Source organism: Homo sapiens, chromosome 6, assembly GCF_000001405.40.
Source record: "Homo sapiens chromosome 6, GRCh38.p14 Primary Assembly".
Classification (NCBI taxonomy): Eukaryota; Metazoa; Chordata; class Mammalia; order Primates; family Hominidae; genus Homo; species Homo sapiens.
Window position 1 is genome coordinate 104,307,757 of NC_000006.12, and position 72,089 is coordinate 104,379,845.

General features: G+C 37.6%; 1 long non-coding RNA gene across 1 annotated transcript; it reads right to left on the bottom strand.

Moving 5' to 3' along the window:
* Positions 1-28,761: 28,761 nt before the first annotated feature.
* LOC102724443 (uncharacterized) lies at positions 28,762-52,020 on the bottom strand. Its single transcript, XR_942829.2, has 3 exons — positions 51,985-52,020; positions 30,646-30,928; positions 28,762-29,971 (listed from the first exon to the last, which is right to left on the bottom strand). It is a non-coding gene; the product is annotated as an uncharacterized LOC102724443 (long non-coding RNA).
* Between the last annotated feature and the right edge of the window lie 20,069 nt (positions 52,021-72,089).

Genomic DNA, 72,089 nt, shown 5'->3' on the forward strand with positions numbered 1-72,089 from the left:
CTCAGGCTGTGATCAGTCACTGAGAAGGGGATGTGGAACTTTCAAGGTCCTGCTAGCACTGGAGCTAACGTCACAATTTCAGAATTATGTGGCATTCCAATGGCGTTTCTCCCCTCTTAAAGTGGGAACGAAACCAACAATACCAACCCTGCACTCTTCCTAGATATAAGTTAAAAAGTCTTCTATAAATTAAACCTTAGAAATGCCTCTCTCCCTTCTCTCATTTGTAGATTAGTGAATCAGACCCATGATCTAGAAGTATTTTTTATTGTATGTTAGTTATCAATAGATTTTTAAGAAAGTTACTGACATTTATGACAGTACGTATAGTTTATTTCCCTCTAAATGTTCTCTTCCCTTTTCTTGATGAGGGTCAATATCAGCCTATTTCTTCCACATATAAGGAAAACTTTTTGTCTACTAAATCATCACTCTTTAACCTTCTGCTTTTCCCGTAGTATACCCAAAGTTGAGCTTCACCTGAATGTCAGTATGCTAAAGGTTTCCTCATTTATAATAACTTTAATAGCATTATATGTCACTATTAATTCACGTAGCTTGCTTACATTCCTAAAAACGTTTTAATTTTAGTGTTGCCTCACTCACATCTGTCTTCATTCCTCCGGCTACTATCCCTACCCTTCATCATTTACTCTACGGCATAATATCACCTACATCCTAATCAAAATAAAGCAATGGCCTCAATGCTATGGCCCCTTCCTGACAGGTAAATTTGTGGGTTCAGCAACCTTTGAAATGCCCCCATAAAAGCAACTTCAAACATTTAAAAATGTGTATTCACAAACTCACATAAATTTTTTGGTGGTGTGATGCTGAGACCCAAATGCAATGATTTAATGTTGCACAGTTAATCTGTGAGAAACTGTATCTATTACTTAGGTACTGACTATAACAATGCTAATACCAAGCTTTTTTCTCAAAAAGCAGTGTAAACAATATACTTGTGGAGTTAGAGATAAAAGTTCACAGTAATCATGACAATCTTGATCCAAACACATTTATGATGTTGCTCTATTGTTTACATGGCCCTTTGTGTTTGATTCGGTACCATCTTCATTCTCAATAAATCTGAGGCATTTGCATTAAACCAAAGAACAATTACATGGTATTATGATGTCTGGAAATATTCTTTTTCATCAAACCTGGATTGTTTTACTATGCCTGAGTTGGACTCAGGATATTCTCTGGGATGTTGACCTAGGCAGGTTTTCTCGTAGAGGTCGAGGGCAGCCTTCACCCCTTCTGAGAAAGAGTTTACCTCCTAATGTTGTGAGATTCAAATGCTTCTTCCACCTTTCCTTTTTTATTTCTCCTAAAGAGCACTTTGAGGTATTTTTATTTTCTATATTCTATTTAATTGGTATAAAATTACATTACAACAAAACATGACAAAACTTTCCTTCTGAGAAGCTTAGGTGGAAATATGCTATTTGGAGTTTCTTGGAAACAACACTTTATGGGGATTCTGCTATCTGTTTTTTTGTTTGTTTGTTTGTTTGTTTGAGGCCGAGTCTCGCTCTGTCACCAGGCTGGAGTGCAGTGGCAAGATCTTGGCTCACTGCAACCTCCACCTCCTGGGTTCAAGCGATTCTCCTACCTCAGCCTCCCGAGTAGCTGGGACTACAGGCACAAGCCACCACGCCTAGCTAATTTTTGTATTTTTAGTAGAGACGGGGTTTTACCATGTTGGCCAGGATGGTTTCGATCTCTTGACCTTGTGATCCACCTGTCTCGGCCTCCCAAAGTGCTGGGATTACAGGTCTGAGCCACAGCACCCGGCCAATAGTTACTATTTATTAATAATATCATGTGTTCTGTCTGTCAAGTATTATTGACATTTATTATCTTCTGTCCTTGTTGAATGCCTGAGCACTCAGCTGGGCCTGAAAAAACCTAGCAGGAGCAGGTTTTCTTTGACATATTCTGGAACTGTTCTCTCCATGAAGTGTCATCTTTTCCTTATATTTAGATCAAAATAAAGATAAGCAGACACATACAAAATTTAAGATCATACTTAGATTTCAAAACCTGTCATCTAAGGCTCTGCCTAATTTACTTACCAAACTTTGCAAACAAATATCCTTTTCAAACATTTTATTACATAGTCAATGATCTAGTATATCTATATCACTTATTAAATTATGCTCATATTTCACAGCTTTTTGTATTCACATCCTTATCCATGCAGTTTCTTCCACCTAGAATGCTCTCTCCCAATTTGTGTCTTAGCTTTTTGTTTGTTTTTGCATATAAGCCATCGTTCACGGTGCAGTTTAAATGGTACCATATTCATGAAGCCTTTTCCAATTGATCCCAAATAGATTTAATATTTTTCCTCTGCTAAACTTCTATAACACACCCTTTTTCCATATAATTCTTGCCATTATAGCCATTGTTTGTAGTTACACATGAATTTGTTTCATACCATTTCCTGAAGGAGGCTTCCATAGCTTTCTTATCCTTTAGATCCAGAAACCACTGATTGCTCTACAGCAAGCATGTGTGTAATAGGCTACATTGAAAGCTACAGGAAGAATGTTACAATAACTATCAGTTTCATTCTAATATTTTAAGTAACAATCATTTCTAAAATGAGGGGAATTTTTTATGTGCTAGTCATTATCTTGGGTGCAGAATTGTTGTAGAAATGCTTTGAGGTATATACCCAGATCAGAACAACCCCCTTTCTCCAAAATTGCCACCATTGCATGAAGGGTGGGTCTGTGACAATATTACCCATATTATTTTACCCTCCATCCTAGCTACAGTTGATTGGCCAGAGGTAAACATTAATTCTTACTAGGCCTGTGTCATCGGAATAGTAGCCCAGGCTGCTGATATTCTACCCTTCCATGCAGAGAACAAAAAAGATCTATCAGTAGAAAGAATATACAGACATTTAAGCTTCACTAGCCATCCCACCATGCAACTGTACCTCCCATCAGGTCCCATTCTGTTGTTCAAGCCTCCCTGTCTTTCCCTCTCCTCTCTCAACCTGTCGCCCCAACGATCACATGTTTATTACATATTATGCTGGGCAGTTTAGCCATCTCTTTATGTTAACTGTCTCCTTCAAACTATGCCCTTGGTATTCCCTGTTTGGCAGATTGGAAAAATATGATTATATAATATACCTTCTTTGGTTTGTCTAAACAAAAATGTTATTTTGTTTTAAACAAATTTGCTCACCTCTAAATCAAATCCTGCCAGCAAAATGATATAGGCAGGTTTATTCAATTACCAATTTCAGATTCTCAGCTTCCTAGGCTTTCATCTGTAGTGGTGAACTGCAGAGGGGAAGTAGCAGATCTTAACACTTCCAAGGCTCTGAGAGTCAAAGTCACATGCTTCCTTTGACGAAAGCTTCCAGGGTCTTCTAGGAAGGATGATGCTTAGGCTAAGGTACTGAGTCTTAAAATGCTAAAGTAAACTTAGCTTTTTGATAGCTGCTGTCCTGATTGGAATTAATGTGGAAATAGGAGGGACCATACTTTATTCTTTTATTACAGCCACTATATTTTGTTAAAATACTTCTTAGTACATTATCTTGGATAAATCCTAGATGGTATTCATATATTACTCCAAATTACATAAATTATCATATTTTATACAAAAACAATATAGTAAAATAAATATTGCTCTTACTAGGAACATCTAAAGCAAAGGAGAAACTGAGATATGACATGAGGCCTGATTTCTGCTACCTGTCCCATGGACTAAACTTTAGTTTCAAATTGGCAGGACAATCCATCCCTAGTATAATAAATATTTCAATCATGACTTTAGTGAGTCATGTGTAGATTAAAAATCAAAATTACATTAGCTACATGGGAACGGATGTTGCATGTTATAAGAGATATTAGAGTTCAATGCTAACATTTTGTTCTTTGGGATTCCTTTGTTTGTATGTTTAGGTTCTTTAGAAATGGAAGAGAGGAGAAAGAGGGATCTATCATCAGCCCAAATTTGTTTTGCAGAAATAAGGTGGTATATGGTCACAGGTCTGCATGTTTCTGGTTTTTTGTGTTGTTGCTCAATATAGCTATATTTTAGATATTATTATTACCATTATTTAAACTGCAAATACCAGTAATATTGCATCTTCCACAGTCTGAATCATTTATGGAGAGAGCTAATAGTCCTCACAAGGAGGTAGTTTCACACTGGGAAGGTGTTAATAGATATAAACTGTGCAATTTGCTGAAATTGGCATGATATCTTTATTATACCCTCTGAGCTCAATTGGGCCAAATTTGACACTCTAAATTGCTATAATTTGAAGCTCTCTGGTTTTATTATTAAATATAAGCCTAAAATTTTATATATTTGCAAAGAAAAGATAATTTTCCTAATATTTTTAATAATTAATTGTAATTATATGTGGCATTACGGCATCATTACCTTCTTTGAAGACTAAGAGACACAGGTAGACTTCTCAAAGGGAGATAAAGCAGAAGGCACAGGGGGATCAGTGTGATAACAGCCCAGAGATGGAGAAGTCAGGCTATGCTCAGGGCAGTGGCAAAAATAAGATATGGCAAGAATGTAAGACGCAGGGGAGAGGTAGAGATAAAACTAGGAAAACAGTCAAATTAGGAAAGTTTTTGAATGACAGGCTGAGGAAATTATATTTTATTCTTTAAGCAATAAAGATATACTAAAGGTTAAAGCAGAGAAGTGATATAGTAGGAGAAGTTCTCAAACTCTGGAAACAGAATACGAGACATCCGGAAGACAACGGCACAAAACAGGAAAAAATCATTTAAGGATAAATTGCATATTAATGAATGTGTTATAAATAGGATACTCTAACAATAAACCACTGTAACTTTCATGTCACTCTACTACAAGGACCCAGGTCACTCATGATTTAGGATGTGGTAGGATTACTGCCAAACCTCCACTCAAAATAGCTAGGGCAACTATCATACAGTCTTGTGTTGCTTAATGATGGGGACAGTTCCGAAAAATATGTCTTTGGGTGATTTCATTTTTGTGCAGACATCATAGAATGCACTTACACAAACCTAGATAGTGTAACCTGCTGCACACCTAAGCTATATGGTATAGCCTATCGCTCCTAAGATAAAAGCTCATACAACATATTACTGTATGAATATTGTAGGCAATTGTAACGCAATGGTATTTGAGTATCTATCAATACCTAAACATAGAAAAGGTACAATAAAAATAGCATACCTGTATAGGGCACTTACTAGGAGTGAAGTTTGCAGGACTAGAAGTTGCTCTGAGTGAGTCAGTGAGTGAGTGATGAGTAATATTAAGGCCTAGGACGTTACTATACACTGCTGTAGACTTTCTCAACACTGTACACTTAGGCTACACTCATTTTTAATTTCTTTCTCCAATAATAAATTAACCTTAGCTTACTGTAACTTTTTTATTTTATAAACTTTAACTTTTGACTCTTTTTTAATAATGCTTAGCTTAAAATACATATTGCACAGCTGTACAAAACTATTTTTCTTCATATCCTTATTTTATAAGCTTTATTCTATTTTTAAATTTCTTTAACTTTACATTTTTTTGCTAAAAACTAAGACAACACAATCTGCCTAGGCCTACACAGGGTCGGAGTGACCAATATTGTTGTGTTCTACCACCATATTCTTGTTGCACTGGAAGATCTTCAGGGGCAATAGCATGCATAGAGCTGTCATCTCTGATAACAATGTCATCTTCTGGAATACCTCCTGAAGGACCTGCCTAAGGCTGCTTTACAGTTAACTTTTTAAGAAATAAGTAGAGGGAATACACTCTAAAATAATAATTTAAATGTAGTAAATACTTAAATAACAATCACTTATTATCAACTATTATGTACTGTACATAATTTTATGTGCTAGACTTTTATAGGACCAGCAGTGCAGGTTTGTATACAACAGTATCACTGCAAACACGTGAATAGTATTGTGCTATGACATTATGGTGGCTACTGTGTCACTCAGCAATAGCAATTTTTCAGCTCAATTCTAGTATTATGCGACCGACAGTGTATAAACAGCCTATCATTGACCAAAATGTGATTATGTGGTACATGACTATATTAGTCAGGCACTATTCTCCCTTGTTTCTACCACCTTAAATAGCCTAATATAAGTGTACAGAAAATGTTTACAAAAAAAATAAACCTAAAGTCTGCTAATTGCCAAAGATAATGTATTGTCTATGGCTGCTTTTAGGCTATGATAATGAAGTTGAACAGTTGCAACAGAGAAAGTACGATTACAAAGCCTAAAACTTTTACTATCTGGCCCTTGACAGAAATGGTTTGCCAACCCCTGTGCTAACCTACTGTCTGCTTTTAGAGGGCGGCTTCTTTGTTATTCCCTAAACAATCACTCTAGAAATGCCTTGCAGTTTCTTACTAGTTTCCTTCTGCCTTTCTAGGTTACCATTGCCTTTTTCTTTTATTTCCAGTGCAGCAGCTGGAGAGGTACTGCTCCAGAGGCAACTTGCCATCTTGTCAGCCTGGAGTGGCCAAATGGACACTTTACATCCTATGATTGCTTTGGTCACCTGTGGAGATAAATCAAAATGCACTCGGCATGTCTAGGTGGAGCAGTGACACTTCCAGGACTATTCAACAGAATTTGAAAATAAGTTGTCTATGCTTCTTGCCCACACAGCTCCCTTCTGCGGCCCCCTTCATCCTGCTTCAGAACCTTACTGCATAAAAACAAAGTTTCTGGTGAAACTCCTAATGATACATAAGACTGGAAAATGGTAATAATTGTGTTTAACCCTGCCCCAAAAAAAGACAAAAAGAAAATAAGTATGTGTTCAAGAGACTTGGCAATTTTATCATCGGTAGCTGAATGTGCTAATAAATGTCCCAATGAGATCAATGTTTTATTACAGAGCCCTTGAATCTACAGCTATTTTCCCTCCCTGGAAAATGAAGAAGCAAGTAGAGTGCTCTTATCAAGCTGAGGCTGACAGATAGGCTGCTCTTTATTGCCACAAAATAGGCAGGTGTTTTTTGACAGTGCATAGTCATTGATAAATTCCAAATATCCAAAAAATATTTTTGACCTAAAAGGTCATCTTTATTCATTTCTCTGTGTGTTCAAAAAAAAGATAAGATATACAGAATTAGAATCTTTTCAACAATGTCAGAAATCCAGGGAAGAAAAATATTCCTTCTTTTAATGTCTACACATGATATCAGCATGGTGAACTTCAGTTTGAATCTGTAATCTGAATGAGCAGCAATAAACATAACATGGAGCAAGCAGAATGACAGTCAAAATGTGGCAAAATGCAGCATAACACATTGTCAGAACACTCAGTGTACAGTAAAAATATGGGGAAAATATTTGAATGATTGTTTCAGCATGTCTTTGAAAGTTCTCAGAGTCCTTTTTGTGATACAACAAAAGCAAAACTTAAGCCAATGCATTTCATTGAACTTTTAAAGCAAACAGCCAACAGCTAGATTACCTTGATTTGCAGAGAACTGCCAGCTAACACTGTTTATTGCATGCATCACTTTTTGTCCACAGCACTGTGGGTCTTTATGCAGGCTCAAGAGATCAAATGCACTCCTGCTCCCACCAGGGTCTATAGCTAAAGGTCCAAGAAGAAAGGCTGTATAGCCAAAGACAGAGATATGAACATAGATTATTTTAAAAAATCAAATGCTTTCACTCAGAGAGGAAATAGCTCAGATGGTTGTGAAGTACATCAGCTGTGTAGAAAGAACAATTAATCTGATGGTTATTTTCTCTGGTATGTGACGGCCTTGATTCCAAGAAGGATAATGTCTCCTGCTATGCTGCAGAATTTGTACTACATGTAACACTTGTTTTCCTAAAGCAATTTGATTAATAATCTTTTCACATCCAGAGGCAGGTAGAGTGGAAAGAACATGGGCATTGAAGGTAAGCAAACAGGGTTAGAACTCTGGATATGCCACTTATTCTATATATGACCTTGGACAAGTCACTTGGCCTTAGCCTAAGTTTTCTCAGCTGGAATGATAACCACCTCATGGAATCATTGGAATAAAGTAACACATGTTTAAATCAAGCAGCGGACTATTAACTTTATTATACTTTTAGTCTCTTATTTGGCCTTCTGAACAATTCAGTCAGGTGGGAGAGCTGGTACTAAGGTTCTTTTTTTTCTGTACATATCACATATGTTCAAAGACAGAGCCAGGAAATAAGTCTCCCCACAGCTTGCTTTGGGTTCCTTCTACTATATACGTTACGATAACGTCACTAAAATGGCTGCAAACTTATAAGAAGTAGGCAGGTTTGCACTGAGTTACTCATGAGCTAATCAAGTAGTCTTTTGTCTTTATTGTGTCAACACCTATGATCTGCAGAGAGGCAGGAAAGCATTCAGCCAAATACTAATACTATCACTGAGAATGCCAAAGGCGAAAGGAGACTATGGTGAGATCCCAGGAATAGTGGAGACAGGTCATCTAAGTCTCAGCTGGCTAAAATAAATATGAAGCTGAGGTCAGTAGGAGAAGCAATTGGAAAGTAATATTTTAGAAAAGGTAAGTAAAAGAAGCATAGTCTAAGTGCATTTTGAGGACAAGGCAGCAGGGGTTGATGAAGATACAAAAGGAAAAAATCAAGAAGACTGTTCAAACAGTACAGAAATAACATTGCTCAAAGTGGTCTGCCGAGGCAGAGCTTCTTTTGAAGGTCCATTTTCTCAGCCCTAGAATATTGTCTCTACTCATGGGAAAGGCATAGTGCTTTGAGACAGCATTGGATACTCTGTTAGTCATCACTTGAGGCATTTCAAACAGGAGACACTTAACACAGGGATTTGGCTTCCCAGTAATTAAAGAGTTGGGAAGCCAAACAGAGGATGAACAGGCAACCCAAAGATTAGCAACAGCAAGCAGACTGTCATCTCTACAGCTCTCTAGAGACGCAATAGCAGAGGTGGTACAGCTGGACTACAGAAGTCAAATCCAGCCAGCAAGGGCTAGAACTGTAATCTTTACCCAGGAAAGCCTAAATAGTGGAAAAGGGGGCTGACTTGTAGGAGTTGGAGCCACAGAAGAGATGCAGCCGCTGCTGGAGATACCACTTGAGGTAGAATGAGGTGGGGGGAAATACCCTGGCTTGTCCTCACTGCCTCAAATCTTTCTCCAATGTCTCCCAGTGGCCAGAGCCAGCCGGAAATCAGGTAACTTAGGAGTCAAGGAAACACAGCCTGACCAAGTCCTCCCACAGCAATATAGAGCCCACAAGTAGAAACTGAGAGAAGAATTTGAGCAAATAACCAGCATGGATACCACGCTAAAATTTTCCATAGCCTCTGTCTTCTTGTTCTCATCTCTTGAGCTAATAAAATCAAGAGATTTCTGGGTCAATCTCTTTGTAACAAACCTGCACGTTGTGCACATGTACCCTAAAACTTAAAGTATAATAATAATAAAATAAAAAATAAATAAATAAAAAGAAGTAGATATTCCCTACTCCAGAATAACATTCAAGTAAAGTCTGTATACAATTGCTCTATTATTTTACTTGTTTGATTTTTGGGGTGCTTTGTTTTAGGGAACTCTGAGCTTAAAGAAATTGGAAAAAGTCATTTTTGTCATACTCACTTTTGTGAGGGTCTAGCACAGTATCTGCTACTTACCATGTTTTATGAATGAATAAACTTAAAGAGGTAAAGTACTGTATACCTTTTGTTACGGTTACTATGAGTAAATTCAAGGACTTGTTATAATACCTCTAAAGATGTTTAGAGTATAAATTATCAATAAGATGAGGTCACCCAAATATGTAAGATCCAGGAAAATCTTAACATCCAAATAAAAAATTCAAATGTTTTATAGTCAAATAAGGTGATTTTTTTAAAAACCAAATTCATCTTTTGCTCACACTAGACTCCTCACAATCTTCCTAGTGCACCAAGCATCTACACATTGCTTCCATTCTAGTTTTGTCCTTAACTGTGTTTTCCTCCCATTTCTGCTTCTTCACATGCATCAGTATTAAGGTGGGAGTGGAGATGGGAAGTAAGAATAAATAAAATTGGCTCTATTGGAAGGACTCTGAATATCCCCTTAGCACATAGGTCAATACTGGAAAAAGAAGCACTCTTTTTACTAATTCTTATTCTCTCCAGGACAGCATGGTCACCAGACATCCCTAATTAAACAAGGTACTCAGGAGATAAGCAAAGGGAGAAGAAGGGAGATCATGGCAAATATACGAAGCTCTCTATGCCCTGTCTGCCAGAACTTTTTTGAGATGTGTATGAAGAGAAGGAGAAAGATCTAGGGTGTAAAAGGCTGTTTTTACAACACTGGCAAAATTAGTGCAATGGGGTCCAGGAGCCTTCCCTCCTCTCCTCCAGATTACTGTCTGCCCAATTATGATCAGTTGTCCTTGGTACATAACCATTCTAAACATATACCCTGTTTACTTTCTCAGCATTCTTATCACATGTGATATGTTCATTTATTAAATATTTTATCTTTTTTTTTTTTTTTTTTTGACACGGAGTCTCGCTCTGTCACCCAGGCTGGAGTGCAGTGGCACGATCTCGGCTCACTGCAAGCTCCACCTCCCGGGTTCACACCATTCTCCTGACTCAGCCTCCTGAGTAGCTGGGACTACAGGACGTGCCACCATGCCCAGCTAATTGTTTGTATTTTTAGTAGAGATGGGGTTTCACTGTGTTAGCCAGGATGGTCTCAATCTCTTGACCTCATGATCTGCCCGCCTCAGCCTCCCAGTGTCTTCTTTTGATCAATTATGATCACTTGTCCTTGGCACATACCCATTCTATACATATTAGCCTGTTTACTTTCTCAGCATTCTTATCACATGTGATAGGTTCATTTACTTAATATTTGTCTTCCTCAATACATTATCTGTTTCGTTCACCTTGCAAAGATGTGCTTAGTAAGTATTTTTAAATAAATAAGTACATTAAAGAGTACCATACTCTGGCTCCCAAGATGAACTTCCAGTTTGTCATTAGAAATTGGAAAAAGCATTCATCCAATTTGGTCTATTAAGAACTTGCTTATATAGTCAAGATCTCTTATTTATAATCCAACATCCCACAATATTCTTATCCTCTACTCCTCTTTATTGATTGTTTAGTCCATTTAGGAACTCATTTCTGTTTGTACAAACTCATTGGCTTTTTCATCTGCAAATGTTTACATTTACTTTAAATACAGAAATAAATTGGGTTCTATGAATACATTAATATGCCCTAAAATTATCTGACTTCCTGCTCTGCTGGCTAACCACAAGGAACTCATATCCTTGGTTTAGTCCCATTGTGTTCTTGTGGTTCAGAGGGCTCATTGTGCTACATGTGTGTTTTCTGCTGCAGACACTATTTGCTGCCTCATACTTTTTTTCTGTGCTTTTTGGAAGAGGGTTATGTAGAGTTTTCCATCTTCTCTCCCTCAGTCATGGCAAATCATGGAACCTTGAAACTTCTTTGCATCAAACATCCCTCCAAATTCACTAATAAAGAGAGGGACTCCAGTGTGAGTATTTCACACTGAATATCAGTAAATTTTATATAGGATGAAGGTATACCACAGCAAATGAGCTATGTTTTTCTGTCTTATTTTTTATTTTGGGAGGTTTTTTTGAGAGAGGGTCTTCCTTTGTTACCCAGGCTGGAGTGCAGTGCTACTGTCAAAGCTCACTACAGCTTCAAGCTCCTGGGCTCAAGTGATCTTCCCATCTGGGCCTCCCAGAGTGCTGAGATTATGGTCATGAGCCACTGTGCCTGGTCAATGAGTTTTAGTATTCAGAAGATTTTGATATGAACATAAACCTACAGAATTTATACTGATTTTCTTAACACCATAATTACTAATTCTATATAACAGGTCTTCACTGTATTTAAAACTATCTATAGTTATATTTTAAACATTTACACAAGAGGGCATTTTAAAATTATTTAAGGTGTCCATTTAACTTGTTTCTAACATAAATAACATATATAAATGAAAAGACTTCCAAAAAATACATATATAAAAACTGAATTTTCTTATAGTACACGAAGAACTTTTACATACTATTAAATACTAAAGTGTTATTAAAGTTCCACACTAAAAAAATAATAATAATAAAGCCTTTTAAGGAAACAAGAAATGGGCTGGGCGCAGTGGCTCACGCCTGTAATCACAGCACTTTGGGAGGCCAAGGCAGGTGGATCATGTGGTCAGGAGATCGAGACCATCCTGGCCAACATAGTGAAACCCCGTCTGTATTAAAAATACAAAAATTAGCTGGGCATGGTGGCGCGTGCCTGTATTCCCTGCTACTCCGGAGGCTGAGGCAGGGGAATTGCTTGAACCCTGGAGGCAGAGGTTGCAGTGAGCCAAGATCACACCACTGCACTCCAGCGTGGTGACAGGGCAAGACTCCATGTCAAAAAAAAAAAAAAGTTTTAATGTTTTAGACAATATTAAAGGAATACACCAATTGTAACAGTCACACATAAAAACTAATTAATCTTTATTTTAGCTGCACTTCAATCTTATACATAAATAAACTGCAAACTACACAACAAGTACCACAAGCATTTTCCCCCATTTTGGCATACCAGTGACATAAGAACAGAAGTCCCCTTAAAAAGTTGTTCATGCACAATGTAGAAAACACATGTCATTCTACTCAGCCACTCGCGGCTGAAAGGTAACAATCAATGACTTTTGCTCTCTGAGTCCTCTTATTGCTTACGATGCTAGTCTTGAAAAGGAAGTGCCTGTTTCACTGGCAAAAGCCCATGTTGTGTTTGTGTGGCTGACAGTGCATTTGAAAGAGGACTGTACATGCTGGGCATGGTGGCTCACGCCTGTAATCCCAGCACTTTGGGAGGCCAAGGAGGGCGGGTTACCTGAGGTCAGGAGTTCGAGACCAGCCTGGCCAACATGGTGAAACCCTGTCTCTACTAAAAATACAAAAACTAGCTGGGTATGGTGGCACGTGCCTGTAATACCAGCTACTCGGGAGGCTGATGCAGGAAAATCACTTGAACCTGGGAGGCGGAGGTTGCTGTGAGCTAAGATTGTCAGTGTACTCCAACCCAGGCGACAGAGCAAGACTCCGTCAAAGGAAGGAAAGGAGAAAGGAAAGGAAAATAGGACTGTAGAGTTTTGGCAAGGTCAAAGTAGGCATGTGCCCGTGGTGGCCCAGGTTTCCGTTAGACTTTGTTGCCTCCAAGATAACCACAAGATTCACTTTAATGTGAAAGACAGTGGATAGGAAGCAAGAACCCTGCATGTTTCACTTTTGCTGAGGATGACAGCAGAGCTATTTGCTTTTCAGGGTCACAGCCTTTTGAACCTAATCTCTGTGTATAGATCCGGCCCAGACAGCAGCAGGGACTTGGCTAGAGAAGCTCCTAGGTGTGGTTGGACGGTCACTCCTTGGAGGGATGGTTTGCAGGCCTCTTTGCCTATCCTATGAGGCCCTTAATTTTTATTGAGAAAGTTCTTTGTCTCATTCAGCAAGAATGGGCTCTATTGAAACAGAATCACCTGTGTGATACATCTCTTAACTTTTTGCTTTTGAAATCTGTCCATGAGTGACCAATGACCAATTGCTCTTATCCTACCTACTGCCTAGTTTGGTCTATGTAAACTGCTTGTCTGCTTCTAATGTGATAACACTCAAACTGTTAGATCATGCTCTGAACTTGGGCATGGGCAGGGAGGAGCAGGTTGGCTCTCATGTTTCTGAGCAGGTGTTGTTTCTTGGCACTTTTACTAGCCTATTTCCACTTTCACAGATGGACTTAGAAAGTCTATGTGAGAATTAAAACATTCCCATTGAGCAGTTCAGGAAAACTGTAGTAATATGGTGAAAATGATATGACTTACTTCATAAAAATATCTTCTTGACATCGTATGTGACACAACAGGAGGTGAAGTAAATGCAATTCTAACAGTGTGCTTTCCTGGGTATTGTGAAGGGTCTGTGAATCCAATAATACTTCTTTCATTTCTCACAAATATTTTCCTCTTTTCTTATGTTTGGATTTTGTCATAACAAGAGCCATGGAAAAAAATATAGACAATATATTTGTACATTTTCCATTTTTAATAGTAAATTTTATTAAATTCTTAAACCAGTAAACTTATCTTAAGACTGAGCACTCAAGCAATAACCCAAGATCATAAAAGAAATTGATGTGGAAAAGATTTACTTTATATGAATTGAAACAACAGACAATTTTCAGACGCATGAATATCTGATGCTGCTTATCTATGGTAATATCTGAGTCTCATTACCCTTAAAATGAGGGTTTTGTATATAGCCCCACCATAATATGCTGTACTTCCCTTCAAATCAATAAAAAGATGCTGCTATATGGATTCTTTTGGATTGCATGTTATTCCTGTACCCTCACAAGTGATTTGCACTGCCAGTTAAAATGAAGCACACATTTGACCAAGATTGACAATGCACTGGAATTGCATATTGCATTAGCTTTAATTAAGTTATCAGAATCTATTACAGGGCTACGTATATGTCATTTCTTGAGACCAGCTTTGCAGAGAAAATCTCATTTACTAGTAAAATTGTTCTTTTGCTTAAAAGAATGAGCAATCTCCTTTCAAAAGAGACACAGTGGACAAAGCCATATAATGAGCTCAGCTACTTGTCTACCTAGTAAGAAATTTCTCACTCATCCTCTCCCTGCCTCCTAGAGGAGCGTGCTTTGAGGCTTACTTCCTATCACAGGGCAGTCACATAGCTAGGATGGCAGCAGCCCGCCACAGGGGACTGCACACAGTAGGCACAAAGACATATGGTTTCTGCTACCAAATTATAGGAAACACTAGGAGTCACACAGCAGCAAAGATACAATTTTAGAGATGTCATTCCAACCAGAGCCATATTAAGCTGTTGGATTCCAGGATGCTTGCAGTGAAATTGGTTGTCCTCTAAATGGTTTTGTCTAAAAATGAATTGCTTTGTTCTGGGTTCAGAAAGGCATGAGAGGGAGAGCCTGAGTTCCATACCCAACCGTTGCCACAGACTCCAGCTGCAAGTACAGGGGCTGGTAAAACAATAAAGTCGTCTTCTTTTATCACAACGCCAGATAGATTTTCTTTCTCTGGCTTCCAGACAAAATTCACTTATTATAATTATCTTCTGAGCTGGCAGTGACCACCATCTAAAACTTTATAAATGATCCAGTGAAACCCCGTTGAGCTGTCACTTATATCAAGCTGGGCAGGCAACTCTCTCCCTCACCACTGCAGCTCCAATGCACTCACGGAGGGAAGTACACATGTGATACATAACCACAGTGGGAAGGGAACTGCGGTAGAAACCAGCATATTGCAAAGCACACATGAAATTCCCCTTTGGCATATTTTATGAAACCTAAGTTGACATTTTCAAGCCCAGAGGAGGAGAGTTTTGCACCAAATACTGTGTAAAGAACAACTGGGAAGTTACCCACATAAGTGCTATTTGCAATCTATAATTTAATTATTCTGATGTATTATTAGCCATCTGCAATTCATGTCAACTTAAATACTTGTATTGAAAACCCTCTGACATCTACAATGCCATCTGAAATAATTTTTTCAGTGTTTCCAATAACATTTGTTCATTCATTCTGCCTAAATTTATCCATGTTTCCCTTTAACTCTTCTTTATTCTCTCTTTTAAAACCCTTATTAATGAAGAGGGATTTGATAGTACGCCTAGCCAAAGTAAAAAGTGTATATTTTTCCAACATGGTAGTTTTATGACATTAATTTTATATGTAGAATAATATGGGACATCTTGAGTTTATTTATACACATAATTTTTATATTCAGGCCATTGAAAATGAGCAAATTTTATATACTTCTTTCAAACCATGTATCAACTGTACATAAACTGCCTTATAAAATTAAGTTACTGAAATCAAGGCTTTACATAAAAACAAGGAGATCATGTCCTTTGCAGGAACATGGATGGAGCTGGAGGCCATTATCCTTAGCAAACTAACATAGGAACAGAAAAACAAATACTGAATGTTCTCATTGATAAGTGGGAGCTAAATGGTGAGAACACATGGACACAAAAAGGAGAACAACAAACACCAGGGTATACTTGAGGGTAAAGAACGGGAGGAGGGAGAGGATCAGAAAAAATAACTATTGAATACTAAGCTTAGTGCCCAGGTGATGAAATAATTTGTACACCAAACCCCTGTGACACAGTTTATCTATATAACAAACCTGCTCATATACCCCTAAACCTCAGAGTTTAGAAAAAAGAAATCAAGGCTTTAAATACTTCTGTCCTAATTTAGCTCTTACCTACATAGTTTTAAATTAAACAGGAAAAAGGTATAATATACATTTACTTTTCACAAATTGATATCAAATACATCTTTCGAATCTCATATGGTGCTTTCTAGACCATAGATCAGGAAACCTAATCTCAGTTGGGTTAAGTGACTTATTCAAGGTCTCACACAGCTAGTAGCTGGAGGATCCTGGATCTATCCTAGTGTATCTTAGCTATCGTCCGTAACTTATGCTTTTTCTCACCCTCCCCCCTGCCACCCCAAAGTGTGCTGCATCAACACTGGTTTGCCAACTATTCTTCAGATACATTAAGACAGACAAATCAAACACCCTGCCTATACATACATACACTGTCTTCTGGATTTTCTAACTGATGAGCCAGTAGCTGAAACTGACATACAGATCTTACAGTGTAGATATCTGTATTACGCAATGAAGGACAGAGGTAGAGAGAAGTGGGGAAAACAAAAAAAGCATCAGAGAGACCTGTATTCCTGACATCACAAACCTCAAGTCCTCAGGTGGAGGTTATAAAGGCAGGACCCAAATGCCTGTCAGCTGCAACACATACAGCAACCCAACTGTGCAGGCTGGAAAACAGCAGTGTCACAGTAGACACTGCAGTGAGAGGCAGCCCAGTAGAGCACACTGCACCAGACCAGCGGCTCTCAGCAGGTCTCTGAGTAGCATGGAATATCATCCTACGCCAATGAAAGATCATGGACATTGGCTTTGTGGTTGTAGTGAGGGGATGCCATACTAGGAGGCAGATAACAGTTTATGCGACAAGGAAAGCAGTGAGAACCGCATGATTTTCAGTGGATGCCAGCACGGAGGACTGGCCATGCTCCTGGCCCAAATATATGAATGTCCATGTCAGAGACACCACATGCACAAATACCAGAACCAGATATCCTCCCTGCCATCCAGAGGCTGTTTCTACATCCAGAACTAATTCCAGGGAGAAAGAAGGGAGACGAAATTCTGAATTAATATGCGGATAATGAACATGTTTCTTTTTGGCCATCAGGCAAAATAGAGGTACAAAATAGAGAATACAGTTGTTATAAATGAATAAAGTTTCAGCAGGTACCTTTGAGTACATGACCTGAAGCTTTATAACGTCTACACAAGATGAGTAGTAGTAGTTAATTTCTTTTTAGAAAAAAAAGAAGAGGGCATTTGTCCTCTGAATTTTAAATTAAAGATATTCCATTTCAAATATAAAGAATAAAAATTCTTGCTTCTTAAAGCAGCAATAATCCTTTAAGATCATTTTGCAAAATGCACTATTTCCATATCCCTTAACCAAAATCATAATTTCTTGTTTGAGGAGACATCTAGGTTTCTAACCAACTTTCTTCTATTTACCAGGTTTTAGGACATACCTCATTTCAGACTTGTAAGGCATGTGAAACTTTGTTTCGCAATGTTTCCAAAAAGAAGATCAATATCCTGATGTTGGGATGTGAGAACAGAGAGAGAGATTTGCCACTCCAATATTGCAACATGCCTCCCCCAGCCTTACAAAATAATATGTTTTAAAACTCCATAAGTGGAGATGGTGGGTTGGAAAAATATAACTCATCCATAGATAATATAATACAAAATATGACAGCGAAGCATAAGTCACGGTTCTTTACTTTTTCCTGCCAAAGTAAACTTTATAGATATTTTTATCAAAACAAAAATTGGAGTCAACCCGTGATTGCCATCTTGTGGAGAAGTCCAGCACTACCGTGTCAAAATATGTCCCTGAGGTATTGAAAAACGCCTCTGGAGATTCTTCAGGCACTCCTTCCATTATTTAATAATCTTTGCCGCAAATAAGCTCTGCCTTATAGCTGACCTAAATCCCTCGGGTTATCTCCTGTAGATAAGGGGAGAGCTGCCACCATTTATTGAGCTGTAATGCTTTGCATACTCAGTCAAGTTATCAAACCATGCCGGTGACTTTACTTCTCCAGGTTAAAAAGTTTCATATTATCTGACATTTCCACCTTACTACTGTGTTCCAGCTCTTGAGTTTCCAAACTGTTTAAAACTTGCTCTGCCTGTGTTTTATTTTTTTGGTCACAACTCTGTCTACTCCACTTTGTGAGGCATTTGACTCATTTCTGTGTTATTTGGGGAACACCCCTGAGACCTTCTGCGGGGGCAGTACTGGGTCTGAGGGTTTGGCAGCTTCGATCATCCCTGAAGGCATGCAGAGAGTCCTGTGGGGAGCCCTTACACCTTACACTCCAGCACCTCTGGGCAGTTGCCAAGGGAACCAAATCACGACATGGACATTCCAGAATTACACACATGCAATTAAATCTACCGAATAAGTTCACCAAACAAATATATAATGAAATAATTTTTAAAATTCCAAAACATTGGGCAACTTCCCTTTTTTTTGATCACTCCATTCTGTAATCTTGACTTTGCATTTTAGGAAAGAGTTGTGAAAGATGCTCTTTCTCCCTAACCCACATCCTCTACCACTGGTCATTCAGCAAATCCTATCAGCTCTACTTTCAAAATGAGTCAACTATGACCATTTCTCACCACTCTGACTACCCAGATCGAAGTTCAAGCCAACACCATCTCCTGTTTGGATTTTTGCAGTAGCCTTCTAGCTGATGTCCCTGGTTCTACTCATGCCTCCTGCAGTCTATTCTCAATACACAAGCTGGAGTGACCCTGCTGAGGCACAAGGCAAATCCTATTACTCCCTCCCTTGCTTAAAACCCTCCCACAGCTCCTGTCACTCAGAATAAATGCAACAGCCTTTGCTACGACTGATAAGGCCTTCAGAAAATTGACTCCCATTCTCTCTCTACCTCATCTCCTACACTCTTTCCCAAAGTCACTCTGCCCTCACCATACTGGCCTCCCTGCTGCTCCTCTCACACATCAAACAAACCTGCTCCGGCCTCAGGGCCTTTGCTCTTACTGCTCTCTCTGCATGGAAAAGCCTTTCCCACAATATCCTCATGACTTGCTCCTGCATGGTCTTCAGGTCCTTTCTCAAAAGTAATCTTCTCAGTAAGGCCTTCCTGGAAATCCTACCTAAAATACCATTTCTTCTCTCGTTTAATACCTTGTTTGCTGTATTTTTACTCCTTAGCATTTACATTCTACTAGCAAATATTTTGCTTCTTTTTCCTGTTTATTGTTCTTACAGTTTTTTATTGCTACCATAACAAATTACCACAAACTTAGCTGCTGAAAACAACACAAATCTATCAACTCACAGTTCTGTAGGTCAGAAGTCCAGCGGTCTTTGTTGCTTCTTTTGCTCCAATTCTCAGAAGGCTGAAAGCAAAGTGTCAGGCTGCAGGGCTTTTATCAAGAGTCTCTAGGAAGAATCCACATCCAAACTCATTTCAGTTGTTGGCCAAATTCAGTTCCATGTGATTATAAGACTCAGGCCTCCATCTCCTTTTTGCTTGTCAGTCAAAGTCTTTCTCAACTTCTAAAGGCTGCCTATATTCCTTGGCTCATGGCCGCCTTCAAAGCCATCAAGGGAAAGTCTAGCCTTTCTCAGGCTTTGAATCTCTTTGACTTCCCCTTTTGCCTCATCTCTCCTGCTTTCCTCTTCTGCTGCATCTCTTTGACTCCAGCTGAAGAAATTTCTCTGATTCTCAGGGCTCAAGTGGTTAGATTGGGCCCACCTGGGTAATTCAGGCCCCTCCCTCTATTTTGAAGTTCTTAAGCTTAACTACATCTGCAAAGTCCCTTCACAGCAGTACATAGATTCGTGTCTGATTGAATAGCCAGGAGATAGGAATCTTGGGTACCATTTTTAGAATTCTGCATTGTCAAACTAACTCCCATGTTGTAAGACTACCACAGTAGAATATAAATCCCATGAGGGTGGAAATATTTCAGTTTTGTGCAGTGCTATATCTCCAGCACCTAAAAATAGTGCCTGGGACAAAGTAGACAGAAAACAAATAAATGTTGGATGAATGCATCTAATCCAAGCTTTCTTAATATGAAGATGTGAACTCCGCAAAGTGATGTATAAAATATAAGTAGTGTGCAGACATGAGCACATTGTTTCCAATTCTTAAAATGACAATATCCCCCAGTTTTCCCAAGATAAATCTTGTTTGTGTCTGTTCTCTCAGTGTAATTATTCACCGGACCCCACTTAACCTCTCAAAGTGTCCAGGTTTGTAAGACAAATTACATAATTTTCCTAGATTCTCAAAGGTGTCCATTGTCCAACAAAAGTTTAAATTCTTCTGACCTCATCAAGCTTTTATGCAGGAATGTATTTGAACTTATACAAACAGATTTCTTTATTTTTTCATAAAATATACATCTTCTCCCTTGTAAACATATTTGAAGGACTTTTACAACTAAGACAAAACTCCAAGAAGTACATCCTGACCCTCAAAAGCAACCAATTTACCATCTAACCAAAATTTCACACCACCTCAAATCATAAGAAAAGGCAGTGGATATGAAACAAATATGCAGCACTGAGAATTTGGCCACACTATCTGAGATGTGATACTGTGTCCCATCTGTTCAATGAGATAACAGAGCATCTAGTATATCCTAAAATGTCTTAGAAAAACATGCACTAGGGAATTCTCAGTTTAGAAGATATTTGTAATAATAAGGCCTCAATCGTTTTTTCAAGCCTTGAATATTTAATATGGATGACAAGAAAAATACAGAATATTTTATAACTATGGTTTAAAGTACACACGGAAAATTCCTCAGTTGTCCACAAACCATTCCTTTATTTGTAATACAGTTAAATATTATGGAAGATTAACTTGATTGGGATATCCAATGGGCATTTCTTTTTGTTTTTCTTGTCTTTACTTTCTGGTTTTATAAAAATTTTGTGTTGTATCCATTGTCTCTAAGAGCAAAGAGTTTGATTATGGCCTTACTGCCTGATCCCCCACCCCATCTACAAATATAAGGGCAAAGGATGACCTCTGTTGAGAAAATTGACTACCTGTCTAAATGATTAAGGAGTTAAGGGACTCTGTATGGCTTTATAAATCTGCCTCTTCATCCCACCCTGGAAAAAATAAAAGCTTTATTCAGGGACTTTTTTTCATTTCTATTAAATAGAAATAGTTTCTAATTAGCTACTCAAAACAAGGAATCTGTGTATTATGTTGTATCTGTAAAATATGTATCTGATGATATTATAAATTCACTTTCAAGTTACATTAACAGAGAAAGGAATCTTAGGAAGAATTCAGAATGAAAGAGACATGCACCTTGCCTCCAGCACGGGATTTCTACAAGATTCTCTTTGCTTCTTGGCCCCACTGCCTATCTGAAATGGTCATTTTTACTAATCTGTGCCTGTAGAGATCCTTTTTCCCTTCATGGTCAGAATCGATTCACTCTCTACACTAGGGACCCCTGATGAACAAGTGTCCGTTTTGGGGGTTCTAAAGACAAAGCCTTAAGTGCCTCTAGCTGTAACTGATCAATCCCTAGGATTGAGAAAACAAACCATTTTGGAGAAGAAAAAGGAAAATCAAAAACAAAAACAAAATTATCTTCAAAGTGTGAATTTCAAGATGTAGGATCCTATATGGGTTAAATCCATACACGGACAAGATAGCTTTCCTGTATTCAGCAACAGGTCTAGAGGTCTGAAGGTAGCCTGAAGCAGCTTTAAAACACAAAAGAACTGACAAAAAATCATTCAGAAGGTTTTCATCTGTACCTCAATATATCTTCTTCAAATGTGACTACTGAAGGAATAATAACATCTCAAGCAGAAGCAAAATGCTGTCCACTTTGTAAACTGTGGGTGGTGTCTCTGCTACAAGATGAATTGCTAACCATTAAGCTCATTAGGAATGCATAACCCAAACCTGGCCCAACCCAATCTTCCTCTTCTTTCCTTTACTCTTGCCTTCACCTACCTTTGTTTTTTTTTTTGTTTTGTTTTGTTTTGTTTTTGTTATGCTGATAATATGCATATAACATAAAATTTACCATCTTAACTATTTTTCTATTATACTTTAAGTTCTGGGGTACATGTGCAGAACATGCAGTTTTGTTACATAGGTATACATGTGCCATGGTGGTTTGCAGTGTAAAGTCACATGGCATTAAGTACATCCACATTGTTGTGCTATCATTACCACCATCTATCCACAGCATTCTTGTCACCTTGCAAAACTAAAACTCTGTTCCCATTAAACAATTGCTCTCCATTCCCTCCCACCCACATTTACCTTTTTAATTAATTTATTTATTTAAAACTTCTAAGTATTCCTCAATTGGGAATAAAGTTGATGAATAAGAATATACCTCTAGTATCTATATCTTTTCCTACTGAAAAAAAATGGCCTTTTAAAATAAACTTAATCTACCATAATCTAAAATCATATCACTCAGAAATATTCTGTTTACCAATGGCAGAACCATAGCTGAATTTTTTAGGGAGAAAAATGGGGGAAAAACTGCCAACTGGAAGAAGGTTGGTATAATTCATGTAACTATAAAAAGGATAGGAAGAGATCTGAGGCTTAGAAACAACAGAAGGACAAATGTATTTAGGACAATATCTGTAAGGAGCTCCTGCCATTTCCAGTTTCTGCTTCTCTCCATGCATTTAGCTTTGTTTTCCTCTACTTTGGTGGATCTCAGTTGGGAGACAGTACCCTCCAAGGGACATTTGGCAATGTCTGGAGACATTTTTGGTTGTCACTGCTGGGGAATGCTACTGGAATCTAATGGGTAAGAGGCCTTGGATACTGCTAAACATTCTATAATGCACAAGATAAGCCCCCACTCCTAACCCCATGCCAACAAGCAATTTTCTAGCCCCCAAGTATTCATAGCACCACTGTTGAGAATCTCTGATCTACTCCATACCTATTCCTTCCATATGTTCAGTAACATGAAATCTTCAGTTTCAAAGGCACTCATCTGATAACCTCACCATCAGAAAAAGCCTGAAATTGTCCCTCTACTTTCAATTTTAAAATTCCCCAGGAAGGAATCCAATTGCTTTCTTGAGTTAATTACCAAGTAGAGCGATAAAGGCAGTGGGCACAGGGCCCCGGGTGGCCTGTAGAGGGTCCCTTCCTTGTACGAACGCCATTCCCCAAAAAGGGCATACTGCAATGAGCTGGGTGGAAATTCCAAATAGTGTGTACCACAAAAAAGAACTTCCTCGGTGACTACACGTTTTTAAAAACGACTTAGTGTGGGCTGGGTGCAGGGGCTCACGCCTGTAATCCCAGCACTTTGGGAGGCTGAGGTGGGTGGATCACGAGGTCAGGAGATCAAGACCATCCTGACCAACATGGTAAAACCCCGTCTCTACTAAAAATACAAAAATTAGCTGGGTGTGGTGGCATGCGCCTGTAATGCCAGCTACTTGGGAGGCTGAGGCAGGAGAATGGCTTGAACCTGGGAAGCAGAGATTGCAGTGAGCTGAGATTGCACCACTCCACTCCAGCCTGGTGACAGAGCAAGACTACGTCTAAATAATAATAATAATAATAAATGAATAAATAAATAAATAAATATTAGTGCTTGCTTTTCTTGTAGCAAATTCTCTAAAACAGAAAAACCTCTAACTGTCATAGTTACCATACTTAGGTGCTTTTTGTAACCAGCTAAAATGTTTAATCATCTAGTTGTAAGCAGAAATCATTTGCCTAAAAATAAATTAATTCAAGTAATGAGATATGCAAAACAGAGGAAAAAAGCATATTTATAAGGTTTTGAAATTGGCAAAAATAATGAATCTTTATGTCTGCAGTGACAAAGTTGGACTCCTCTCCTCTCAGTATCTCCATCTTCTGTTAGATTGCTTGCGGAGCCACTGAAATTAGATGTCAGTGTAAATTATGGTGCAGGCAGGCTTACTAGCCAAGGCTATGAAGGGTAGACACATAAAAACAAGGTGCTATTGAATGTAATTGCTTCTGATCTTAAAATTCTTAAATGACAAAATTGGTGCTGATGTGCTATTTGCATCAGGTAGTCCCTTTAATTGACACTGACTCACTTGGGGACATTTTTTTTGCAGCGGTTTTATAATTTTTTCTTCCTAATTCTTAAGTTCTAGAACAGGAAAGTCAGCAACTTATAACTTGGATCAGAGAGGAGAATGACAGCATGTGACTGTAGGTAGTGGAAGTGGAAATCACCAAACTTCTTATAGGGCCTGTAGCCCTGTAAAATCTGAAGTGAGAAAACGAATCTGGGTAAGGAGTATTTTGTGAAAATATTTGGAAAGAAGTTAGCACTTTTTTGAAGCTTGCTAAATTAGGAAGTAAGCCCCATTTGCAAACATTTCCATTCTTGTCTATTTCAATAAGGAGAAAGATGAAAAAGCATGACCCACAGGGCGCCTGGAAAAAGGAGATGCATGGTTTTGTCTGCTCATTTAAATACTTAACAAGCCTCAGGGAAAAAAGAAGACATCCCATTCCATTGCCCATAACATATGTCAGTAAGTCATAAACTATACCATGGATGGCTTGTGAACATTGCTCAGCCTCCTGCGAGACATTAGCACTTGTTCTCGAGCCAAAAAGGCAAACAGTCCAACTGTCTATCTAATATTTGATCTTCCCCTGCCATGAGAAACAGTCTTCAGAAAAGAGAGGATAATTAGTTAATTCTTATCCTATCTTTATGACAAAGTTATAATGTTCTCTCTAAGTAATAATTTATCTTACAGGACTTCTTCGATTTAAAGGAGAATATTTCAGTAATATTTCTAAGTCTAACAAAACTATAATTCCTGAAAAAAAGATAAGAAGTTGCCTTTATGTTTTATATGGATCAAATTAATAAATACTGCCTAAAGTTGAAGGTCTCTCAACACCTAACATTGAGTATTATGCCAGTCTTTGGAAGAAAAAATAGTGAATAAGGTATTTTCTCCACCCTACTGTACTTAAATTTGACTAAAACTGCAAAGCAATATGTTTTTAAATATTTCCAAAAATCTATTAACTGGTTATTTAAGTAAATATTTGTTTAGACTCAAGTGTAGTATCAAAGGCAGAAAGTGAGTCCTATGTAAGAAATTAAAAACTTCAAAGCAGTAACTTTTTTTCAGTGTTCCTGATACTGTAGCCCAGCTGCAAGGGATTTTGTGCCTGTTTCCGCCCAAAAATATAAGTAAGGCCAAGTGATCAATGTTGCACGTGACATATTTCACTGGGCCTTTCTTTCCAGGCTGATAAGCAGTAGAAGTAGAAGTGAGAAGACAAAAAATGAGGTAGATGGTGGTAAAATTACACTTAAAAAAGAGTATTTTTTACCCTAGGGCTCACCCATTACTGCCTGACATGTAGCATCCTAATCACCACCCCACCCCATGCCCACCCCCAATTATTTTGAGCAGTCCCCAGGAAAAGTTGCATAGGTTTAGAATTGAGCCTTCATGACCACCACAGGTATCTGTCTTTTCCTCCTCCCCTGCCCCCACTCTCTTTAGTGGCATCTGTGTCTATGGTCTATGTGGCCCAGCCTGGTGCCTGACATCCCTGGCACAGAAGACACTGTGCAGCACCAAAGCCTTATAAGGTGCTAGGCCAACAATTGGCCTGAATCTCTTATGAGCTGATTTGCCCCAAGGCTTATGTCAACTGCTGCTGCATCATGTAATCTCTTGACAATCAGAGCTCTGACTTCTATGCCAAGAGTGATGTTTTATGGAACTCCCAAAGGTACCAAGCACATCTCTCACAGATGGTAGTGCCTCCAATGCTTGTTCTGCTGGGCCTGGAAGCTGGCTGCTACCCTAACCTAGTCTTGTCCACATGGGAACTGTGTCCTTTCTGGGAGGCTGAACCATGAATATGCCACAGCTGTGCTGTTTTCTGGAATGCCTGGATACACCAAACCATGCTGGGTTCTGTCCAAAGATACAAAAATATCCACTTCCCCTATGTGTGGTGCTGTGTTATATCCATACCAAAACAGAGCTGTTTCATGTTTCTAATATTTTACTTGCAAGAAAGTAGTAAGGAAAGTCACAAAGCTGACTGACATTACATTAACCCTCACCACTGAGCATTGAACGTTGTTTTTAGAGCACATCTGAAGCACTGACTCTTTACTGGGAAGTAGCTTTTTCCCAATGCAAGTTGATTCCTAGAGACTCATATGCCAGAACGCAATGTCTGAAACCCTGTGGGAAATGTAGCTTAAGCTTCATTAGCAAGGACTGGAAGCTCCCTGGCCCACCTTAAATTCAACATTTAAAAAATTAAAAACACACTGAACATATCCTACTTACTGTACATGTGCAGAAAAATACTAAAAAACTGTGAAGGGCTTATAAGAAACCAACTAGAAAAGAAAATATGTCAACTAAACAAAAAGAGCACAAAGGAAAACTTTAGAACAAAGTCTCAAGGTAGAAAGAATGGAATCCTGGGATCCTTGAAACCACGTATGTTTAAGCCAATGATATCCTCATAAAATACCTCCCTCCCTCAATCTCTCTCTCTGTCTCTCTCACACATACACACACACCCACGCACACACACGGCTACACACACGTACACACACACACGGCTACATTCCCATAACACCATTTCTAAGTGTGCCTGGTATTTATTTCATTATTTTTTTTTCTTTTTCATTAAAGTCATTCCTTTTGTTCTTCCAATGATAAGGAAAATCAGCTATGGGTTACCCCATTTTATGCCCTCTCCTATTTCTCATACAACAACATCTTTCACTTGATTAGTCTCCTTGTAAGGTACAGATACTCTATTAAACTGTTAGGAAATCAAATACAAAATGCTTTAAAGTAACCTTCAAAGTCATAAAACAATCACAACAAAGAAATTAAAATTTAACATATCGAAAAATTCCACATATGCTTAATCACTGAAACTGAGGAAAGAAGCTGATTATTTTTGTCATCTGGAGAGGTGGGGAGCTGGCAATGTAAAAATTCTCCTGCTAAAAGAATAACTGATTATAAAGTAATTGCGTTTTTAAAGGACACAGATGTAAATAGAATGTGTTGTTTGTGTATGTTTCTTTGGCCTAGCTATCTGTTTTCCCATGATACCTACGCAAAAGTAAAGTCTAAAGAGCTTGTGCACACCTCCCCTTTCTTTCTCTAAAAACGTCTGCCTCCATTTTGTCGTTTAAATCAGCCGTGCATTTTGCTACACAAGATGATCCAAGCACAACTAAAAGGCTGAGCATTCAGTGACCTGAGATCTGTGCCCTCTTTTCACAATGTGTAACACAGTTCCTTCTGATAATTGTCACCAGAAGGAATTCATATTAAAACCTTAAGCTTGCTCCAAAATTCACTCGGTAAAAGCCTGTAATTTGTGCAACCTGATGTATCCAACTGTCAGGAACTGATATATTAGCCTCACCTGCTCCTGACACAGAGGCCCACTCGCCTATTCTGCTGTTTTTGTCGCTTGCTTTAATGATTAGGATTGTTTCCATCATCTTCTTCCACTCTTTGCTTCAAACATCCTACTTCTGTCATTTACCTAAAAGCTGAATACCAACAAGAAAATCTGGTTCGTGCTGGACTTAAGCTTTCTTTGGGGTTTTCACTACCAAAACTGATCTTTCTCGTTTTTCTCATTCTGCCTTCCATTTTGTTAATCTTACCACCTCAGTTATATCACATTTTCAAACAAAGCTTAGTGATCACATGTATAAAATTGATACCAAAAGGTAAATACGCAGACAAAGCAATCCCAGGGGGTCCTGACAGCAGAGGACTCGGGAGCTCAAGGCTAATTTCTTTCCAACTGGGACAGTGACCTCTCCTCACTATGGAAATCTGAACCAAGACCATGCGTTCAAGTCCACTCCCAATTACCAACCAGTGACCAAACTAACATTTTTCATACAGCAATTTACTGTCATGAACCTTTGCCAAAGGCCAGACTAAAAAAAGACCAAAGGAAAAAAAAAAGCCAAACTGAGAACGTTCTCAGTGTTGTTTATACTTGGTCTGTTTAGCCATCAGTAATGGATGTATTGTTGCAGAGGAACCAAGGAATAAAGCTTCAAGAAGGGCAGGAGGGAAGAAAGGAGAATGGCAGATAAAGGAAGAAAAATTGTACTTTTAACCAGCCTGTGTTCCACTGCCTGAAGAAAGAAAAAAGTCAGAGAGCTCTCCTTAAAAAAAGAAAGAAAGAAAATGAAATGATTACTGGAGACAGGACTGAAAATAAAACTAAATTGTAAAAATCAAATCAATGTTTAAAAAGAATCAAACTCAGTTACTTGATCCTTAAAATTTTAAATCAGTGCAAAAGCTATAATTCCCTTTTCATAAACATATTCCAGCAGATTTTTCATTCATTTCCAACTGCAGAAATTTTTACTCACTTGCTCACATACTTTCACACTCAATACTTTCACAATCCTGACACAAGTACCATTAATTTCTAATAAAAATTAATTTATACATAAAAACATTTATACATATTTGTTAATTAACTGTCACAAAATATGATACAAAAGTGGTTCAACAAACAAAATATTACATTGGCTCTTAAAACTTTTTCACATTTAAATTTTAAAACACTATTGAAGGCTGTGCTCTCTCAACAGAAAACATAACTGGAGATATTCTGCGATGGGCCTGGCAACAGAGGGAAGGACTCTGAGTTTCCTTCTTGAAGAGATTAATTCTCCTCACACAGAAATAACTGTAGTATCTAAATGTCACTCAATGGTATATAAGCTTCACTGGCCCATAAAAATAGCACTTTCCTATGAATGAAAAACAGGATTAAGATCAAGGAATAAAGGCCATATTTTTAGAAGTTGGAGATAAATTATTTAAAAATATGTGAGCTGAATATGGTGAGCTAAAATATAAGGAAAGGTACCCATCTATTCTCTGCTTGGAATATGTATGTGTTTTATTACGCATTATATACTTGGTAATATATTATAAAATATTAATTCAACATCTACACTTTTAGCTACTCAGAATGTAGTGAAAATTAGATACATCTTTGATATAATCTAAATTTTTTTCTGATTCTTCGGTCTAGCTACAATCTTTCTAACAAAGAAGGTTAGGAATTTAATAAATAGTCTTGAGACTTATGAGAAATGAATGAAATAAAAAGGAGTTTAGATTATGTAAAATGTCCTTGATCACATGCTGATCGATCAAGAGTTAGGGCAGCCCTGCCTGATGAAAGACAAAGCTTTTGAAGCCAGACCTTGGTGTGAGTTCTCTGCTCCTACCACTTACAGCTGTGTGGCAAGAACAAGGCAAGTATCCTTTCCAATACTGGTTTTCCTCATCTGCAAAACTGGAATAATAATTCATACCTTGCAGGATGTTTTAGGAATTAAAGATAACATGTCAAGTGGCCAGCATGATGCCTGGAACCAAGGTGGATCCTTAAAAAATAATAAAGGATAGTTCCTCCTCCTTCTCCTCCTCCTCCTGCTGCTGCTGCTGCTGTCCTCCTTCTCCTCCTTCTTCTGAGATACTTTTTGTTCCACACAAGTAAAGCCCATTTCTGATTGCCTGACTTAGTTGGTAAAATGTAAAATTAGACAGACGAATGTCGCTTTTCTTACCTCTTGGAAGAACAAAGTTATGTTTGGGATGTTGTCATCACCACATCTTCAATTGAAAACCATTAAAAATCAGCATTTTCAGCACTTCAACATCAAGAAGCCACCCTGCCAAGCCTGTTTAATAGAGAAAGCATCAAATAAATTGTGAGATTTTAATTACATTCAAGACTCACCAGTTAATATTGGCATATGCTGGGCAATAAGTTGAATTCATTAAGTCTGGAGATTGTGAATTGTTTAGCTATGTCCTCAGAGTTTTATACATCTCCAGCCACATAGTAGGTGCTCAATAAATGTCCATTGTTTAACTAGGAGCAGGAATTGAAAACTATAGAATATCAGAAACCTTGTACATCACTGGTTTAATACCTCCATATTGACTAATGGTTTCCATTCTTATTATTTCATTTATTCAACAACTAACAAAGATTTACCAAGTATCTATGCATAAGACACGGTGCCAAACACTGGGGATACGGGAGTGAGAAAGACAGACAAGGTCTTAAATGAAATAATTCAGGTAAATAGCACAGTGCCTAGCACACAGTAAGCTCATTAAAAATGACAGTAGCAGAAGTCACAAATCTTAAATGAAATAATTCAGGTAAATAGTACAGTGCCTAGCACATAGTGGGCTCCTTATAAATGAGAGCAGTGGAAGCAGCAAATCAGGCATACAGACATCCATACCAGCCGCTGTCATGCACTTGCTCGCTCTCTGTCTCTCTCACGCACACACCCACACACGAACACCTAAAAATCTTAATGGCTTAGTTAAAGTCCATCACCTCAGAAATTCACATGGAAAAAATGAGCTTTTTTTTTCTTTGACTTCATTTTTTTTCTTAGAACTGTTCAGTGAGTATCTTTGACTTCATTTTTTTTCTTAGAACTGTTGGCTATTCATAAAATATCCTTTCAAATTAATGAAAAAGTACTTGTTGTCATCAAAGAATCTTCAAGAATCTTCAAATTTTCTGTAACTTGGCAGCCTTCTGCTCATGCTGTTTATTTCCAACAGAAGTGAATCTTTGAAGTTGACAAGGTGTTCATGGACAAAGCAGTAGTTTGCTTTAAAAAAAAAAAAAGAAAAAACATTATTTTTGTTTTACCCAAGACCTGGTTAAGCCTGATTTGGAAAGAACAAAGCCTGAGTTTCCAAAACTGCTGCTGGGCCACTACAGAATGGACTCCTTCCCACTGAGTGACGTCCAGAGGCTCCCTGTGCAGCCACTGAAAGATATCGATTCACACTATATATTTCTGCACCTCATTGTCCAGTCTTAGACATTTGATTACAAGAGAAAGCTACTCTGTTGAAAGATCATTAGCCGATATGATGAAAAAACACTTCCTCCCATGGACACGCTTTGAGAAACAATACAGGGTTCAACATGTGAGATCAGAAGTCAGAAAAGCCTGACTCCAACACTAAGGCAACAGCTCAATACTGATAATAATATCAACAACTACCATTTATTGTGTGCTTCCAAGTGCCACAATGTACGAGGTGCTTTATACACACTATCTTACGGACATACTAGAAAGAATGCCAGTGTACATCTGTTAGTGGATCTGCTTCACCACTAAGCAGCTTGTTGAGGAAAACATTTGTTCTATACTCTTGCTGTTCCCTTCTACATGGAGATATTTCATTGGCTTCATCCTCCAGGCCTCTGTCCATCACCTCACTTAACCCTGAGGGTGAATGGCATATCTGGCTAGTGAATTTAGTAGGAGAAAGTGATCACTCAAGGACCAATGCCCACCCTTTTTATCACTCAGGAATGGGCCCACCAAAAAGAGAGCTTGTCAGCTTCAGCTCCGCCATGTCCTTCTTCTTGCAAGTTCACAGCCCCATTTAGATAGGCCTCCCCAGGAAAGCAGAACCATTCCTAAGGTTCATTCTTTGGAGGTCCAGTTGCCCACAGAAATAAGCCACATTCTAATATGTTGCTCATAAAGTGATATTTTGATTTGCCCCTTAGATGACTATCTCAGTTTCTTTCTCAGCTGGTTCAGAATTTGGGAAAGGAGACGTCATGATGTTTTGAAGGACATTCTCTAAGATTTTGATTCTTAAGAGACTTACATAATCTTTCAGTGCCTTAATTTTCTTGTCTGTAAAATAAGAATGAACATAGTGCCTAGCTCATAGACTCACTATGACCATAAATGAGACAATACCTACAAAGTAAGTGAAAGACATATAATAAACACACAATAAATAATATTAGTGAATAACTATTAGCAATTATAATTGCTAATAAATATTAGCAATTATAATTGCTAATAAATATTAGCAATTATAACTACTGAGATTGTTGGCATTATTTTAGGACTTGACTAAATTTCCTATCAGATCTATCCTCCTTCTAATATTCTACAGCTTTGTTAATTCCAATGTTACTTTACAAATAAACTTTTATCTTTGAGTAAGTCATTCTCTGAGACTCAAAAATGATAATAATAATAATAGTATCTGGATGACAGGGTTTCCCTGAAAATTATATATGAGAAAATTCATGTTTAGCCTAGCACAGTGTCTAGCATATAATGAGTGTTCAATAAATGATTAGTATTATTACTATTACTGTTTTATTTTTGTTACAGATCATCTAATTCTCCTCATTTTCATCCATGCCTTCACAATTGTGTAACAGTGTTTTATCAATTTTTTGATAATTGATATATGTATTTTCCTTATGTCTAGATGGTTATTACGTTCAGTCAAACCCCAAGATCCTCTCCCATTTTTTCTAATTTTCATAAAGTATAGTATTGCACTTTTTTCCAGTAAAGAAATGTAGAATGTTTGCTTCAAAGAAAAGAAGACAATAATGAATCACATATCCTTTAGTTTTAGAGATTTGGTGATGCAAGTCACATGCTAACCAGATGTTTTCTTTTAGATTATTGTCACCCACACCCAACAAATAATGAGTAAAGAAAGAAAAAGTATGCAAAAGGCAAAATAATTTAGGAAGCCAAGTCTCCTCTCTCATTTCATCAGAATAACTTCTCTGAGGGCTTGACATTTTCTACATGGAGTTTTAACTCAGTGCTAAAAGCAGCAAAGCTTTGTATTTCCTGGTAAAACTAAAAAAGATGAATATTTTCAAACCGCAATATGGTCATTATGAGCTGTAGCACGTACACAAACATACAAAAAAGGAAAGCATGTTCTCTCTGAATTGAATTGAACTAAAGGACATGTATATTTAGCAGTTCTGTAGAGAGTATACTAAATCTTCAAAACATGGAAGGGGAAATAAATATTCTATCAATCATGACTCTGAAAAATATTTCAATTCAAGCTGAAGGTTTTATTAGTATTTCAACACTATAAATTCACGTTAGTCTTCAACGGCATATGTTTAAATGGAGATCATAATCATCCAAGTTGACTTTTCCACTTAAAAGTACAAAAAAATAAGTTGAAAAAGCTTTATGATGTCAATGTAGGAATATTTCCATGGAGTCAACTAGAGTTTCCAATACTATAAATACTCTATGAGGGTTTGCTCCAGTGAAGAATTATTTTAAATACATACCTATTAAATCTTTCCATAAACTCAAACTCTACAACAATAATTACCACAGGAGGCCCATTCTGTTGTAATTGATCATATATATATACACATACATACAGAGAGAGGGAGACTGAAATTGAGAGAATGGCAAAGAGAGAGGCAGAAACACAGAGAAAGATACAGAGACAGAGGAAGACAGAGACTGAGAAAAACAGAAAGAGAGAGAGAGGACAAAGAGAGAAATGTATAAGGAATTGGCTCATGTGATTATGGAGGCTGAAAAATCCCAAAATTCATACTCCAAAGGCCTGAGAACCAGGAGAGCTGATGGTGAAAGTTCCAGTCTGATTCCAGAGGTCTAAAAAGACCAATGTTCCAGCTCAAAGACTGTTAGGCAAAGAGAGGGAATTCTCTCTTCTTTGGTCCTTTGTTTTTCCTTTCTCCAATGTATTTAATGAGTTCCACTCACGTCAAGGAGAGCAATCTTCTTTACTCATTCAAATGTTAATCTCATCCAGAAAAACCCTCAAAGACCCACCCAAAAAAATGTTTAACCAAATATCTGGGCGTTCTGTGACCCAGTCGAGTTAACATATAAAATTAAACATTACAGATAAGTAAGTCTTTTGTGACTAAGTAAAAAAATAATGTAGCATAAAACTTAATACCTATATATTCAGGCATTTTGGAAATGAACTGGTTTGTTATATCACTGCCTGCTTAAAATTTTTTCCCAGTCATTGTTGTCCCCTCAAAAAAACAAAACAAACCAAAAAAAAACCCCAGTAGATCTCTCTGTAATGGTGGATGGAAATAGCTTTAGTATAGAGACCCCCTTTGTAGACCAAGCAAAATTACTCAGAAGTAAGTCAGAATTTTTTTCTCTCAGATTTATTCTGTACATGAAATGATATAATAAGAATAATTTTCTCCATATTAACTTAAAAATTAAACAATATACCCTGAATATATGCATGAGATTTTTCTTTAATGTTACAAAATAATTCTAAAGTTCATCTGTATATAAAAACTCAAACAACTGGCCAGGCACAGTGGCTCACGCCTGTAATCCAAGCACTTTGGGAGGCTGAGACGGGTGGATCACTTGAGGTCAGGGGTTCAAGACCAGCCGACCAACATAGGGAAGCCCCGTCTCTACTAAAAATACAAAAATTAGCTGGGCATGGTGGTGTATGCCTGCAGTCCCAGTTACTTGGAAGGCTGAGGCAGGAGAATGGCTTGAACCCAGGAGGCGGAGGTTGCAGTGAGCCAAGCTTACGCCATTGAACTCCAGCCTGGGTGACAGAGCAAGACTCCATCTAAAAAAAAAAAAAACAAAAAAAAAAAAACCTCAAACAACTCAATAGCAAGAAAACAAGTAACCTGATTTTTAAAATGGGCAAAGAATCTGAATAGACATTTCTCAAAAGAAGACACAAATGACAAATGGGTATATGAAAGAAGTGCTGAAAATCACTAATCATCAGAGAAACGCTGTTTAAACCCACAAAGAGATATCACCTGATACATGTTAGGACAGCTATTATCAAAAAGATGAAAGATAACAAGTGTTGGAGAGAATATAAAGAAACAGGAATCCTTGCACTTTGTTGGTGGGAATGTAAATTATGACAGCCATTATGGAAAACAGGATGGAAGTTTCTTTAAAAGTTAAAAATTGAGTTACCATATGATTCAACAAGCCCACTACTATGTATATATACAAAGGAATTGAAATCAATATGTTAAAGAGATATCTGCACTCCCATGTTCACTGCAGCATTATTCACAATAGTCAAGATATGGAACCAACCTAAGTATAAATCAATGGGTGAAGGATGAATATATTTGTGTGTGTGTATATACACACACACACCCCCACATTATGTAATATATAATATATATATAATAATATATAATCCAATATGTATATAATGGAAATACTATTCAGTCTTTAAAAAGAAGAAAATTCTGCCATCTATAATAGTTCTTCTAATCCCTGTTGTTAAGACTAGATAATTTCCACTGTTCTATTTCCCCATTCTCTGATCATTTTCCTCTGTTCCCTCAATTCCACTGCTTAGCCCAACCATTGACCCTGTTCATCCATTCCATTGTTTAGCCCCTCCACTGAGTGTTATACTTGTTATTGCATTTTTCAATTCTAAAACTTTCTATTTGGCTCCTATTTATGTGTGTCATCTATTTCTTTATTGAGAATTTCTTTTATTTGTTCACTTATTTTAAACATTTTCATAATTTTTCACTGAAGCATTTTCATGATGGCTATTTTTACATCCTTGTCATATAATTCCAACATATCCATATCAGTGTTGATATCTGTTTGATATCATTTCTTGCTCAGTTTGAGATTGGTTCTTTGTATGATGAGTGGTTTTCTACTAAAATGTGACATTATGAGTATTATAAGAGCCTGAATTTTATTTAAACCTTCATTTGAGTTGGCTTCCCATGATACCATTCAGGCTGAAATTGAGATTCGCCACCTCATTAATGCTAGGTAGGGATAAAAGTCCAGTTTTCCCACTTGACATCTCTTGACACTGAAACCACCTTTGAAAAATTACAACCATGAGAGAAATCTAACACAGCTGACTCCATCTTGCTTCTAACCTCACCAGCCAAATGCCCTTGCTCATTCTTGGGCATAGGCCAAGCTAACCAGAGGAGGAATTTAGTTTATAATTAAACCTTAAAGCAAAGATGATAATAGCCCCCTCCTTGTTCAGGGACTAAAACTGCCTTTGTAAAACTATGAAAGCCCACAAGGTTAGAATTACAGAGAAGGGACTGAATTATACTAAGACGTATGCATACGCAACAATCAGCCATTGTTCCCTAGCTTGCTTACTGCTCAGGAGTCATATAGCCGGAGGTTCCAAGATTTGTAACTTCCCCAATTTCTCCTATAGATAACATCACTATTGTAAACCTAAGACTGGTCCTTGAATATTTTTAAACTTTTGCACTCTGGCAAACTGACTTATGCCACTTGGACCCATGACTTATAATAAGGAACTGACTAAACTGGTCCTGTGACCTCCACCCAGAATGTGACTCAGTACATGAGGACAATTCCAACACTCCTACAATTTCATCCCCAACCAATCAGCAGCACTAATTCCCTAGCACCTGGCCTGCCAAATTATCCTTAAAAACCCTAGCCTCTGAGCTCTTGGGGAGGCAGATTTGAGAAATATCTCCTGTCCTCTCACTCAGCCGCTTTGAGATAAACTCTTTCTCTGATGCAACACCACTGTCACAGTGTATTGGCTTTTCTGTGTGGCAGGCAAGAAGCCCCATTGGGCTATAACAACACCCATGAAACTCCTCATTATTGCTGAGCAGGAATGAGATTACTGGCCCCCGACATGGCCTCCACTGACAACAAAGAGGGGTGGCCTCATTAATGTTGGGAGGTGGTGAAAGTCTTTACCTGCCAGTATGTTTCCTCTGACAATCCTCCAGCAATGAAGAGAAGGGGGTACCTCATTACTACTGGGTGGAGCTCCTCAAATGCTCTCCACTGACACAGCAAGAGAAGGTGGGGTGGGGTTCAGCTTCTTTCCACCATATGGGGAAAAACTTCTAACTCTTTACAGGCGATTTACTGACAGTGACAGGGTGGCAAATGGGTTAGAATGTACCACTGCACCCTTTGATTAAGATGAAAGTTGATTCTCCCTACTAGGCTTTTGTTCAAGTGGATGGGGTGGGGACCATAGATTTTTCTGTGGTGTTTTGCTGGCATAAAGCTCATTTATTGTTTAAAAGTTTTGTCTTCAAAAGCCGCCATTTTCCTGGTCTTTTGGCTGGAGAATAAGTTTCCTTTGAGTCTCTTTTTGTCTGCGCCCATAGGCGTTTCTGGGTCTCTGGCTTCTTTAACTCCAAGTGTTGGATAGATAGGCAAACATAAACCCCCAGAAATCATCACAACACTGCTCCTTGAGTTTGAGATCCCTAGCCGGTTTGTCTCTTTCCTGTCTTCAGGGTCTCTTTGTATTTGTTTTTAATATAATATCCAGGCTTTTTAGTTGAACCTAGTGGAAAGATTAGAAAATACTACATCTACTTCATATTTCCAGAAATGGATTTCTCTAAAAACAATCTTTTAAAATAAAAGCAAGATTAGATGACATACTACCTGATATAAGGACTTAAAGCTATCGTAGTCAAGATAGTGCAATAGTGTCACAAAGATAGATGATGTATCAATGAAATAAGAGAGTTCAGAAATAAACCCATACATACACCATATATTGACTTTGGACAAAGACATCATGGGAATTCAATGAAGAAAGGAAAGGTTTTTAACAAATAGTGATGGACCACCTGGATAAACAAAGGAAAAATAATGAAATGATTTCTGCCTCATGCCTTGCACAAAATTAATTTGAGATGGATCATGGACTTACATGTTAAAGCTAAAATTAAAAAGCACGTGGAATAAAATATAACAGAAAATCTTAACTAGCTTGTGGAAGACAAGGATCTCCTAAAGATATAGATAGTTCTGTTCTCAGTCCTTTGAGATATCTGCAAACTACTTTCCACGGTGGCTGAACTAATTTACATTCCCAACAGTGTATAAGTGTTCCCTTTCCCCACAGACTCACCAGCATCTGTTGCTTTTTGACATTTTAATAATAGCCATTCTGACTGGTGTGAAATGGCATCTCATCATGGTTTTGATTTGTGTTTCTCTGATGATTAGCAGTGTAGAGCATTTTTAATATGTTTGTTGGCTGTTTGTATTACATTGGTGCAAACAGAACTGCAGTTTTTGCGTGGTTGGAATTTGTGGTTTGATATTGGAATACATTCTTAAATAAATGTGATTATGTTATACATCATTTTAATGGGCATTTCTCACTTTTTTTGGCTAATGACTTATTACTTGCTTTTTATTTTATGTTTAGTTTAGACTATGGAAATGATGTTAGACAAAAAGCAAATCTGAGCAATTTTCTTATTGAAGTTCAAAATGAGTCATAAAGCAGCAGAGACAACTCACAACATCAACAACACATTTGGCCCAGGAACTGCTAACATACAGTGTAGTGGTGATTCAAGAAGTTTTGCAAAGGAGACAAGAGCCTTGAAGATGAGAAGCGTAGTGGCCGGCCATTGGAAGTTGACAATGACCAACTGAGAACAATTGTAAGCTGATCCTCTTACAACTACACGAGAAGTTGCCGAAGAACTTAATGTCAACCATTCTACAGTCATTCAGCATTTGAAGCAAATACGAAAGGTGAAAAAGCTCTATAAGTGGGTGCCTCATGAGCTGAGTGAAAATTTAAAAAAGATCGCCATTTTGAAGTGTCATCTTCTCTTATTCTACACAACAACAATGAACTATTTCTTGATCGGATTGTGACATGAGACAAAAAGTGGGTTTTATATGACAACCTGCAATGACCAGCTCAGTGGCTGGACCAAGAAGAAGCTCCAAAGCACTTCCCAAATCCAAACTTGCATCAAAAAATGTTCCTGGTCACTGTTTGGTGGTCTGCTGCTGGTCTGATCCACTACAGCTTTCTGAATCCAGGCAAAACCATTACATCTGAGAAGTATGCTCAGCAAATCGATGAGATGCACAGAAGACTGCAATACCTGCAGCTGGCATTGGTCAACAGAAAGCGTCCAATTCTTCTCCATGACAACACACAACTGCACATCGCACAACCAACACTTCAAAAGTTGAACAAATTGGACTCCAAAGTTTTGCTTCATCTACCATACTCATCTGACCTCTCACCAACTGACACCACTTATTCAAGCATCTCAACAACTTTTTGCAGGGAAAACGCTTCCACACCAGCAGGATGCAGGAAATGCTTTCCAAGAGTTTGTTGAATCCCAAAGCATGAAGTTTTATGCTACAGGAATAAACAAACATTTTTTCAGCCAGGCATGGTGGCTCACACCTGTAATCCCAATACTTTGGGAGGCTGAGGCAGGCGGATCACAAAGTCAGGAGTTTGAGACCAGCCTGACCAACATGGTGAAACCCCGTCTCTACTAAAAATACAAAACTTAGCTGGGCATGGTGGCACGCGCCTGTAATCCCAGCTACTCAGGAAGCTGAGGCAGAAGAATTGCTTAAACCTGGGAGGCAGAGGTTGCAGTGAGCCAAGATCGCACCACTGTACTCCAGCCTGGGCGACAGAGTGAGACTCTATCTCAAAAAAAAAAAAAAAAATTATTGGCAAAAAAATGTTGATCATAATCGTTCCTATTTTGATTAATAAAGATGTGTTTGAGCCTGTTATCATGATTTAAAATTCATGGTCCAAAACAGCAATTACGTTTGCACCAACCTAATATGTCTTCTTTTGCAAAGTGTCCATTCATGTTCTTTGCCCATTTTTTAAAAGCATTATTTGGTTTTTGCTTGATGAATTGTTTAAATTCCTTATAAACTGTGGCCATAAAAAATAAATAAAATTATGTCCTTTGCAGCAACATGGATGCAGCTGGAAGCCATCACCCCAAGTGAATTAATGCAAAAACAGAAAACTGAGTGATCCATGTTCTCACTTATAAGTGGGAGCTAAACATGGGGCACATATGGACATAAAGATAAGAATAATAGACACTGGGGACTACTAGAAGGAGGAGAGGGGTAAAGAGTAAGGGCTGAAAATCTACCTTTTGGGTACTATGCTTGCTAACTGGGTAACAGGATCACTTGTACCCCAAACCTCAGTGTCACACAATATACCAGTGTAACAAATCTGTACATGTACCCCCGAATCTAAAATTAAAGTTGAAATTATAAACGATACAAAAAAAGCATTAAATCTTAAAGGAAAATAAAACGTTAAACTTCATAAAAATTAAGAATTTCTCTCTTCAAAAGACACAATTAATAAAATGAAAAGGCAAGCCAGAAACTAAGAGATAGTAGTGACACAAAAAAAACCTGAAAAATGACTTAAGTACAGAATATTTTAAGAACTCCCGTAAATTGGTAATAAAAATAAACAACGTAATTTAAAAAGTGCAAAAGATTTAAACAGACTCTTGGCAAAACAAGATAAATGACAAATAACATATGAAAAGGTGTTTAATGCCATTATGCATCAGGGAAATGCAAATTGATACCACCACAAGATCTCATTTGTCATGCACTAGAATTATTAAAATGAGAAAGAAAAAAATGACAACACCAGATGCATGTGAGGGTAAAGAACAACTGGAATTCTTATATATTGTTGAAGAGAGTATAAAATGGTTCAACCACATTGGAAAATGATTGATTTGGCAGTTTCATGCAACATTAAATATACATTTACACTGTGACCCACCAATTTCACTCTCAGTTATTTCAAAAAGAAGTAAAAACATATATCCACTCAAAAAAAAAGATTTCTACAAGATTTTTTATAGCCACATTACTCATAATAGTAGAAAACTGGAAGAAACCCAAATGTTTCTCAATAGAAGGTTACACAAAAAAGTGTGGCTTATTCTTATAGTGGAAGTTGATTTGTTAATAAAAAATAATTAACCCCTAATACATATGAGAATATTAAAAAATGCACAAACATTATGATAACCAAAAGAAACCAGGAACAAAACTTTGTCGTTTCACTGTATGCAAATTTTACAATTAAATCATGTGATGCAGTTTTTTAAAATGTCTATGATTAAAACAATGGAAAAAAAGTTACCAAAGAAATTGATAAAATATGTAAACATATAGTTTGTGATTCTTTAAAAAATATTACATAAATATAATTGAAGGAAGAATTAGAAAAATATGTAGACCAAAAAATGATAAATGGTTAATATAATTACTATTTATAGACCTAATACAAAAATTTGAAAATCACTGAAACTGAAATAAATGGATAAAAGTCTTAAACAATTTGCAAAGAGAATATGCAATTAAGCAAAGATGCCTAACTTTATATTCTTGTTAAACGATTCTCTTCTTAGTTCTTTGAAACATACAACAGTGGTCCTAGCCTCCCTTGCAGCTACTGGTGGCCATAGGACACAAGAAAAAATATATTTTTTTCCCTTTTCTTCTTCTTGCTTTTCCTTCTTTTTTCTCCCAGAACAAAAAAAAAAAAAAAAGCAGATCGGTACTATAGCTGCTGTATTGTGACCACAAGGCAGCAAGAATGACGGCAAAAGTCAGGATATTCAGGATGGCGAAGTGAAGATATAAAAAGAACTTGTGTTTCTAATGTTGCTTTTGAGCAGTTGAATCAATTTCACTCTTGTTATGTGAGGAAATGCCATGTGAGAAAAATAATGCTCACACTTCCTTAAACCACAACTACGTTTTCTGTTATTTTTGGCCAAAGACATTTCTTACCAATACACCAATAAACATTTGAAAAGCATTCAGTATCAAAGAATAGTAAAGCTATGCAACAAAAATATTTCATTTTTTATCTTTCAAATTGCAAATACTTTTAAGAAATGAAACTATTCAATAGGATGAACTCAAATATGCATTTTTTTAATTTACTACAAGAGGGAATGTAAATTTAGACCTATGTTTTGGAGATCACTGCAATAATATGTAGAGGCCACAAATGCTGTTTTAATCTAGTTTATTATTTTTTGTCACTGTATTATATATTACAATCATCATTAATAATTGTTTGTAACATAGAATTCCATTTGCTCACAGCTGTCATTCAAGAATAGTGGCTTATGTTTTTCTCTCACCTTCCAAATCTCTCACTTGTGCTTCTCATTGACAGAATGTTACCTACAACACTACAGGTCAGGGATTCTGGGACATGTAGTTCCCAAGAAAATGATTTTAGGCAATGTAGTTCCCATAGTGAAGAATCAAACAATGAATTGAGAAAAGCCAATTCAGCCCAACACAGAAATGGCTAAGTGAATTGTGGACACAAATGCAGTTCAGAAGGTCATGTTTACTCCTCCAGTATCCTGAAATACATTACATGGTTGAAGCAAACAGAATATTATATCCATCTCTTAAAAAGTTGTAAGTTATGAAAAATTCTGCTGTAACAGAAACCTATTCAACGTTGCCTAACCCACCTTAGACAAAACTTAACTGGCTAGAACACATATTAGGAAATAGTAATGTATTTCATAAATATTAAATTATTTACAAAGTTTTTTAATATGGAAAATGTATTATAAAATATACATAAAACTGAAATTTAAAAAGCATGAGATAAAAATGTAAGTACAATTTCCAACACTTCTCTTCCAAGGCTCAGCTTATTAATTTTTACATCCCCTGGAGTCTGCCCACTCCTCCATGGAAACCATGGTTATTCTAAAATGTAATTGTTTATACCTTGCAACCCCCAACTACCACCAGCAGCATCACAATGGAAACCTTAAAAGAAGCAGACATAGTGTCTATCTTATTCACAGCTGTATCTTTAGTACCTAGAAAAATTCTTGGCTAATATTAAGTAATTGTTGAACAAATGAGTAAACTTATAAATGAATGAATGAGATGCTGTTATGATAGAGCTTCTGTTACCTCATAGGAAAGACAAATAATGGGACAGGGAATGTTCTTCAGAAAAATGTTTCTGGGCCAAGACTGAGTGGTAATTAAGCACTACCTAGCCAAAAGAAGGAATGGGCATTTCTGAGGAATTAGGAGCAACCTAGGGAGAGAATTGAGATGATTGTGGTTGAAGAGAAATCAATATAAGTGGAGAGCAGGCTGTGTAGTGAGGTCAGTAATAGTGACTTCAAAAGGATAGCCAAGGTTTGGGTGAGAAAAGATTTTATGTACCATGATGAGGAGTTGAAATTTTTCCAATTTTTGCAATCTGGGAAAACTTTCTTGGGAGCAAAATCTAAAATAAGAGGTAAAATTTGAGTTGAAAATGTTAAAAATTGCATCGAACCAGATGAGAAATAAACAGAGAATGACTTAAAGCATTAAGGGGAGGGGTTTATATAGAGAATACAAAAAAAATCTGCATCACAAATTGAATATAAACTATTGAAATAGGAAAGGAAAGACAATACTATGGCCTAGGCTAGAAACCTGAGTAGATGGTGATATTAAACAACAAGAAGGAAGTAATAATAACCACGACAGAACATACTAATGCTGGCTTATTCATTGAGTGCCTGTTTCAGAAGCGAGTGTGAGGCATGAGGGTTGCTCCTTTACCTTCTCATAACCAAGTTAGAGATCACTGAATGATTACAGATCTCTTTCTTAATAATCTTGGACATTTCCTCATAGCTCTCCCTAACAGAACACTCCAATGGTTACTGTCAGAGTCAACATGCCAATAGAAATTTCATGGTCATCCTTAGCTTATTATGTTTCCAGCACTCAAAAGAAACCTTCATATATATATATATATATATATATATATATATATATATATACACACACACACACATACACACACACACACATATACACATATATATGTATATATAGATATATAGGGAGATATATATGCATATATAGATATATAAAGAGATATATATCCCTATTTATAGATATTTAGATACATATATAGCCCTATTTAATCATTGCAACAAACATTTTATTGTATTCATTTTATAAATGATGAAACTGGCATTTAGTGTAGTGAGTATAGAAGCAAGCTATAATCTCAAGTCTCTCTGACTCTATAGCTTAGACACACACATGCCCCTCCCCTCAAAGCCCATCTTGCCCAGTCTCAAACCCCACTCTTGGAATGAAGCAGGTGACCACCTAGATAACAAAGTCTTCCCTAGATACTTCTATCTACAGAACTACCTCTGGAACCTCCAGTAAAGATTTCTAGGAGGGAATTTAACAGGTCTGTGGTTCAGGAACACTGCAGGGGCTTCAAAAGTAGGTTTGGAGGCCATGAGCACGCAGGTAATAGTTGAAGTTATAGATGAGATCACCAAGAAACAGGTATAGAGTGAGAAGAGAGGAGAGGAGAGCAGAAGAGGGCACAAATAGAAGTAATTCAAGGATTTGCCTAGGAGCTGATAGGAAGAGATGTTATTTTCCTCTAAATTTGGACCAGAGGTCACCATGCAGAGCCTAGGACTAAGAACAACATCCTGGAAAGCAGAGCCAGTATATGAAGAGAGACCCAGTGCTGCATCTTTACCTATCCCAGGGTTTTTTAGGTATGTGAGCCAATATATTCTGTTTTTTATCTAAGCTGATTAGTACTGGGTTTCTGACACCTGCACCTGAAAGATCCTGACCACTGCCTTTCCTCATCAAGATGCTGCAAGCATCAAATGATAAAACCAGTGGAGAAAAATCTCATGAATTTCTGTCATAGAATAGGTTTTCCATAGCCATTAGCTAACCTTTCCTCAGTGACCCTTCAAGTCGTGAATGCCAGACTTTCCACCCATTATAACAGCCTCTTAAACTGGCTGTGCATGATCTATTAGGTTGGTGCAAAAGTAATGGCAAAAACCGCAACTGCTTTTACACCAACCTAATTCTTGGATACCATTTTTCTCACTATAAAAATCACATACTGTCTAGCTGGAGGATGGTAAAGGTTATCCTATGTTATCAGATAATGAACAGTTGGTGGGAAGGGCTCATAGTTTAAGCATCTTATTCTTGTTACTATTGACAGAGTCTATTGCTGATAGTATCCAGTGCATCAAAGAAGCACCATACATGTTAGTTTAATGAACATGACATCAGAAGCTTTTCCTCATGTGCTGTACACATCATCCGTTTAAGATAAGATTTCCAGACCCCAAAGGAAAGACTTGATACTTTTGCAGAGAGACATTCTAAAGCTTCACATGGATCTGACTGAAGTCAATGTTTTCATACATCATACTAAGATTGTTTAGCATAATTGCATAAATAAGCAGTGATAGACTCTATCATTAAGGATTTGAAACATCCCTTAGGTCTCAATATCTGAGATAAAACTGTAATGCATATTGCTTGAAAAGAAGAGAATTATTTTAGGAAAAATCTGTTTCACCACCTAAGATGGATGCTGTAGATGTTCAGTTTTCCAGTCTTGCCAGTCGCAGTGATTTCCTTTTGCTTTTTTACATTGCTGCCAATGTGTGTGTTAAAGTCTTCTGTGATATACAGCTTGCCAGGTGTAGCTGAGTTAACTTTCTTAAGTTCATGGAATTGTTCTTTTGTCTCATTGGTATTCATTATAATAAAAACCTACACTCTGTGTTAATTTTCAATTCCCCAGGTAGCGTTTTTCACTGTTATGAGGTGAACCTAATTCCACAGTTGGCCATTAAACACCTGTGCTTAAATCATGGGTATCTTGCTTCTTTCCCTTGAAATAACTTCTGGATTAACATTACATTCCAGATATACTGAAATTTATGTGATAGCTGACCTCATGATCTCAACCTTTACTGACCAAATAGGCAGACTTTGGCATTAAGAATGAATGAAGCTGAATGATATGTAACAACGTCAACAGATTTTATTCTTTTTGGTGACAAAAAAAGTAAATGTACCCATGCTCTCTAAGACATGCTGTTTGATCAGGAAGAAGGCAAAAAGCATTCTAATCTTTCATCACAATGCCCTTCAGAAACATCAGCGTGTGTGCATGCATATACTGTTATCTTTTGAAACTAATAAAAATCAGTCACTGAGGAAACGTACTGACATCTATCAAAAGTAGGGCTGTTCTCAGTCCGCGATGCTCACCATGAGCAGAGACGTAGAGTGATGTACAAAAACTTACCAGGCAGAACCCATAGACCATATAATCTTCACAAAAGCTAGAAAAACCAGTTTTTGGACAATGTGACATTTTACAGAACACATTCAAGTTAGTACTCTCATGAGGGGAAAAGCCCATAAACCAAAAGTTTCATGCACAGCATGATTTTGGAAAGGACAGAGAATAGTAAGATACAATCTATTGGATGCAGTAATATTTCTGCTAACGTGAAATTCCAGTCTATATTATTGAATGAACAATAATCCAAAGGAGAGCTACATTTTATTAGGTTAAGAAAATGGAAATGACTTTGTGCTTTTCTCAATAAAATGTGAATTATTTTAAAAGCCCATGAAGTTATTAATGTCTTTGCCTGAATGTCAGATACTAAGAAAATCAGAGGCAATATTTTTTAAACAAATTTTGCTTTTCTGGCAAATTCGCTTGGTGAAAATGAAGACTGGGTCTGTGTCTTCTTGTTTGTGTTTCCCACAGTGACTAGCACACAATGGGCTCTACGTAATAAATGTTACATACAAATGAGATGACAATTGGTTGATTAAAGGACCCAGTTCAGATGTCAACGCTGCCATGAAATCCTCCATCCTACCTTTCTCACTTCAAAAGTTCTATAGCACAGCCCTTGCTCCTCTCGTTCATCAGGTTCTAGAATTCTGTCTTGAAAAAAGATTCTACCTTCCTAGCTTTTGCATTGCCACAACATTTTACACACAATAAGTGCAGACTCATTACAAATAGGAAAAAATGAAATCATTGAATAAATAATCCTAACCCTCACCCATTTGCATTTAGATGCTAATTTCTTTTTTCTAAGCTGACAGTCTCATTCCTGCTGAAAGATAACTCTGGAAGAAGAAATGACTTGACACAGGAAAAGGGACAGACTAAAGGGAACACAAAAACAAGTATCTAACACAGTCATCCACCACAGCCACATTATTTTCCAGATAAATAAACTGAGGGCCAGAAAAATGAAGCAGCTTGTCCCAAGCTACTTTATGGCAGTGGCAGAACTGGAACCCAGTGCTCTGATTACTATGTTAGGGCACTTTTCACTCAACTCTGCTGATGCTGAAAAATGTAAACCTCAATAGGACTTGGAATGTGTAATTTCTTTCATTCAGTTTGTATCATTCATTTGCCACCCACATTTGATTATTTGTATGGGCTCTCTATGTCTTTTTCCCAAATTTCCTACATAAAATAATAATACATTGATTAGAAACAGAAAAAAGAAAAAGAAAATAACAAATGAGTGAAATGAACATGAAAGCTGTTCTGTAAATAAGTTCTTGTTGTTCCTTTAAAGTGTTCTTTATTTTTAAACTTTCTATAACAATATGTCTTATCTCCCTAATTAGCTGAAGACAGGGGCTATGTAAATACTTATTCCTATCACTGTGTCAGCTGGCAATAAAGTATGTCTACCAGGATATTCTAGTCATTGAGGGTCCTGGAGGAATTTCACAGAAGGCAAATTAAGCACATATTGAACACATTAGCTAAGGGGGGAATTAAAAATTAGTGAAGTACAACTTTGGCAAAACTACTCATAATTTGACAATCAAATAAATCTAAAATTAGTTTTCAATGAAAATACTAATTTCAGCATTTATGAAAGTTTTATGCCTTTGAGTTTGGCTTATTTTCTTTTTTTAAAAAAAAGTATGAAATGCATATAGCAAAGAATAGAAGGTGAGGCACTGTTCTCTTTCTCAGGGCCGAGGGCTTCTAAGACATTTAATTCTGCTGTGCTGAGGCAAAGAAGAGCAATGGTCAAGAAGACCAAACAAGATAATACATGTGTTAGGGACAGGGGGCAGAGAAATTCTAGGCAGAAAAGTGTGGGTTCCAGGCAAAACCCCACTCTCAAGCCAAAAAGCCTGAAACCACAGCCCAAAGGGAGAACTTCTATCCCTGTTTTCCCACTCAAATGTTGCCTTTTCCTAAACCACCCACGGCCCCACCTGGCCACATCCTATGCCCATAAAAACCCCAGACTCAGCCAGTAGATGGGACTACAGCTGGACGTTGGAGATAAGCAGCTTCACTTCAGACAGACAGCTTGACAGTGTAACTTCAGAGAAGAATCTGGCCAGAGATGGCTGGACTTCAGGGGAAGATTACCTTCCTACCCTGTCCCCTTTTCACCTCCTCTTCCTGCTGACAGCCACTTTCATTGGCAATAAAACCCCCCCACATTTATCATCCTTCAATTCATTCATGCAACCTCATTTTTTCTGGACACCAGACAAGAGCTCTGGAGCCACAAGTATGGATAAAAAAGGCTGTCACACTTGTCCTTTGCCCTCGCTGGCAGAGGACAGCCACCTCACATGAAAATGCAAAGAGTCCACTGAGCTGTTAACACTTAAGCCATCCATGGATGGCAGAGCTAAAAGAGCACTGTAATACACCCTCTGGAGCTTCAGTAGTCACAGGCACCCCTGCCTGGATGCTGCCATGAGGCCTGTACAGAGTTCACTCTTGCCAGTGCTAAACCATCTGGCTGGTTCCTGCACCTGCTCACCTGCATGGTCCCTCCCACAAAGGGTGGAACGCAGCAGGTCCAAGTGAGTGGAGTTTGGTCCCGCTGGTGCCAAAGGGGCCAGCCAGTTCCAGCACTTGTTCACTCCAGTTCCTGCACTCATTCACTCACACGCCCCCTCCCACAAGGAGTTGAGAGCAGCGGACCCTTGTGGCACCCTTGTCTCGAATCCCACAAACAGGTCAGGGAAATATCCTGCTTTACATGTATGTGCTTTGAACAACATCTGGCACAAAGTAATATCTTAATAAATTTGAAGCATTATTATGAGAGACCATTATTTTAATCTAACCAGGCACAGTCTCAGGCCTCACAGAGCTTACTTGTTTGTGTATGTTTAATAAATTTTAACTTGGAAATTCAAAGTGAAACCAAATGTAATATTACTACCTATTTTATGTTTAAAACCAAATAAATGGAACATTGGAAAAAATAAAGCAGGTAGCTTATAATTTGATTTAAAAAGAAAAGAAATTTTTTAAGTTTGGCATTATCATTTTCTAATCTCTGCACTAATTCTCAATTTTTTTTCAATATAACTAAACCTTTAACAGATCTAAATTTCACCTGAGGAAAAAAGTCAATCTCCTCACCAGTGCAAAAAATAATATTGCCAGCCTTACAGACTCTGATAAAAATTTTAGAATATGAAATTCTTGCAATTACATGCATCTAAAATTTCACACACAGCAAAATACAGATGATTTTCACTAGAGCTGTTTCTATAAGATAATTCATTTCAGTATATTCATTGACAAAATATATTCTGAAGAAAAAGATTTCTTTACCACAATAGACTTTTAATTATAGAAACTGTCTTTAATTATAGAAATTGTATATATATATTTGGCAAGAATTTATTATCATAATTGGTTCTTTTTAAAATTACATTTTTTTAACTTGCTATAGGCTAAGGCAGCAAAGAAATATGGAAAAACAGTGCATATTTGGTGATATCCATGTGGCTTTCTTTCTTTTCTTTAATTTCCTTTATAAGGCAATTTGGAATAAACAAAAGTGAACTAATAAAAATTCCCCATATGTTTTAACTTCAATTTGCAAATCCAATTTTTGAAAAAACAGAATTTGTAGCCAACTTGCTCTAAATCAGATCACTCATCCTTCAAAGCAACCCACTTCTCTAGACAATCTAAAAACTAGCAATTTTGCCACTTTCACTGTCAGCAAATGCTTCTACAGAAATGCTGTGAATGTTTGTTGGGTGTGTTTTTTTCTTAAGTTTATGAAGCTGTTTAAACGACAAGTATTTCAATTTATGACTGAGCGTTCTATAGAGCTTAGTCTGTATAAACCATACCACTATTTAATATTCTAACTGCTAACAACATCTTCCAACACAAATGAACACATTTTTCTCCCACATTAGGGAATTTTTAGAGTAGCAATATGGCAACTCCAGGTGGTGTGGTTCTCCGTAGATAATCACTCCCTATGGAAAGCTTCCCTCTTCAGAGGTGATGATCACCAGACCTCAGTCATGCCTTCCTGCTTACATACATGCTGATGGCAGCAATCAGAAACATTTGTAAGGCCTGAGGAGCATACAGAATTTATGTTATTTGCCTATGTGTTAATAATAAAAACTACTAACTCTGCTGGCAAGGCTGTATACACTTTTACAGTCATCATAATTAAAAAGTTTTAGTATGTGGTTTTGTGTTGCGACACCATCAATCAAAGTCCATTTTCTGACATTTGTAGCAGAGGCAATATGTTCCACATAGGTTATTTCTGGAATTGTATTGCTTACTGTAATAGAGTCCTGTCATGTAGCTCTATTGCACCAACTTCACCTGCTCTGCTGCAGCTGCCTGTGCTTTGTCCACTTGTATAATCTCTCAAGCGTGCACAAAGTAGACCGATGGAGAAGGAAGAGAATTTTTTTAAGAATTATATTTTATTGACCAATATGTACAAATCTAAATTTATTTCTCTGGATAGAATTTGAATACTAAAACATCAATCTTCTAGATCTCTTAGTTTATTTAGACTATATGCCTGATGTAACTGGCCTTCAGAAAACCTTAATAGTTTTTGTATTTCCTTTCATTAATTACTTAATAATCAAAAAAACCTTATGGACAATGTCAATTTTTTTAACAGAGCTGCATTGTCTATTTCCTGTTGTTCTCTGCTCTATAAAACACACTTTGGTGTGAGATAGCCCTCATTAAAGAAGACAAACTTCTTTGAAAAAGAAAGAATCACAAGTTGAGAAACATTTATTTTATGCCTTTGACTCCGTGATGAAACGTTTCAAAGGCAGAAAGGGGACTGAAAATGGAAACTGACAAAATGATAACATAAGTTGGTTGGAATTTGACAGAAAATTAGAGTGTCCTTAAGTGATGTTAAAGAGAGCAATGTGTCTATTGCAGATGAAGCATAGCAAGAAGGAGAGCTTTCCTTAATTACAGGGAGAGAAAAATTCCAACTATTGCCAAATTTAATTTCTTTCCCTGAATTTAACTGACTACATAAGATTTGACATGCTACATCAGTGCATTATGAAAATCCGTCACAATTACTGTCAAATGTACAATGTTTTGCTCTAAAAAGCTTCTGAATTAGACCTATTTCAAAATATAGCAAGAAAACTGACCTAGCACATGTTCATACCAAGGGACATATTGTTTGAAATAAATATTTTACCATATTCTTTATATTGGAGAAGTTAGGGGATTTAATTTGTAAATTTGTTCATTTCTAATGAGCTTTAATACAAACAGAAATCACAAAATTAGGAAAAAAAAAGAGGCAGGGACAAAAGGAATAATTTTAACGTGCATTTTTACCTTTTCTCAAGATGGTTAAAATCATAACAATTGTTTTCTAACAGAAATGCAATGGAATACTGTTCTTTTAAGTGATTTTAATGTTAATTTTAACATAAGATATAGGTGCACATATATTCAAAATTATCTATAGTAGATAGTATAGACATGATAGATAGATCATTGATTCACGGATAGACTTTTTCTCCAAGCAAAAAGGCCGGTAACTTAATAATGAATAATGAAATATGCAATAAAAAATATCAGGCCAAGCATTTATATAGATGCCTCAACTAAAGGTAGGTTAAGCAACATTTTCTTCTAAAATAAAATTAAATTCATCACTGGATATGTGTAATTTTTCTGAAGTTTAATTGAAACTATGTGATTTTATTACATATATCCCCACCCTGCTATCCCAGATTTTTTATCTTTAATTAAAGTTTTCAAAAGATACTTGTTAATTATTTGGGGAATGGGTTAGAGATCTATTCTCAAACTAGAATGTTTTATCTGCCAGGAGAAATGTGGAAAGAAATTAGAATACCTGTTATTCACATTAATAGAAACTCCAGTTCATAGATGACTTTCAAGCCCGTTACCACAGCATCTGAAGAGTTCACAATTCTAGGGAGGAAGCCAAATATTAAAAATATACATCCTGGAGAGTGCTTGACAGTACAACCTTTGTGAAATAATAGAAGAAAGAGTTACAATCACTTTTTCAGAATGTCATGGTTCAAAAAAAAGATATGACAGTGGCATAGATTGCTCTAGAGACTTGGAAGATGACATTGACTCTCTCACATGCATATCAGTTCATCAGAGAGCAAAAGTTATCCTATCTGAAAGTAGCTACAATGACCTTTGTGTAATGAATTAATGACTGTAGTGCATTTCCAGTGACCTCCATCACATCATAAAAATTTTCATTAGGACAGTTATTTGCAGACTGATTGGAGAACCTAAGGAATAAACAGATGTACACACACACACCTTGAACTATTTGCCTTCTTCCATATATAATTCTCTGAGTGAAGTATTACTGCAGTAAATATGACTGCTTTACTGGTGTCTTTCATTTTAAGTCAGTGTGTTTATGTTAATTTATAAAGTCTTAGAAAACTGGAATCCCTTCTCTCTCACTCTCTCTCTCTCTCTCTCCAGATAGACAGATAGATAGATGACAGATAGATAGATAGATAGATAGATAGATAGATAGATAGATGATAGATAGATATATAGATAGATCTGCCTATCAATATAATATCACAAATGTTCGGTAATGAGCAAATGAATTTTGGTGGTGATAGTGATGGTGGCTTTTTAAAGACAATCCTAACTCACCTAGTTTGGTTTAGGTACTCTTTCTCTATACTCCGACCATGTCCAGTGAATCTCAGTCACTGCTCCTATAAAAGTCTTATAATTATACGTTGATATTGATAAAAAAAAAAAAAACTTCAGCTGAGTTAAATTTAAAGGAATTTAATTGAGCAATGAACGATTTGCAAATAGGGCAGCCTCCTAAGCCAAAATAGGCTCTGAGACTCCAGGGCAGCCACATGGTAGAAGATGATGTATGGACAGAAAAAGGAAAGTGACATACAGAAAATAGAAGTGAGGTACAGAAACAGCTGGATTGGTTACAGCTCAGCATTTACCTTATTAGAACATGGTTGGAACAGTTGGCTACATTTGATTGGCCAAAACTTGGAGATTGGCACGAGTGTAGGCTTCAGTCTATTTACAGCTCCACTTGTTACAGTTCACGATATAGAGAAACCTTTAGGCTAAACTTAACATATGTAAGGAGGCAGCTTTATTCTAAACTTGATTTAACAATATGCCTGCCTCTTTTTTTCTGGATTCAGACCACCTTGAAGATGCAAATTACGTCTTCCTCCTTTCCAAATCTCCAACAGCTAGAGTGTAGCCCATTATTTGTACTTCATGCTTACTGATTTAATTGGTTAGTTATTCCATCCATCTTTCCCATCATGTTGCCTCCCATAATACCTATCCAACTTCAGTCTTTACAAAGAGAAGTTAATATGAATTCACATAAATACTTGAGTTTCATGAATCATTCTTTATGTTAGAAATATAGCTTCTAGGCCGGGCGCGGTGGCTCACGCCTGTAATCCCAGCACTTTGGGAGGCCGAGGCGGGCGGATCACGAGGTCAGGAGATCGAGACCATCCCGGCTAAAACGGTGAAACCCCGTCTCTACTAAAAATACAAAAATTAGCCGGGCGTAGTGGCGGGCGCCTGTAGTCCCAGCTACTTGGGAGGATGAGGCAGGAGAATGGCGTGAACCCGGGAGGCGGAGCTTGCAGTGAGCCGAGATCCCGCCACTGCACTCCAGCCTGGGCGACAGAGCGAGACTCCGTCTCAAAAAAAAAAAAAAAAGAAAGAAAAAGAAATATAGCTTCTAATGTGGCTGTCTTGCAAGGTCAGGAGCAGGTGAAAGAAGCAATGGAAAGAGATGATCTTTGGATCATCATCAAGGTATTAACTGTGTGACTATTACCAGGAAGCCTGGACACAATTCAAAAAAGCTACACTTTAGATGTAAGCTGTACGGCCAGCCACTGATGCCACCCACAGAGTTACAAAGTGTCAGACACACTATTCTTCTGCCTTCTATTTTTCTTATCTTGAACTCTGTGGCCCATCTTCTGATCCCCTGACATTGACGGGATAGTGGGGCTGATGGTTATATCTACACTTCAGATTCACTACAGCTTTCTCCAGAGAACACAGGTAAGGACTACCAGTAAAGGGAGAAGGAACATCCACGTACAGTCTTGAAATAGTCACTGACAAAGTTAGTGGCCACACTGCCTCTTTTCACTGAGCATCTTAGAAGAAAGGTTATGAGCCCCATATAAAATAAAGTATACAAATGTGCCCCACCTACATGGCTGAATTATAAAAATTATAGTCTCATAAGGTAAAAATGATTTAATTATTTTTGTTATTAAAACTTCCTGTATCCCTAATATAATGTCTTACATGCTATGTATCCTGAGTGACAGTACAAATAAATACTTTCACTTGTATTTATCCGTTATTACCTCACATCCCACTGAGGCAGACACGGCAGTGTTCTTTATATTTGGAAACCTTTGGCACTGAAATGTGAAAAAACTCCTCCCATTTTGGGTAACCCCCATGGTTACACGGCCAAAATATAGATCATAAAATACTTGGATGGGTGAAATTTAAACTTTTTTAACCTGGATTGGCTCCAGGGCATCCATGAATACATTGAAGTTTTTACAAAACTTGTTCCTATGTGCAGTTCTTTTTTTTTTTCTGGCTAAAAATTCTGTTTTATCAGATTCTAAAAAGAAACTCTGTCGCTCAAAATTAAAAGCCAACAGAATTATTACATCATAAAGGAGATTTTGCATTCATTCCTACAGTCAAACGTTTTCCAAGCTTTCCTCACATAAAAGTATCTCTTTTGCATCAAGAAGAATACAAGGCAAATGTGACAGTTTCACCTTCCCCAGAGGTTTATAGCCTAGTACAAGCAAAAGAAAAACACAAAAATGACCACAAACAAGGCAATAAATAGGCTTTATGTGAGTGGCACAAACAAATGCCCCATGAAATTTCAGAACATGGACATCTCTTTTGTTTAAGTACTCAAGAAAGCAAGAAGTGGCATTCGAGCCAAGCCTTGACGTTGTATACGGTATCTACAAAGAGAGTGAGGACAGATGAGTGCCATTTAGACTCTGAGAATGGAATAACCAAAGCTGGGAGATTGGAAAAATAACTTTGAAAATTAAAAAGATCTTGGAAGAAATTCAACAGCTTTCCTGGCATGTCAGTAGAATATGTTTGGGACTATAGGTGGTAGGTTTGAATATGAAGGAAAAATTTTGGACTTTAATATGCAAAACAAGGGAAGTGATGAAAAGTCTTGGGGCCAGAAAGTGGCATTATCAAATAATATTCTAGGAGTAATATTCATCAGCAAGTATGTAGAATGTATTGTTGAGAGGAGAGAGGTCTAGAGGAAAAATACCAGTTCAAGTTCAGAGAAATACCAACAGAAACTACTGCTGTTTCTGTTAACAGAAAGGGATGGATAAAGGGGGAGGTGATGAGCAAGAAATTAACAAGACCATTACTCAAGAGGTCTCTGCTATAAAATGGGAATAACAATGGGTAGTTACTTTATAATTTAAGTATGTAATTAAGATAATCCAAGTAAAATTTTAGAAAGCTCTCTGGCACATAGTAATAGTACAATAAACATTAGCTAATTGTTATTGTTATTGGATATAAGAGAGACAGGGAGAAACCAAAAAATACTGAAATTGCAGCCAATTTATCGGAGATACTTGTAGGAACATTAAGAAAAACAAAAATAAAAAGAGGGGTCAAAAGGAGGAGCAGGTTTAAGGCAAAGGGGAGGAATTAAATGTGGAGATTATAAAACTGGTTATAGAAATAGGGCATTGATATGGAAATAGCTGACAATTAAAAGCAAGACACTGCATAATAGGTCCTGAGAGAAGTCATGGATTTCAGACTCATCCACCTAAAAACAATAGCAAGCTATGGGAATGGGTGGAATTTATAAAGAGAGAGAATAGGAGGTAAAGAGATAGAATGAAAGGTCAGAGCCTTGAATGCATGGGTTTAGGGAATAAAAGGCCTAAATAAAGATAGACATCATTTAGGTAAATAAAGAGGACACTTAGCTAGGAGCAGAAACAGAATCATCCTGCTTTCAGAAAGCCACAGAAGCAGAATTTGTCTAATTGAAGGTGAAAGGAATTTCCAAAACTTCTAAGCAGGTAAAAGAAAAAGTCAATGAATGTGATGATGCAGAGATGACTTAATATAATGCTTCCTCAGGAGATTGGCAGACAGGGCACCCCTAGCAGGAAGCAGTGGACAGATCTGACTTGGAGAAAGTGGACTGGCTTAAGGACTAGGAAATGTGAAGCCAAGTTTGATGTGAGGCAGCGCTCAAATGTAAAACCAAACAAAAAGCCAGACAGCTATCCCAACCAAGGTACCAAGCCCAAGAGTTTAGTCTTAGGCAGAATCAAAAAACTAACAAACAAAAAGAAGTTGTGGAATAGAAAACCTAAAGCAAAATGAAAGCAGTTCAGTTTACTGATTTAGATCGCTATTTAAATCTAGAGTCAGACTGGACCCTGCAGCCTATTAGTTTTGTAACCTAAATGATGTTCTATATCTCTGTGTGTCTAACTCCCACTATTGGGGAAATAATAGAACCTACTGCACAGGGTTGTTGTGTTAAGTAAATGTGATAATGCATGTAAAGCACTCAGTGAGATATCTGGCACAAAATAAATACTCAAAAAAAGTTATCAATTGCTACTGACAATGGGTAAGAAATAGAGTTTAGAAAGGTTTTCCAATTGACTAGGCACAAAATTGCAGATGCTTTTTAGTAGAAACCCAAAAGCTAAAACCTAGAGAGGCTACCTAAGGAATTAGATTCACTCAACCTGTTTGAAGAAGACCTTAAATATCAGTGTGACACGTGCCCAAAATCCTATAGGCAACAGAAGGCTATTTACATTGTTTTATTAGTATAATGACATGATTAAAATATATTTAAGAGATCAACCTTTAAGTGACATACAAAATGGTTTGGAGAATGAAAATCTTGTTAAATTCACTTTGCATTACTAATTTTAAAAAGCACAGTGTGGTTATTTCAAGTATTGAAATGCTTGAATTCTGAGCAATAACCATTGCACAGGTTATTGCTGGACACTTGTTCCTGAGTACTCACTCCCCATGTGCTATCTCTGTTGTGCGTCACTAAGCCCCCTTCCACTGGGTATACGTTGAAACAATTCTTTCCTTTATTTCCAGTCTCAATGTGAAACAAAAAGTGAGAATCTTCAGTATGTTATCAAAAAGATTTGAAATGGCTAAATTTTTGAATCACAGAAAAATGAGAGAATGATTGTACATCTTACAATTGTCACAGACACATCCACTTTACTTAACTCCAGTATATTTAAAGCCAGCATATTGTGCATAAGGGATGGGAACAAAGCACATGTAAGATATTATCGATTTCCAGAAATGATAAGTACATCCTACAAGTGAAACCCCAGTCTGCAACCCCATTCTTTCTCTTCCCTGTATGTCTAGAGGCTTGCCACATGCCAGGAATCTTGCAGGCCAGTCTCACATTTGCTAAAAGTAATTGCTATTTTCTATGTCTGCTCAGGCATGATGCTCTGAAATAAAGTACAAAGCATAGCAACTTCAATTAACAAATACAACTACCATATTATTCAATTCTACACAGATTCATTTTTACCCGAGGGATATTACAAAACATCACAAAGCCGAATATTATTCCTGTAACATCTGTCATCAAAACCAAAATCATATAGTTAGATCTACATAAATCATAGCAAACCTGCCATCCCACAGCAAGAGTCAAACATCCACCCTATGCCATGGCCTTCAAAATATTGAGATAATTGGTGGATAGGCTTGTTTTCTCCTTTCATCACCAAGGTTTCACTTCAGAACAATACCACATGATGAGTCCACTTTTTTTGATGCTAAAATGTGAATACTGTTTTCATAATTTAGTATGCAGCGTGCTGGTCCAAATCGACATGTTTGTAAGGGATTCCATCATGTCAAACAGAGGAGAAGGGAAAATCTGACAGCAAGCATTTGTCGGATATGGACAAAGCTCTGCTGGAGCCTGCTTTCACTGAACAGTCCCTGAAGCACAAAAAAACTTATCCCACTTTTATAAAGCCATGCATGCATGCATGAAACTGAGGATAGAATTTCAAGTAGAAATTGATGACTTAGTAAAAATGCATATAATTTTTCTACATAAAAGAGAAATGGAAGGCATACCAAGAAAACATTGTTCCTGAGTAAGGTGATTAAAAATTCAAGTGTCACTCTTTGAAGTCAAAATTTCACAAAGCTCATGAAATCTGTTTAGGTAGACATCTTCAATACAGAGAATCATACAGGAGAATTAAGCAGCAGCATTTTGGAGGTGCTGTGGTTTCTTCTATTTGTGCACATTTAATACAGAAAAACCACTAAAGCAGAGTGGAAAGAAGTAGATTTACTTGGCAGATTAGAAAATACGTGTGCTTTTTAAAGGACAGCAGCTCCAACTATTTTAAATGGAAACACTGTCTAAAAGACAATTTTTTTGCTTTTTTATTAATACTTAACAATTTGATGGTTAGATAACTAGACCTTCTATGTTTTTGAAGTCACTTTTCTTAAAAAACTATTATTGAACCCTGTAAAAATATTGGCATGTTTATAACTGAAGCTAGCACCAAAAAAATTCAAACAAAGGAAATCAGACCAACTTACCATGAGATGAAGATACTCTTCACAGATTTCAGTAACAAAAGGGGCTCACATTAAATTCTGTTTTTAGCTATTTCAATAATTGAATTACTTATTGGACCATACAATTTCATTGCCCTGCTATTGTCCTGTGTGGGTTACAGGCTTAGAGAAGAGATTGTTAAGAGTGAGGACTTTGGAGTTGGTCTGCCTGGAATCAAATCCCAACTTTACTACATACTATGTGACCTTGGGCTTGTCACTTATCAACCTAAGCCTTTATTTCTTTATTTGTAAAATTCAGTTAATAACGGTGTCTACATCCTAGAGTTGTAATGAGGATTAAGTTCATATATAAGGAGGGCTGCGTACATGGGAAACACTACATAACTATTAGTTTTTATTCTTCTACTTGAAGGCTGTAGTCACTATTTCTGTTCTCTCCTTTAGCCATCTGTCTTTTCTGCCGTTTCACATTCTTACTCTTTTGCTCAAATCTTATATTCATTATTAAAAACAGTTCTATAATTTTAGAGAGCACCCCTTGATGGCTCATCTTGGAGTAAAGGGAGATAAATATTTGTTATCCTAAATATTCTGCAGGCATGTCTTATAATGATGTATTTTAGCTCACCGAGTGAATGTGTAAGAAAATATTTCATGAAATGGATGCTATATCACACTGGCGAATAACACCACTCTAAAGTAGACCATTGGCAATGTAGAGATGAATGATAGATGTTGTTCTCGAAAAGTTCATCATATAGTGGGAAAGACACACTAGTAAACAATTTCCACACAGGCAAATGTATGCCTATAATGTGGGAGGACACCGAATAGCAGTACCCATCACAGACTGAGGCAGAGTAGGGGAAGAAAAAGGTTCTTGGAGGAACAAGACAAGACCAGAACAATGTACTCAGAGATAAGAAAAGTGGTGGAGGAGAGGGACTTTGTCAGGTATTGGAGAACTGAGTTTATAGAATGGCTAAAACTTGCGGACCTGGGAGTGTTAACACTTAAAAGTATGCTAAAGAGAAAAAGTCATAATAAGGGAAAGATGGTAGACACAGGAGAGAAAGGATACTAGAAGGAGCAAGGTTCCCAAATAAAGGAATGTAACTCAAAAGTGGAATTACCTTTTTCCCCAAGTACATAGGAAGGAGGGGTATTGGAGATGAATCCAGAAATAGCAACACTGAGTGGATCTTTCAGAGTGAGGTGATGTAAAGACAGTTTCTGCCTGATGGTCTCCATCTTCTCTGTGAGGAAGGAGATGAGATCATCTACAAGAATGTGGCAAGAGGTGGGGGAAGGAATGGCAGGTCAGGGGTTAAAAAGAGAAGTAAGAATTGGAAACAGTTGTGGAGGGGAATGACAGAGGGAGCTTTTTTGAAACATAAGAGGTAGCAACTGGCAGAGCCTGGTGATAGTTAGAGACTCAGTTTTTGTGTGATTTGCATGTAGTGAAATGGTGTTTTTGCTGGTAGTACATTACAACCAAGATGTTTGGACTAGATGAAGGGAATGTTTGGCTTTCTCCAGCTTTGGTGTTTTTCTAGGTATAAGTAAGAGAAGGTTAAAGGGCTGATAAGATAGGGTACAATACAAGAATAGTTTAATAAATAATATGACAATAAACAATCTATATAGTAAATAAGTAAATACCTCTAACCTCCTGCCATCTTTTATTGTGGTAAGAACACTAAACATGATATATACCTCTTTATTTTTTTTTTTTGAGACGGAGTTTTGCCCTTGTTGCCCAGGCTGGAGTGCAGTGGCACGATCTTGGCTCACACTGCAACCTCTGCCTCCCAGGTTCAAGCAATTCTCCTGCCTCAGCCTTCTGAGTAGCTGAGATTACAGGCACCCACCACCATGCCCGGCTGATTTTTTTTTTATTTTTAGTAGAGGCAGGGTTTCACCATGTTTGTCAAGCTGGTCTCAAACTCCTGACCTCAGGTGATCCACCCGCCCTGGCTTCCCAAAGTGCTGGGGATTACAGGCATGAGCCACTGCACCCAGCCTACCACTTCAATGTTTAAGTGTACAATATGTTATGGTTAACTATCGGCACAATGTTTTAAAGAAAATCTCTAGAACCTATTCACATTGTATAACTGAAACTGTATATTCAAAACAGCACGCCATGTTCTTTTAAACTTTTTTTTTTTTTTTTTTTTTTTTTTGGCTGGGCATGGTGGCCCATGCCTGTAAGGATCACTTTAAACCAGGAGTTCAAGACTAGCCTGGGCAACATAGTGAGACCCTGTCACTACAAAACAAGGAAAAATTCAAAAAAATTAGCCCAGCATGGCAGCATGCACCTGTTAGTCTTAGCTACCTGGGAGGCTGAGGGGGGAGGATCACTTGAGCCCAGGAGTTTTAAGTTGCAGGCTACAGTGAGCTATAATCGCACCACTGCACTCCAGCCTGGGCAACCAAGGGAGACCTCGGCTTTAAAAATAAAATTAAGACTATAGGAAAATTTAGTCTTTTCTGATAATTTAATCACCTCAACATTTCTCCATGATAAAAGTATCTATCAAGCCTATTAAAAACATTATTTAAGTAGGGTGGCCATAAACTGAGACACTTTTGAGAGTAAAGGGATGTGTCATTAGTAATTACACCACTACAATAGACATAAGCTGGGACTGTCCTAGGTAATTTGAGATGTCAGGTTACTCTACACTTAGTGACTTTAAAAAAATAAAATAAAACATTTTTGAGGGAGACGGGAAGGGGAAGGAAGGTCCAGAAAGGAGAGACTGAAAACTTCAAGAAAAATTTAGCCTATTTTACAAGTTTGTTTAGAACCAATTCTATTAGTAAATGCCCTCTATAGCAATAACCTTCAGCAAGTTAATATCTCACATAAATTAAAATATTTCACAATTCTGTGTAAATTAAATATCTTAATAGTTTCCAAGGTATTGAATAGGTTGAGTCAGTTCAGATTCTTCATTTTCAGGCAAAAGAAACAGACCCAGTTATCTCAAAGAAATTTTAAATGGGAGAGAAATTTTTTCTCTAGCTTCAAGAAGAGCAAGTATCAGCACATCTCCAAGAATTTCTGCAGCAGAAATTCATGGAGACGGTGCCATCAAGTGATTTAGCTCCCACTCCTTCCATCCTTCCTTCTGTTTCTCAAGGCTCAGTTCCTATGTGAGGAAGATTATGTTTGTCTCTACTTGGGGCAACTATCAACTGTTGTGATCAAGGGAGTAAAGTCACAGATAGAAAGCCTACCAGAGAAAATGCTGAGCAAATGAAGCCCTGAGATCCACAACATCCTATAAATAGTCCTTATTAAATGAGAAAATCATATGGAGTGTTAATTTGCACTTCCATCCTACAATCACTGGACAATACTATTTCTCTATTTCAACTTCTGGGGCTCCAAACCTCAAAATGGCTATACTTCAGTCAGAGCCTCTTTGATTGATAAGACATGCATCACAATACAACTCAGACACTTGAAGATTTCTGTCTTTAGCAAACATAGAAGCCAGATTCGGGAAATCTTCACGCATAACATATTTGAAACAGTTGTTCTTAGAAGTATGTGTTCAAACAACCTTCCAGATTGACACACTTCTCCTTGGAAAAGATGTCCAATTCCTTTTAATGTTAACTAAATGAACTGCAAATGCTAGATAATACAAAAATAAATCTGGTGGTAATGGTGGGAAAAGCCAATGAGAAGACTTCATTCACCAGTGCTATGATTTAAATATGTCTGCCAAATTTAATGTGTTGGAAACTTAATCTCCAGATTATAGGTTGATAGTGTTTGGAGGTTGGACCTTTGGGAGGTAATTAGGATTAGATAAGGTCATCGGCCTGGAGCCCTCATTATGGGACTGGTAGCTTTATAAGAAGAGGAACAGAGAGCTGAACCAGCATACTCTTGTTCTCTCACCATGTGATGCCCACTGTCATTTTATGACTCAGCAAAAGGGCTCTCACCAAATGCTGGAGCCATGCTTTTAAACTTTCCAGCCTCCTTAACAGTAAAAAATAAACTTACTTACCTTCTTTGTAAATTGCCTAGTCTCTGATATTCACTTACAGCAAAAGAAAATGAACTAGGGCAACTGGAACTTGGGTTAGACCTATCCGCTTTTTATCATTACAGTCAACATTCAAATACCTCATCTGTTCCTAAAAGTCAGTTAGAGATGACAGCCAATGATACCTTTTTCAATGTCAAAGAAGGCCATTGAAGCTGTTCTTATAAAGATTTTTCCTAAATTCATTTTTGCTCTAAAATGATGACTTGTCAGTAATTAAAATTTAAAACTTCGAAATATAAAATTGTACCTCCACTTTAGTTACTAAACATATTTGAAACTCAATTACCCATAGCACCAATTTGTAATCAGCCATTTGCATCTGTAATAAATTAAGATAAGGTCTCTGCACCATCTATTTCAATGTGTGTGCATACATTCAATTCTTGTTGACTTATTGCTTGCTTCTTGTAGCATACTTTCTCTTACATGAAAATAAAAAGAACTCCATGCCTACAGCATTAAGTCAGTGGGAGATCTGTTCAGGAAAGTGAAAGAGTTTTAAAATGCACAATGCCCAGAATCGGGGTTAAATAAGATTGGGCCGTGTGCTGGGAGATGTTAGTGTTGTGACCCGAGGATTTGGGGCTCCAGAGAAATACGCAGGTCCAACTTCTAGCAGGCTAAAGAGTAACATTAGCATTGATCGTAGCAGTGGCTGCAAGCCTTCTGCCCTGCCTTGTAGCTAGAAATTAGGTCCTAGGTGGCAATACCAGGTATAAAGAAAAATAGAAATGAAGAAATAATACAGAATGCTGATTTAACCTATTGAACAACTAAAAATACATCAAAGGCTTGAGCATTTGTTTGGATGTGAAGCTTGAATAATTCTTAGAGCCTGCAAATATGTCCTTTAAAAAAAGTGTCATGGGAATAGGATTTCTTATGTGTTTTCTGGTGCTCAATTCATTGTTGTTCTCAAATATCACCAGAGTAGCTATCTTTAAGTGACTGGGTATTTCATTCTGTATAATAAAATAAGAAACTTAAGAAAGCCAAATTGGAAAAAAAAAAGTGAGAAATTTTAAAACTCTGCGGAGTTTCCATTAAGAACAATTTTGCATTTACAAGTTAAACTGTTCACAGGTTGAACAAATGCATCCCTTAAGATTCAAAATACTTCCCTTTATGTACTCTCCTTTCTTTTCTCATCTTTTTTCTTCTTCCTTCTCCCACCGTCTTTTAAATGAAAACATTATCATATAGTATTATTAGTAAATATTATCATATAGTATTATCAGTTTCTCTTTGCTCCAATACTCTGAGGTGGTACAGGATTTTTTCCTCTGGAATGTTTTTCTCTAGACCACTGAGGAGTATACAAAGCAAAGAGAGATACCTTTTATATGCTGTAAGTAAAGTAAATAAAGTACGTAGGGTCAAATAGAGATGCTTGCAAGACTCTTACCAAAGACTCCAAAACACTGGATTCAAACTCCCGGTTCATGACTTACTATGTGTGTGAGCTTGAATAGGTCAGTTTCTCTTCATTGCTCAGTTCTCTCATTTGTAGAAATGTAGTAATAATAATGTCACAAATTGTGTTTTTTAACAGGGGTTAAAATGTTTAAACTATCTTTGTAAGTATGTATAAAATTTGAGTGCTATAAAAGTGGCAACCACAATTTGATTATATTAATTATAATTAAAACCAGGAAAGCACTGTGAATGAGGCCAGACCTAAGTTAATACATATCAGTGGTGGAACGACAAGTTTAACACTCATTATCATCAAATATGCTGGGTGACAGTGCATATATAAGCAGATGCTACTCTGCACACATCTCAGTTAGCCTTTTGTACAATGCTCATATGTCAGATATTCTTCTAAATGCTCAATAAACAAGAGATATGGACACAGTCTAGCCCTCAATGAAGAATTCAATAGGTAATCTGACAGTTTAATGGACGAGTTCAATAGGTAACTTTATTAAGACTGTGCACTTTACTGATGCTATTAGGGATGCCTACATAGGAACAATGAGAACACCAAAGAGCAGCATCAAACCCAGTCTAGGGGAGGAAAAGGAAAATTATAGAGGTTCTTTGAAAGAGACAGCACCTTCCTTGCAAAAAGAATGGGCAGAGCAGTCAAGCAAAAGCCAAGAGACAGTGGGAGTGAAGGGAATAACCAGACATTTCCAGGTCTCAACACTGTTGGAAAGAAGAGAGGATAGGAAGAGCAAAGAGGTGGGCCTAGAAAGGTTAGCAGGAGTCAAATCACAAAGGGCAATTTATGTCATGTTAATACATTAAGATTTTATTCTTGGAAATGATAGAGAGTTGTTAAATAATTCTAAGCAGAGGAGAATCATAATAAGATTTGCTTTTTCAAAAGGTGTGGCAACACTGTGGAAAACCAGAGGAAGGTATATCAGAGATTTATTGCAATGATCAAAAAAAGTGATAGGAGAAACTAATTCAGGGCATATGGTATATGGGATAGAAAGAAATGAATAAATTGGAGAAAGATCTGCAAGCAAGGAGGCTGCAGATTTTGCAACAGATTCAACATGAGAGAAGGGCAAGAGAAAAGATTCAAGAATGATTCCCAGAGAGCTACGTAACTGACTTAATTGGTGGTGGCATCATCTGTGGGGCATGAAATGCAGGGAGAAGAACAGTACTGTTAGAGGGAGGGGCACTTTGCCTGGGGACTCTGGTGAAGAAAGGCAGAAGAAGATGAAGTACAGTTTAAAATATCATTAATTTGTGGTGGTCACCTGAGCACAAATATCTATTAGGTGAATCTGGAGCTCAGAAGGAAGATTTGAGTTGAAGATTCAGGGGACATCACAGTTAAAAATAGTAGAAGAAATTACAGTTATAGATAAGGCAGCAGAGTACAGTGAGAAGGGGAAAAGGTAATCAACATTAGATAGAGTAAATTATACCAAAGTAGAGGAAAAAAAGATGGGTAATATTAGCAAGATAATGTCTGAGACAATCTAAAGAAAATGTATGTATTACGGATTTCAGTCTTATCAGCTCAATGAAAATCTATACTGAGAAGTTTTTGCTGAATTATAGAGCCCTCAATAAAATTATACTACCAGGAACAAGAATAATAATCCAGAGCCCAGCATGATGTATAAAAAGAACACTAGAATGAAGGCCGCAGATAGCTACAAATTAGAATTATCTCTACCTCTAGCTATGTAATCTGGAACTACTTCAGTTATTCATCTTCAAAAAAAGGGAATTCAACTGAACAATCCAAGTTCCCTTCCTACTGCAATAATCCTGATTCTACAATGCCATGCTTTACTTTCGGAGTAATTCACAATCCCTTGCTGCATCAATTATATAGCCATTCAATGCTTCCTGCATTCAATCATTAAACAAATACTTATTCAGCACCAATTACATTCTAGGTATTCTTCAAAGTGCACAGAACAGAGCAATGAACAAAACAGTCAAAGTTTTTGTTACCAAGAACTAGTGAGATTGTTGTTGTTGTTGTTGATTTGTTTTTGTTTTTATGCAATCAAAGCTAAGTTCTTATGAACTTGAAATAGGATGCTATAAGTGTAAGATATTCTTCATAATCCTCATGGTAACCATAAGGTAAAAGTCCTTAGTGTAAACACAAAACAAAAATGGAAAAGATTCAAGGCATACCACTACAGAAAACCATAAGGCCACAAGGAAACACAGGAGAGGAAGAAAGAAAATATATACAAAACAATCAAAAAACAACTAACATGATGGAAATAGTAAGTCTTCACCTATCAATTATTACCTTGAATGTAAATGAATTAAATTCTCCAATAACGATACATAGAATGACTAAAAGAATTTTTATAAGACCTAAATGTATTCTGCCACCAAGAGAATAACCTCAGTCTTAAGAACACACATAGACCAAAAGTGATGGGAAGGAAAAAGCTATTCCATGTAAATGTAACCAAAGGAGAGCAGGTATAGCTAAAATTATATCACACAAAATAGAGTTTAAGTCAAAAACTATAAAAAGAAACAAAGGGGGGGTGGAGCCAAGATGGCCGAATAGGAATAGCTCCAGTCTACAGCTCCCAGCATGAGTGACGCAGAAGATGGGTGATTTCTGCATTTCCAACCGAGGTACCGGGTTCATCTCACTGGGGAGTGCTGGACAATGGGTGCAGGACACTGGGTGCAGCACACCACGTGTGAGCAGAAGCAGGGCGAGGCATCGCCTCACCCAGGAAGCGCAAGGGGTCAGGGAATTCCCTTTCCTAGTCAAAGAAAGGGGTGACAGATGGCACCTGGAAAATCGGGTCACTCCCACCCTAATACTGCACTTTTCCAATGGGCTCAACAAACGGCACACCAGGAGATTATATCCCGCACCTGGCTCAGAGGGTCCTACGCCCACGGAGCCTCGCTCATTGCGAGCACAAAAGTCTGAGATCAAACTGCAAGGTGGCAGTGAGGCTGGGGGACGGGCGCCCACCATTGCCGACGCTTGAGTAGGTAAACAAAGTGGCTGGAAAGCTTGAACTGGATGGATCCCACCACAGATCCAGGAGGCCTGCCTGCCTCTGTAGGCTCCACCTCTGGGGGCAGGGCACAGACAAACAAAAGGCAGCAGTAACCTCTGCAGACTTAAATGTCCCTGTCTGACAAATTTGAAGAGAATAGTGGTTCTCCCAGCATGCAGCTTGAGACCTGAGAATGCGCAGACTGCCTCCTCAAGTGGGTCCCTGACCCCCGAGTAGCCTAACTGGGAGGCACCCCCAAGTAGGGGCAGACTGACACCTCACACGGCCGGGTACTCCTCTGAGACAAAACTTTCAGAGGAATGATCAGGCAGCAGCATTTGCGGTTCACCAATATCCACTGTTCTGCAGCCACCGCCGCTGATACCCAGGCAAACAGTGTCTGGAGTGGACCTCCAGCAAACTCCAACAGACCTGCAGCTGAGTGTCCTGACTGTTAGAAGGAAAACTAACAAACAGAAAGGACATCCACACCAAAAACCCATCTGTACGTCACCATCATCAAACACCAAAGGTAGGTAAAACCACAAAGATGGGGAAAAAACAGAACAGAAAAACTGGAAACTCTAAAAAGCAGAGTGCCTCTCCTCCTCCAAAGGAATGCAGCTCCTCACCAGCAATGGAACAAAGCTGGACGGAGAATGACTTTGACGAGTTGAGAGAAGAAGGCTTCAGAAGATCAAACTACTCCGAGCTAAAGGAGGAAGTTTGAACCAATGGCAAAGCAGTTAAAAACCTTGAAAAACAATTAGACGAATGGCTAACTAGAATAACCAATGCAGAGAAGTCCTCAAAGGACCTGATGGAGCTGAAAACCAAGGCACGAGAACTACGTGACGAATGCACAAGCCTCAGTAGCTGATGCGATCAACTGGAAGAAAGGGTATCAGTGATAGAAGATGAAATGAATGAAATGAAGCGAGGAGAGAAGTTTAGAGAAAAAAGAATAAAAAGAAACGAACAAAGCCTCCAAGAAATATGGGACTATGTGAAAAGACCAAATCTATGTCTGATTGGTGTACCTGAAAGTGATGGGGAGAATGGAACCAAGTTGGAAAACACTTTGCAGGATATTATCCAGGAGAACTTCCCCAATCTAGCAAGGCAGGCCAACATTCAGATTCAGGAAATACAGAGAATGCCACAAAGATACTCCTCGAGAAGAGCAACTCCAAGACACATAATTGTCAGATTCACCAAAGTTGAAATGAAGGAAAAAATGTTAAGGGCAGCCAGAGAGAAAGGTCAGGTTACCCACAAAGGGAAGCCCATCAGACTAACAGCTGATCTCTCGGCAGAAACCCCACAAGCCAGAAGAGAGTGGGGACCAATATTCAACATTCTTAAAGGAAAGAATTTTCAACCCAGAATTTCATATCCAGCCAAACTAAGCTTCATAAGTGAAGGAGAAATAAAATATTTTACAGACAAGCAAATGCTGAGAGATTTTGTCACCACCAGGTCTGCCCTAAAAGAGCTCCTGAAGGAAGCACTAAACACGGAAAGGCACAACCGGTACCAGTCACTGCAAAAACATGCCAAATTGTAAAGACCATCGAGACTAGGAAGAAACTGCATCAACTAATGAGCAAAATCACCAGCTAACATCATAATGACAGGATCAAATTCAAACATAACAATATTAACCTTAAATGTAAATGGGCTAAATGCTCCAATTAAGAAACACAGACTGGCAAATTGGATAAAGAGTCAAGAACCCATCAGTGTGCTATATTCAGGAAACCCATCTCACGTGCAGAGACACACATAGGCTCAAAATAAGAGGGATGGAGGAAGATCTACCAAGCAAATGGAAAACAAAAAAAGGCAGGGGTTGCAATCCTGTCTCTGATAAAACAGACTTTAAACTAACAAAGATCAAAAGAGACAAAGAAGGCCATTACATAATGGTAAAGGGATCAATTCAACAAGAAGAGCTAACTATCCCAAATATATATGCACCCAATACAGGAACACCCAGATTCATAAAGCAAGTCCTTAGTGACCTACAAAGAGACTTAGACTCCCACACAATAATAATGGGAGAGTTTAACACCCCACTGTCAACATTAGACAGATCGACAAGACAGAAAGTTAACAAGGATATCCAGGAATTGAACTCAACTCTGCACCAAGTGGACCTAATAGACATCTACAGAACTCTCCACCCCAAATCAACAGAATATACATTCTTTTCAGCCCCACACCACACCTATTCCAAAATTGACCACATAGTTGGAAGGAAAGCACTCCTCAGCAAACGTAAAAGAACAGAAATTATAACAAATTGACTCTCGGACCACAGTGCAATCAAACTAGAATTCAGGATTAAGAATCTCACTCAAAACCGCTCAACTACATGGAAACTGAACAACCTGTTCCTGAATGACTACTGGGTACATAACGAAATGAAGCAGAAATAAAGATGTTCTTTGAAACCAACGAGAACAAAGACACAACACACCAGAATCTCTGGGACACATTCAAAGAAGTCTGTAGAGGGAAATTTATAGCACTAAATGCCCACAAGAGAAAGCAGGAAAGATCTAAAATTGACACCCTAACATCACAATTAAAAGATCTAGAGAAGCAAGAGCAAACACATTCAAAAGCTAGCAGAAAGCAAGAAATAACTAAGAGCAGAGCAGAACTCAAGGAAATAGAGACACAAAAAACCCTTCAAAAAATCAGTGAATCCAGGAGCTGGTATTTTAAAAAGATCAACAAAATTGATAGACTGCTAGCAAGACTAATAAAGAAGAAAAGAGAGAAGACTCAAATAGATGCAATAAAAAATGATAAAGGGGATATCACCACTGATCCCACAGAAATACAAATTACCTTCAGAGAATACTATAAACACCTCTACGCAAATAAACTAGAAAATCTAGAAGAAATGGATAAATTCCTTGACACGTACACTCTCCCAAGACTAAACCAGGAAGAAGTTGTTATTGGTCTCTGAATAGACCAATAACAGGTTCTGAAATTGAGGCAATAATTAATAGCCTACCAACCAAAAAAAGTCCAGGACCAGATGGATTCACAGCTGAATTCTACCAGAGGTACAAGGAGGAGCTGGTACCATTCCTTCTGAAACTATTCCAATCAATAGAAAAAGAGGGAATCCTCCCTAACTCATTTTATGAGGCCAGCATCATCCTGATACCAAAGCCTGGCAGAGACACAACAAAAAAAGAGAATTTTACACCAATATCCTTGATGAACATTGATGCAAAAATCCTCAATAAAATACTGGCAAACCGAATCCAGCAGCACATCAAAAAGCTTATCCACCATGATCAAGTGGGCTTCATCCCTGGGATGCAAGGCTGGTTCAACATACGAAAATCAATAAACATAATCCAGCATATAAACAGAACCAAAGACAAAAACCACATGATTATCTCAATAGATGCAGAAAAGGCCTTTGACAACATTCAACAGCCCTTAATGCTAAAAACTCTCAGTAAATTAGGTATTGATGGGATGTATCTCAAAATAATAAGAGCTATTTATGACAAACCCACAGCCAATATCATACTGAATGAGCAAAAACTGGAAGCATTCCCTTAGAAAACCGACACAAGACAGAGATGCCCTCTCTCACCACTCCTATTCAACATAGTGTTGGAAGTTCTGGCCAGAGCAATCAGGCAGGAGAAGGAAATAAAGGGCATTCAATTAGGAAAAGAAGTCAAATTGTCCCTGTTTGCAGATGACTTGATTGTATATCTAGAAAACCCCATCGTCTCAGCCCAAAATCTCCTTAAGCCGATAAGCAACTTCAGCAAAGTCTCAGGATACAAAATCAGTGTGCAAAAATCACAAGTATTCTTATACACCAATAACAGACAGACAGCCAAATCATGAGTGAACTCCCATTCACAATTGCTAAAAAGAGAATAAAATACCTAGGAATCCAACTTACAAGGGATGTGAAGGACCTCTTCAAGGAGAACTACAAACCACTGCTCAAGGAAATAAAAGAGAATACAAACAAATGGAAGAATATTCCATGCTCATGGGTAGGAAGAATCAATATCGTGAAAACGGCCATACTGCCCAACGTAATTTATAGATTCAATGCCATCTCCATCAAGCTACCAATGACTTTCTTCACAGAATTGGAAAAAACTACTTTAAAGTTCATATGGAACCAAAAAAGAGCCCGCACTACCAAGTCAATCCTAAGCCAAAGAACAAAGCTGGAGGCATCACGCTACCTGACTTCAAACTATACTACAAGGCTACAGTAACCAAAACAGCATGGTACTGGTACCAAAACAGAGATATAGACCAATGGAACAGAACAGAGCCCTCAGAAATAATGCCGCATATCTACAACTATCTGATATTTGACAAACCTGACAAAAACAAGCAATGGGGAAAGGATTCCCTATTTAATAAATGGTGCTAGGAAAACTGGCTAGCCATACGGAGAAAGCTGAAACTGGATCCCTTCCGTACACCTTATACAAAAATTAATTCAAGATGGATTAAAGACTTAAATGTTAGACCTAAAACCATAAAAACCCTAGAAGAAAACCTAGGCAATACCATTCAGGACATAGGCATGGGCAAGGACTTCATGTCTAAAACACCAAAATCAATGGCAACAAAAGCCAAAATTGACAAATGGGATCTAATTAAACTAAAGAGCTTCTGCACAGCAAAAGAAACTACCATCAGAGTGAATAGGCAACCTACAGAATGGGAGAAAATTTTTGCAATCTACTCAT